Genomic DNA, 72,089 nt, shown 5'->3' with positions numbered 1-72,089 from the left:
ATATAAATTGTACTTATTCTTTAAAAACACAGATCAGAAGTTTCACCTCGTAATTGATCTTAATATGTATATTGTATAATAAACCTGAATAAAAATTCATACTATTCCAATCAACTTAGTAACAACAAAATAAATTATGAATTGAAATATAACAAAATTGTTCTTTGTAGAAGGTGATATGTTTGTAATAGGTTTTACATATTGTTAGGAGATAAGACAAAATATTTGAAAAACAAATTTTGAACACATCATTATTTGAAACATGTTTATAGTTTTAAATTCGGTTTTACTAACTTGATATCTTGTATTGTGACATTATACTTTAAAACTATAATTGTCCATATATACATAATACTTTTTAATAATAAAGGATTTTAACAATTGTTCTATATATTTACCAGTGCACTTGATGTCTTGTTCGTTCCTGCATATCACTTATCCTGTATAGTTATAATAGCAATCGTTCTGGTTGCATACAATCGTCGAACATTGAGGTCCTGTATAGTTATATTTTGATGTAAGTTAGCTACTACCTTTGTATATTTAAGGAATGACTGTAATATTTTTTCTGTCTATGAAGAAATAACATACAAAATTTGGTGCACACTGAATAACGGATTATTTAACAGTGTGCACAAGATTTTTTATGTTTTTTCGAATAGACAGAAAAAATATTACAGTCATTTCTTATAATTTAATTCTAAATTCCATTGTAAACCGTAGAAAACCATGAAAAAACGTTGATGTCGTCACATGACTAAATTATGTCTATGGGATGATAACAAAATAACGTCAGCCAATCAGAAGACGCATTTCATTCTAAATTAAAATATTATATTATAACATGTAAATATTTTATGTGTCGCTATCTTTTCCATATCAACTGTGAATATGTCTTGATAATGTTTGCATGTAGTTGTTACTATTACATCCGTGTTTGACATGTAAAAGCAGTTGTTTAAAGATAGGTGTCTACCGAACACACATGTTGTTAGAATAAAACGTTGAACCAACACATTTTATCTCATTCATACGCGTCTTATGAATATACATAATTTACGAGAACATTTGTCTGATTATTACTTTTAACATTGATATCTGTCACTTAGGCTTGTTTGTATTATTTTTTTTTAATTTCATACTAGGACACGCAATCCTAGTTGGCATTTTCACTTTTAAATGTGTCGATTAATATAATATCTGGTTGTACATGTAAGTTATAAAATATGTTTGTTTAAAAATATACTTAAAAGTATCCATGATTTACCATTGCATTTGTCGAAAAAACAGGAAGGCAAAGTTGTCAGAAGAGCATGGTTGTGATCAACACATTTAATAGTGGACTCGTACTTTTCTACAAAATTTAGCCAATTCAGGAACGGCTTTATGTTGCATTCACAATATACGTCAAGATTACTGTCAAAAGAAGGTACAAGTTGTAGTATATTCTATCAGTTAAAAAATAATTATTCATTCCTTGTAACTATACGCAACATTCGTTTTTTTTATAAAAAGCCAACGATGTTTTCGTTTTGTTTGGAGTGCTGTGCAAACTGTCTTTTTTTCTCTCTGATTTGAACATTATGTTTTCTGTCGAGAGACAGGTAAATATATGAACGGGCTAATCTGAAGGTTTCTTCGAAATAATTTTACAACAAAAGGCACGCTAGTTAAGCAAACAAACAAATCAGATCAGCAATTGATGGCATGGGGTAGATATTTTATACTATTAAGAAGTTAGGAAAACGTATAATAGTATGTCAGGTTATCAATATTAGCTAGTATTTGTTGCGAGCATGTATTCGTTGATTATGGAAACAAACAGTTTATCCAAACGCTGCATCCAAATTTGATGATTTTGTGTTTTTGCCATTTTTAATGCACCAACATCTTTTGATTTTCAAAAGTATATGATTTTTGTTTTTCTTAGAGAATATTTTATGCAATGTTGTTCTGTTACGGCATTTCTTTTTAGTTCTGTTTTGATAATAAAAGTTCATATAAGTACTTTTTTTTTTATTTCTATACGTTATTATTATATGTTGTGTTATACGTCTTTTTGTCTTCTTATTTCAGCCTTGGCGATGTCATTTTCTCTACGATCTATGTATGTACTGCTCGTCATTATATTATGAATTATCACGATTGTCAGTTTAGGAAGGTTTGATAATTCATGTTTCGTTTGTTGTTTTGTTTTTGTTTTTTTGTTGTTGTTTTTTTAAGATTATAAACTCGTCTAACAGAAAATGTTGATTTCGATAAACAACTGTCTTATGTTTTGCATCAACCCGGTTTGTTCCGTACACTTATAGGAGTTTATGGACCTCAACATGCTGAACGCAATTTATCTGCGTACTTTATTTGACCCTTTTAACTTTTATTCTATTCGAGCATCACTGGTGAGTATTTTGTTGACAAAAAGCGATTCTTGCGCGAATACTGATTCCAATCCTTGTTTCTATGATGAATTTATGCTGTGCCTGTTTTTACATATTTATAAAAAAAAAAAAAAAATGTGGTATGATTACCAATGAGACAACTCTCCAGCAGAGACCAAATGACACAAACATTAACACATATAGTTAACCGTACAAACTGCAACAATCAGCAAAGCCCATACCGAATATTCAGCATAAAAGGCTCCGAAATGACAATGTAAAACAATTCAAACGAGAAAACAAACGGCCTAAAGTATGTACAAAAAATGAACGAAAACCAAATATGTAACACATAAATAAACGACAACCACTGAATTACAGGCTCTTGCATTTGGACAAACACATACATACAGAATGTGACGGGGTTAAACATGTTAGCAGGATCACCCCCCCCCCCCTTTTTTTTTTAACCTGGGATAGTGGTATAACAGAAAATTATTAGAACGAACTATAAATATCAGTTGACAAAGGCTTAACTCATCAGATGAATAAAAATACAAATACTACAAATACAAGTTGACGAGACTGGATACTTGTACATCCCAACAACAAAAGTTCAATAAGAACAAATCTGAGAGTAATCGCCATTACTGGCAGCTAGTTCAAAGCCACTAGCAACTAATAAAAAAAATCATGCATCTGAGACTTAATGTGTTTGTTTTTCTAAGGATTTAAAGTTTAACACAATGTTATCTACTATACATTATTATATGACATTTTTCTATCATGTCTGGTTTTTTTTCACATGATGCTGTCAATCTAAACAAGAGGTTACGCTAGCTATAAAACCAGGTTAAACCCACCTTAGTCTACATAAGAAAATCCCTGTACCTTGTCAGGAGTGAGTCAGGTGTTTTTGCTCCATTCGTTTGATGTTTTTTTAAGTTTGATTATGCGATTTAAATCTACCATGAAGTTTTTGCTATTAAGATTTTTGTAGTTTGCAATTTGGGGTGTTTTGCTTCGCTCAGTGTTGACCTGTGCATAATGTTAAAGTTCTACAAACTCAATATTATAATAATGCCCATTGTTTTATTTTACCAAGACTGATAATATACACATTATTTTCATTAAAGTACTTAAACTTACAGAACAGTTAAGTTTGTCATATCTTGAAACGTGTCGTCGTCAACAAATGTTCATTTATTTCCAGGCATCAATCTGCATGTACAAATAAAAGTAATTTAATTGTACTGATATTGAAAACAATGTTTCATTAATATATTTACACTTAAATTCAAAGAAACTTAAAACGAGGGTCATGTGTATCGAATATATCTCCGTGGAAGTATGTATATACACATTCATATATTTGTATTCCTCAATTTATGCTAAACGTAAAAGACACAGCTGTCATATATCAAATACTGATGAATTGATTATTGGTTGCTTAACGTCAAGTGGCAAATATTTCACGATTGTGGACGAATCAAATATTATATATCAATTAATAATGTTTTTTATTCAGTTTAAAATGACACATTTGTTTTTATCTAAAATCAATTGCATATTTATATTCGCAAATGCAAAATTGAAATATCAGTGTAACACTTGTGTTTAAAATATTACACGGATGATAGCCAAAAGTATATCAATGGGAACTATCAATTTTTCATGTCTTATTCTTGTGTGTATTTCAAAATCTATTTTTGTTTTTCTTTTCGTATTAGAATGTATCACACTATATTTGAATGTACTCGCTTTGCTTTATCAACATATCTATCACACATGTATACTATGTATCGATAACTCACATTTCTTGTATATTGTCTAAGCCAGTAAAATAATTCGTTTTCACATCATTCATTCTATTGGAGGATAATTTTCTGTAAATATTTGAAATGTAAGTAACCTGTTTGAGATAATACGAATTGTAAAGATTAAGGTGCGTTTGACTCCATTTTTGATCGACTAGGTTTTTCAGTTTTCGGAAGAATGTATTTTTTTTTTCATTAGGGAATCCGGCATCCTACACCAAAAAGAAAATGCTTGACAGGAAACTAAAAAGACCAGAGCGCAGCGTGGCTTTAAACAACAATCAATATATCATGCTCAGCTATCCCATTTGCGAGATCCTACTAACGTAATTCCGTAAAATGCGCCACGAATCAGGGATTCCGATTGCAGCCCTATGGAGGACGTAGATAATTAGGTGTGCCGAGCTAGTTCGAAAGGATAATGGATAATAGTAAGCGTTTAAACATCAGGCTTTCAGGTGTTAATTTAGATCGGTTAAGAAGAGCAAAGCTTTTTACATGCACACAAAAGACAAAACAACTATTGAATTTAAAAACAATGCGTTATTATTTGATGCTATTTTTTTCTTCAATATATGGGATTTTTGTTTATTAAAGAATAAATACTAAGGTCGCATCACTCTAACTAAGATGTGTCAGTCTTGTTGGAAACTCGACGAATGATTTTTTGTTAATTGAATATTTGGATGTTTTGACAAACATTATCATGATTATACCAACGTATCAAGCTATATTGGACTTATCTAATGTATTTTTTAAGTGTAACGCACCAAACACTTGTTTAATGATTGTAGTAGGTTCATTAAATATTTCATCGTTTAAAAGTCACTGTTCTGATGTAATTCCTTTATTCCATATGTTTTGTATCACACTTTATAATTATCAACATGATTTATCGTGTCTACAAACTTACAAAATAACCAAATTTGATAAGTGGGAAAACGCATTTGGCTGTATAACTGCTATATTATTATAGTCTAAATTCCTGAAAGAATAAAAAACATGAACTATATATTTTGCTTGTATGTCTGTATTTATTTATGTTTTAATTTATCACACTACATTGTAAAATAATTTTTTTGTTATGTTTGGAACAGTTTGCTTAAAGAGTGTTTTGAAGGAAAACCATGGTATATTATCTGCAATTTGATGTTGTACCTTACTTTGCTAATTTGATATGCAACTCAACTTGAATTTAAAGGATAGAAGGCGGAGCTTAGCTATGGTACAACATATTTTCATGTTAATCCATTGTTGAAGCTCCGCCCCAATTTTTGAAAGATATCCGCCTCTGAAATATTTTAACGATCTGACATGAACATTTATTTGTTTTCATTCTATAACAAAAATTAACAAATCCTTTATAAACATAACACACCTCACTTTTCAGTAAAAAAACCTTACTATAAGTTAAATAGTATGTTTTACCAGTTACGTCAGTTTGAAATTGTCCCTCTGCAAAACTTCGAATTGACTTCATTTAAAATATTGGGCGGAGAAAAGGGGGGGTAACTCCAGATAAAGGAATAAATATTACCGAGCGGAGCATGAAAAACACATTTTTGGACGATTTTATTCTAAAATTTCATGTTAATCGTAAATAACATGATATTTTTGTTTGCGATCAAATAGGGGGACGTACACTTTCTACGCCCCTGGATCCACCACTGTGTAGTGTTTGGCAGTTGTGCTGAAAAATGCGCTCATATGACTGACTTGAAAATAAAATTTATAACATAACTAATCAAAGCAGTTTGTACGAAATCTTAAAATATGTGTATTTCAGCAGTTTTTTTTTAAAATGAAATGAACAACCTGGATGACAATATAATTTATTTGACCGTAATCTTAAGAACTAGTAATACAACAAAAATAACCGCCCTTAGAATAATGTTTTATATCCATTTTGTCCTTTTTGAAAGATTTCTATAATTTTTAAATGAACAGCCAGTCGTGCATACATGGGACGCATAACTGACTTGCGGAAGCTTTAATCTCATTCGATAAAACGGTAACGTGATCTATTTATTGTATTAATTCAAGCTGTCAATCATTTACTTATATTACAACTTGTATATACCATGTGTCTTATTCATTAACATATTTGAACAAACTCATCCTTAGGATTCGTTTGTTTAAATATGTTTAGATTCGTTTGTTCAAATATGTTAACTCGTAAACACAATGGGAAATATCATGTATATAGTACTTAACGTTCGATAGCGTCTACCTTTTGATTGTGTTTGCATCTTACATGTCTCAGTTATCAAAATTAAGTTTCACTTGTACTGTATTTGACCTTCACGTTGATGTAATTAAAGATTGAATTGTTCTTTATTTTTAAGATTTTTTACATTTTGAATCTGTGTATGTTCTCTTACTATTTAGAATATGTAAACCCAATAATGTGTACCACCGATTTATTTTGCAACCTTCGCAAGTGAAAAGATAACGCGACAATGTAAAACTGTAATCTCTCCTTATTGATCTTATTCATTAAATAACTGTAAGTTTTGAGAAGTTATGTCGCTGCAAAAGGGGCAACAAAACACAAAGCGAATAAAGTATCTGCAAAAATATGATGTTGTCCCCTTCCCGTTTCACAAACGTGATCTACCGAATAAAACTTTTTTGTCGGATTTGTAATTACAGGAGCAACACGACGGGTGACATATGTGGAGTAGGATATACTTACCCTTCCGAATCCCCTTCGATCACTCCCATTTTTAGTGGGGTTCTTGTTGCTTAGTCTTTAGATTTCTATGGTGTGTCTTATATGCCATTATTTGTCTGTATGTCTTTTTCTTTTTTATCCATGGCGTTGTCAGTTTATTTCCGATCTATTTGTTTGACTATTTTTTTGGTGTCTTTTGCCCCTCTTTCACAGTACCTCAATACTTAATACATTAATGTTTCTCCAAATTATTCTGAGCGATACAATTGTTTTGTCATAAGCAAACTGTGTACAATGACCAGATATGCTTGGTAACAAAATAATATTTATATCTACAAACATTTCTTATACTTACAGAGTGAACAAATTCGGTAAACCAGCAAATGTTGTATTTTCAATAACTGATATAGAATTTCTATTCAAGTCCCTACAATAATCATTTTGATATGAATGCGCAAATGCTCACTACCCTTTTGTTATGATATTTCAATCCTAAATTATTCTTAACATCTTGTCGTCATGCATATTTATTTTACAAATCAATGTTGCCCGTATTTACATTAATGACAAATCTTAATTGTAAATGTCGACACACTTAATTGCATTCAGTAATCGACGATTCAAAACTTATTAACTTATGAATGAAGTGGTTACGGAAGTTAGATAAATAATTAATTTGTGCTTGTGGTAGATCCTTGTGAGTTTTCTTAAAGCCTCAAAATAAATGAGGATATTGTTTTGAGAATAACGAACACAAAAATGACATGCAGCATCTTCGCAAGCCAAGGGTTACGAACCTCTCCCGCTCTCTCCACCCTTGCCGGATTAAGCCAACATTTGTGATCACAATGTTGTGCCATCTTTCGGAAGATTAAAGTCACGCCCATTCCAAATACATTATTCTTGACCAATATTCAAAAATATTACAATAATAATAGGTCACTTAGCTTTTACTCAAGCTACATTTTGTGATGAAATGACAACAATAATGTACGCTTGGACAAATATTTATATGAATGACTGTTTTAAATGTATTATTTGAAACAAAACAAAATTCCTCATAACAATTTACTCTTTGATCGGGTTGCGGTATTTCTCTCTCTCTCTCTCTCTCTCTCTCTCTCTCTCTCTCTCTCTCTCTCTCTCTCTCTCTCTCTCTCGCTCTCTCTTTTATTTGCTTACAAGGTTATTAAGCTGGAAAGATTTTGAAAAGCATTTCCCGCAATATCTGTAATACCATTCATACCCAAATACCTGGAAAAGAATCTCCATGTTTTAGTGATTAGTAAAAATATCATGCAATTCTTTCTTTTGTAATTTATGATAGTATATTTGAAAAATATATATATTATACTATGTTTACAGTCAAAATCACTTTGATATATGTTTTATAATATAACAAAATTGACTGTAAGAATAAGTGTTAAACAAGTTGTTTTCTTCAGAAAAAAAATATGAAGAAATTAGAAATCAAATAAAACGCACTACATTGTTTCTTTAACAAAATTAGAGGTACAAATTAAAACGACATAACTACTGCTCCGAAAAAATTTAAAATACATATGGGTTGGTAGAACAGACGTAAACACAGCGGTTAAGCTTGACAGAACATATGCGTAGACAAACTGGTCAATTAAAAAATAATTCTGTAATAACTATTAAGACGCATGCATTATACCTTTCATATTAAACTGATGTAATGTGATTCACATTTGTAATGAAATAGTTCTATATAAACGATAGGAATGTTTAGATCTATATTCAAAAATAAGATGATACAAATAAGTACTACTTCGAGCTAAGGCATTGGCAATGATTTATTATAGTGTAATTAATAATCATATTATGTTTATAGCAATTGTACTGACTAACAGAAATGCACATATACAGAATTTTCCACGAAAGTGGTTGAGACATTGATGTGTATACTTTTATTAATTGTTTCTGCATGATATCTTACAAATAGTATAAGTTTGGCAGATCTTTAAATGCTCCACTTTCAATCCGTTGAACTTGACTCTGGTATAACCTTCTACGTGGTATTCATTATGAAAATCATACAATAAACATTTGAGTTAGTGTAGTTAATATATAAAAATATCATTTATAACAGGGACACCTGATTTCTGACTTCTGAATTTTTTTAATATAAGTGTGGGTGAGTCAGTCAGTTTTTTTCTCATGTGTATATCTCAAAAATAATCATAATATCATAATTCTGAAAAACATCAGTAATCAAGATCCTTTGAGGTACATTAATTTGTAAATGTGCTTTGTGTTCTCATTATTTTTTTTTTCGGATATATATTTCGATCAATAATATTTATATACAACTATGATAACATGCTAAAACGAACTCCACAAAGAATTGAAATTTTTTGAGAATTATTAATTTAAAATAACAGGAGGAAATATTGTGTATTTCAAATACAACTTTATATAAAACGATAACATACATCGTGTTAAGGCTTTCCAGTTCCACAAACGTGTCTGCTGATAGTGTTCCTATGTTGTTATAATGCAGATCGCTGTCAACAGATCAAGACAAAACAATTTTAACATTGAAAATATTGAACAAGGACAGTTATTTCAGTTACTTTTCAACGTATATGAATTATATGTTAGAACATTGCGGACGTCAGTTGCAAGTTAAAACAAGAAGTTTGTATACATTTGCTAAAGCTTGTTGTTTATCAGAATAAGAAAATTTAGATAGGAAATACAACTGTATGAACTTGTAATACGAGTCTAAATTTATTAAAATATTTCAGTCCCTGAAAAGGGATGTGTGTTTGCATTTTTGGATTGTTCAATTTATACTGAATATCTCTATAAACATAATGAACAAAAATGCTTACATATTTGTAAACTTCGACAGATTTCTGAAAGCATTCCCGTCAATTTGTGTTATCCTATTACCATACAGATATCTGGAAAAAAATATTGACACAATGTTTACTTATAAGTCATAATTGTTTTAGTGTGTCAACGATTATTAACTATATAAAAGTCACCCAAACAAATTGATCTGCATAAGTAACACATTATGTATAGCTGAAATATTATCATATTATGTTTGAGTATACATGTATTACGTTGTATATTACGATCACAGTATTATTACTAAACGCTGACTATAAATCTATAGGGATATGATTGGTGAACGGAGAACACTTGGTGACTATATATATATGATAAAGATGTCCTAAAAATATGCGATTAGATACCATATAGGGTTAGTTATCGTATGGGATTAGTTAGGAATTATTTCACTTTAAAAAAAAGAATGTCCCTTTAAAAAAAATTATATGTTATAGGACAGAAATTTTTCATGGTATATTCAGAGGGTAGGACATACATATTTTTAAAGGGATAAATATCAATTTCACCGGTCCCAACCCATCCCCTCCCCCAATAAATACTGACCGGTCCCTTAATGCTTGAAAAGCTATCATGAATTTTAATTAAATTTGACAAAGTAAGAACGGCATATTTAACAAACATATTTAAGCGGCAGAAAGTATCAATGACAATGTTAATTACACATTGCATATGCATAACACTTGCATTTAAGTAAACAATACTTGTATATGTATTAATACGTATGTATTATCACCAGTTACATAGTTTTCGATCTTAAAAACTAAGTATGCTAACAGATGAAACAACTTACATGTAGTCTAAACTAGGCAGGTTCTTGAATGCTCCAGTTTTAATTCGTTGTATATTGCTTCCGAATAGTAGTCTAAATAGTTCAGAAAGGGTCATGATCAACAAATATTAAATATTCAATTGTTAATGGCTTATTTCAAAACATAAATAGATAACACAGACAAGTTTTATAAATTGTTTTCGCTATCTTAAGGAAAAAAGCATAAAGTAAAAAATCATAACCTTTATGATAAGCAGACCTTATTAAAAGCTTTGACTGTTCTGTAATTTTGAATGGCTTATTTAATTTCTATTGTCATCACTTTAATCCAAATGTTGTTTTCAATCTGGACCTAGATACACATATACCGCAGTTATGCATCACAAACTATATCAATGTGCTGCTTGGCGTTTTACGAACACGTTGTATTCCTTACCATTTCGTCTCATGAATTGAGCCTTCGATCGTTTGATGACCGTGATGAAACATTTCTATAAAATCAAAAACTGCAAACAAGTTTCAGAAAGGAGCATGTATATTTAAAATGTAGCAGACGACAATCGACGATCGACGCCGATAGACGAAACAATTTGGTTGGTTCATGTAAAACTATGCTACAGGTTGTCTGCCTTCGGATGGAAACAATATACTTAAGATGTGTATTTCAAGTGCATTTTTCTGAAAATTGTATTGATTTGTAGGATTACAAACTGAGTCTGACCTGTGTAAGAATTACTGTTTGGCCACTCAACAGTTTGCACAATAACTTATTCGGTCATATTTCAGATCTGTAACTTCAGTGCTGTTTAGTTATTTCGACTATAAGTTGTTCAGACGATTAGGCACAGTTGGGTGCAGACCAAGCTTTACAAAAAGTAAACACACCTTAACACAGCGTGCACACATTTCGATTGTTAACTTCAATTATCTCATATAATAGTAAACGCTCGTTTACTATAATACCGTTAATGCAGTCAAAATGAGAATGTTTAATAACTACCCGAGTAATCGCCCGTTTACTCTGTGTCCGTTTAGTCAGTAGTAAACCGGTGTTTACTTCATGTTTGTACATGCACTTCAAGGTAAACACACGTTTACCTTTTGGGTTAACTTATTGTTTGAAATATACAATACAATTCGTGTGCATTTGATTTTTTTGTTCTTAAAATGTTTTTATCCTTTCATTTCACCTATATGTGTTAAAAACCGTAATTCGAAATATTAACTTATTTTTTTTTTAAATACAATTAGTTCAGTATATCCAGGTTGCGATGAGAAACTGCGTAAACGCGCGTTTACAACAAACAGTAAATGTGCGTTTACTGTTTAAAAAAGCTATAAGATGCGGCTTGTTTTCCCGTTAACGCACTATAGGGCAAAATTCGGTCTTCACCACGTAACCTTGGCTCATACCGAACGGCAAGCTATACAAACAATGACTAAATGGTGAGTGTAAAACCATTCCAACGGAAAAACCAATGGTTTTATCTATATAAAAAACAAGAAACAAGAAACATTTATGAACCACATCAACGACCAACAACCACTGAACCTCAGGTTGTTTAGAAAATATTACCGTTTCAAATACAAACGTGTGAAACTGCAATAATTCAAATAACTATGATGGTCGATAGATAAAAACGTACATTCCATAAAGGTAATTCAGATCAGCAAACGCTTCAGATTCTATTGTTTGGATGTTGTTGTAAGACAGGTCTCTAAAAAGTAAACAGTAATATTGTGCAATGCGAATTATAATTACACAGTTTGACACATTACCATTTATACGTCAACTGTACCATTCATTGCCATCCCTCTTTTATGCAAGGGAATGATAATTTCACAATAGCTTTGTATTCGACAAAATAATTCAATTTATATCTGAAAAAAAGGGTAATTGTTACTTATATATACATACGACATAATTTAGGTTTTTGGTATTTGTGTCCTACTTATTCACCTCCCATATATCAAACATATATTACACGATATAACAATTTTAGAGCAAGTCACGTAAAACAGTTAAAGTCTCGGGTTGATAACTGTCTAGAAATGAAAAACCATATAATGATTTCTTTTTTAGAAACTAGGAATCAGCAGCAAACAAGCTCTTGTTAATTGTTTTAATCGTGCGATACGATATTGAGACTGTAAATTGAGATTAAAGCACCAGTTTCCGTTGGAAGCAAGTACTATAGTTATTCAAGTAATTCAATATTGTTTTAAATTACCTTAAATTAGACTATATCAAAATTCATAAACAATCGACAACAGGAATAGAAATTATGATGACGTTTCGTTTTAATCAGATTTTATCTTTCGACTAATAATTTTAGCTTCGTCTAACTGGGATAGCGAGGCGTGATGCGTGGTTCAAAGCTACTGCAATAGTTTCCTTGTTTTTCTTCTGTGGATGTTTCTTACATGGTGACAGTTTATTTCTAGACACCACCTTGCTAATTATATAACCATATGTTTGGCTTTGTTTTATAAAGACTGAATTGGAAAAATAATATGTAAGCTATATATAAATTGCTCAAATAAATAAAACTACTCACACTATATACACATCACTTGGAATGTCCAATGGTATTTGCGTAAGTTCTCTACCTTTACAGAAAACATTTAAATAACCACTCGGATATGAACGGGTACAGTTACCAGGACACGATTCAACTATTGTAACATGCAAAATGTATGTCAAAAGCAACGTTGATGTACAATAAATCTTCATCTCGGTTAGACTATTCCTAAAACAAGTATAGGACTGAATATTATAAGTACAGTTGTTAGTTCCACAGTTCCATTCTCAATGTTATAACAATGTAAGAAATTACCAATTATTCAAATCGAGGTGAAACCTATCATTTTTGCTCGACGGAAATCAGATCCATATTAATTTAATATTAAATCAATATACTTTATATGGTTAATTTCATATCATAGTTTCCATATTTAAAATAAAGTTGTTGGTCAAAACAACCGTCTTATTTAATTGAACAAGTTGAAAAGATATGCAGATTTGTTACTCTGAACATGTTGTTATATCACTTAAAATCGATTGAAATGAAGATATACATCGTTGGTATAGATATAAATGATTGAAAAGGCATGTGAATTGTGTAAACCACACTTAAGTACTATTTTTTAAAGTCTCGTTGGCATATTGATTTGTTATGCCGTTGACATATTGTTTTCTAAATTAAAACAATCATGTGTGAAATATCAACAGTAATTTAATCAGAATTAACATGTGTTACTGTCGCATGTAGGGCTGTATGAATGTTTAGATTCTTTTAAAAATAATATGGTATAAGATAATAAAGTTATTTTTTCTCCCATTCGTGGTTATTTATATATGAATTTCTCCTGATATGAGATGAACATTTAGAAGGCTCGAGAGTACAATTAGTTCATCAAACATTAAACTATTGTTGAATTTAAGCGATATCTGCACCAAGCTGTAATATTTCTGTTATAGCGGTTATCTCCTCTAACACCGAAAACCATGTTATCATTCAAAACATCGGAACCATTGAAATAATATTTGGTTACAAGTATCATTTGACACAAAGCCATCTTGCGGTTAGTGCAATATACAATAAGGTTCATGTAAAGCAGTTGTCTCCCCAAACACCGAAAACTTTATTATGTTATTTTTCTAAAAAAAATCATTATAATCACAAATTCGACAAAATGGATATTTTACTTTCCTTGTGATATGGTGCAACTTTAATACATGTAAGTCGAAGTTATCCGTTGAATAATAATATTGGTGATATCCGCTTAAATAATTGACGAAGGTGGTATGTTGATGAATCTAATAAGTCGTTAGTGGTTAAGGCCTAGGACCTTTTGATTTTATGTCCTTGATACTGGCTATAAATTTGATGACAACTTCAAAGGTCAAAGTCATGATTGGTCATAAAGGGTACAATTGCTCAATTATTTACAAAGTATTATCAATAGGGTACATTGTCTGTTATGAGCCTGTTATGAAGAAAGGTTTAAAATTCTGTATAAATTCTGAATTTAAACTGTGTATCTGCTGAAAGTACATAATAAATCATTTCAATGAAAACAAAATTCTCATGATAATGCACTAAAAACATTCTCAACAAGCAGTGGTTAAGGACGATCTCAAATGCTTAACTCATTGCAACTGCATAATTGTTAGTCAAGGAAGAAACAAAGATAATGTTATCTTACAAAATGCATTTCCATTGGAAGCAATTCACTGTTTTCCGCCGTTTGGACGAATTCGTGGCTGTTTGACATATTCCCTATCTCGTGTATTTCCAATCTCAATTTTGTTGAAAGGGTTAAACTGATGTTTTTCCTTGATTTTACTCATTACGTATTTTGTTTTAATCAGAAGTCCTTGTAACAACTGTTTTATAATCTTCATAGACATTCATAAACCAACTAGTGGTGAGAAAGAATGAATTGTGAAGTCACTGGTATTAATCAAATACAAAACGTCTGTCTTCAAAAGTGATCAAAATACATGAAATATAAAGGCTTTGACCAATGCAGACCTAAACAAAATCATGATTGACACATGTACACGATTGTCAAACTCTAAATGTTCTATAGACGCTAGTTTACAAGCTAGTATTACATATACATACAATAATTAATTTTTCTGGCAAACCACTGACATCTCTTAAATTCATTTTGAATATTCTATTTTTACATGACGTCGAGAGATAAAATAAAAGATGAAACTCTTACCTAATATAAAGACGTCATCGATTAAAGAGAGTAGGGTTTAAATGAATAAAATTTGCAAAGTTTAAAGTCTGTCAGTGTATTCTATTATTGATAAGAAGATCCTTTGAATTGGATAATATAACATGTTTGTGTTCTATTGATAAGTTAACGCTTCCTGGTTCACATCTACCTATTTTATGTTTTTGTTCCCCATACTATTGTGAATAAGTTATCATCCGTATTCTTATTGACTGTTTGCTATATTTAAGCTTCACCTGCCGAATTCTAGCTAGCAGTTGATTTTAATTTGAAATTCATTTAAAAACCAATAATTGTATATGACATGATCTCTTGTCTTCTATAAATCTACGAAAGAATAGTACAGAAAGTTAAAATTGAATGATTTTGTGTCTTTTAAACATTCAGAATTCGCAGTCGTATTTTTACAAACACATCTCACCTAAATATTTCTCGTTATTATCACATATAAGAAAAAAATTGAGCTATTTATCATTGTATGTCCTAAAGAAGTTAAGATCGGTATACAATGGTATAAGTAAAATAATGATTTAAGACATAAAATGAGTATTTGTTGCAAAATAAAGGTTGTAATCTATAAGTTCGTACTTTGTGACATTCAAATTTGCAAATTAAAATTAAATGAATGTTCTTCGTCTTCAAAGATTATTTGTATCATAATCACCATCCTGTTTTAAGACTGCTAAGTTACCGTTGTAGAATTTTATCTTTACAGTGCTATAAGCACATATTTAGAAATTTTCTGTATTTCGGTCAATTTTAATGCTTATCTATTGGTACGTTAACTGCTATTTATACCATTGATTGCAGTCAATTAATATATGTTTTAGTCAATGGTATCATGGGTAAGTTTATCTAGTAGTTCTCATATACTTCTATACATTGATAAAATACTGCTTTGTCTAGACAGATACTGAAATTAGTAAAAAAAAAATAACAGATTGGATAGGTCTTAAAAAATAAAATAAAGAAATCGCAAATTAATACATTTTGTTGTTAAGGTCTACCCCAAAATTCATCGACTATGTTTGTCAATATGAAACTCCGTCATATGATCACTTATCACTCGGTGTAACATTTTCTACCTCTTGCTTTATTTTTAACAAACTATGTCGTTTGTCATGGATTTTAAACATGCCGTGCTCTTAAGATTTAAGCTGTAAAATGTAGCATGTATTTATACACAGATAAATACCATACGTTCAATCATAGAAATGTTGGATCCCATTAGTTACATGTAATGAGAACATGCGTCGCAGTTATTCGAAACTTTTAATTAAAATGCATATATACAATTATTCATACACCCTATACTTACATAATGCTGAATTTAGTTACGAATAAAGTCTTTTGTTAGTTTCGGTGCTGCCCTTTCAAAAGATTTCATGTATTGAATAAACATAATGAATACAATTATAATCTCTGTGTGGGAATTTAACTTAAATGCATGTTATATTTAATACAAAGAAAATGTTTCAAGTAAACTTTAGTCGAATATTTTACGTCGCATGTGATATGCCTCATCGCACTTTAAACTGTCTGTATACTAGCTAGGTCATTTATTCACAAAATAATCGAACAATACTTCAGGAACTTCTATATGAAATATAGTAACGATAGTTATAACACAAACGCGAAGCATGCTTTTAATCATACACACAATATTGAATTCGTATGTATGTTACTTAAATATAAGAGACTAAATAAACAATGATTATCAAAGGTGTAACGCAAATACATTTGCGTCGTGTTTAACACTGTATTGTTGTTATATTGTGTGAACGTGTTTCGGCACAAATTCGAGACAGTTAAGTGGCTAAAGTTCTTAAAAAATACAAATTAAGGAAGTTTGCTTGTCATGTTTTGGGATTTTTTTTTCAGATTTTTGGAATCCTCTGGTTTTATCAAGTGGAATGCGTTACAAAAATGCCCGTCGACCCCAATTTTTCTTTTTATAAATCTGTTACATGTATAATGATAATCCATCTGTACAAGTCTTATAGCTTTTATTTTCTTTAATTGTTTATGAGAACTTTAATTTGTCAATGATAAAGCTAAGAAAAGTTAAGAGAGAATATTTTCCTGCCAAAATTTCAATGGCTAATATCTTGAAACCAAGCACATTGACCTATATATTTGTTTTGCTCATTTCATTTCTTTATTGATCCCGTATCACAAGGGTTTTGAAAAGCTAATTATTTTGAAACTGAGAAGCGAATTCCCTTAATGACATTATCTTGGTACGATAAGTTATTTTAAAAACGTTTTCATTGTTATTAGCATTTGTCATTGTTGGTTATGAAATGTATCAGTAACTGTGATTTGTAGTTGTTTTCGCAATTTTTCGGATTCTCTTTTGTCTTCGTCCTTAACATATATAGTTGGTAGTCAGATTAGTTAGAAGTATTCTTACATATTTAAAACTACAAACAACCATTTCAGAATGACATTTGTTGTCCATTCATTTGATTTGTTTTGATCTTGCCATTTGATTAGGGACTTTTCGTTTTTTAATTTTCCTCGAAGTTCAGTTTTTTTTGTTAATTTACTTTTTGAGATATCAGTCGTTTGCTTACTTTTTAGTCTCACCAATCGATTAAGAGGATACATCAAAGGAACACAAATAGACAAAATAGAAAGACATGACATAAAGAATACAGAAACAATGTACTTTCGTCTCGTTGTAGTTGGTAACTAGTATAAGCAGTAATTTATTCATTTACATATGTCATCATCCGAATAAAACAAAAATAAACGAAACAAAAGAATAGACAATTTGATGTAAAGCATAAATAGTAAATACTACAGAAACTTGCGAAATGGGTTTGAGTCTGTAATTCAGTAGTTGTCGTTTTTTTATGTGTTTCATATTTGGTTTTCGTTCATTTTCTTTATAATAAATAAGGCCGTTAGTTTTCTCGTTTTTATTTTTTTGAATTGTCATTTCGGCCCTTTTTTAGCTGGCTATGCGGTATGTCTTTACTCATAGTTAAAAGCATATAGTTGTTCATTTCTGTGTCATTTAGGTCTCTTGTGGAGAGTTGTTTCATTGGACATTATACCATATCTTTTTTTTTAGATTCCCCACATCTAGACAATAAGCAACTGTTTATTGTATGTGCTTCCTTAAAGAGGTACGAATCTGATGTTCAGTAGTTGTTGTTTGTTGTTTGTTTGTTCATTAGTGTTTCTCGTTTCTCGTTTTATTTATATATATTATACTGTTAGTTTTCTTTTAATCTGCAAACAAAATCTATAATGCAAACTAATAATCAGCAATCTATTTGAGATTGTCTTATCCCTTGCAATGAAAATGTAATATTTGTATAATTATTGTAATGCTGTACTCGGATCGGTTTAAATTCTGTATCATTTGCTGTTGTCTTTTAGTTGTTCAACATGTACAATAGAAGAAAGATCTTGATATAAAAAAAGAAATTGTGAACTAAGTACAAATAGATATAGAGAGATGTGGTATGAGTGCCAATGAGACAACTCTCCATTCAAATAACAATTTATTACAGTAAACCATTATAGGTCAATGCACGATCTTTAACACGGAGCCTTGGCTTACATTGAACAACAAGCTGTAAAGGGCCACAAAATTACTAGTGCAAAACCATTCAAACCGGAAAACCAACGGTCTAATCTATATAAAACAAATCTGACTCATTAATGTATGACTAGATATAACTGGTCATCAGAAAGAATACTTTTTAATTGAAGGAATACGAAAACTTTATCTTATCAGGTGAGGTTTTGTTTTAATTTTCTAAAGATACAAACTCAGGCATTTGTAATTCAGTAAGTTGGATATTGTCTATAAAATTGAGAATGGAAATGGGGAATGTGTCAAAGAGACAACAACCCGACCAAATAAAAAACAACAGCAGAGGGTCACCAACAGGTCTTCAATGTAGCGAGAAATTCCCGCACCCGGAGGCGTCCTTCAGCTGGCCCCTAAACAAATATATACTAGTCCAGTGATAATGAACGCCATACTAATTTCCAAATTGTACACAAGAAACTAAAATTAAAATAATACAAGACTAACAAAGGCCAGAGGCTCCTGACTTGGGACAGGCGCAAAAATGCGGCGGGGTTAAACATGTTTGTGAGATCTCAACCCTCCCCCTATACCTCTAACCAATGTAGTAAAGTAAATATGCATACATTATTTTCAGTGTTAGATAGTATATGTTTTGCATAAAAGGACACGACAAAATATGATTGTATAAAAAATAATACTTGCAGATTTTCACATAATACAACGATGTGTGTAATATTTTTCACAGTTTGTATACCATGTCAGATTCAATTTGCTGACGCTTTTTTATTATGAAATTCAGCTTGTGTTTTCTGGCAAGTATAAACTAAATGGTTTTCGTAAAAAGACGAGGTTCACCGCAAACGATTTAAACCCAACCTTTGCAACTAAAATATAATTTCATCCCAGGTCTTTCTGTTGTAACAAGATATATAAAAACTGTTGTCAAAAGTTAGTTACTTGTAGACCATGCATATTCATGGAATATTTAAAAATCCAAAAATCATTTATAATTTGTACAACATCAGTCAATCCAAAACTACGATGCGATTCAGTTGAGTGTCACAATTATCTCTTGAAATCTCAGAAACATGCGACTAATTTGGTTTGCATAGGGAAAGTGTCAAATCAAGCAATATTGTTGTAAATAAGTTTAAAGCTCTGTATTGTATAGCAAGATACCCTGGCAACTCATAAATTACAAGTCTTTTCATAACCATAATAATAGAAGTTTATATCGATAAAATGTTAACAGTGGCAAGATAAATTCGTTGAAGTAATATGCGTTTTCCTGTTCAATATTATCCTCATTCTTCCTTAGCATATAGTTTTTAGAACGTTATAGATTTAAGTTAAGTCGATTAAAAGTCCACTTTACGAAAACATCAACTTGGCATCTTTCTCAAATTGCTGGCAATCTGATGACGCACAGTCAACATGCAGATATGGGATGACATTAAAGTTTACGGTATACATCCTTCTATCAGCTGGTTTACGTCGTAATAAACCCAAATTATCCAGAGGAATGTTGAATCAAATCATATGCCTAAAAAAATGAGAAAAAGACCGTTTGTAGATTTACTTTTAACTTAAACTGTTAAACATGAAGACGCTTGAAAAGAATATATACCATGTACTTTTTGTAGCCATTGTATTTTTATAAATGTTATAAAAGATTGTTCTGTCCTTTATCAATTAGATTGTTATTAGTGTAAGCGATCGTCTTTACTTTTAACACAATATTTAAGATACTATGTATTTTCTTGTCTGAAGTGGTAATTATTCAATGGAGCCTATTTTCAGTCTTTCTCACGTCTAGCATTGTGAATGCTGATGTCATTATTATGCACTATACTTGTGTATATTTATCGCCGTCTCAATATGAAATCAAACATAAAATCTGGAAATCCGATTTGATAGTGGCAAAGACTCGATTGGAGTAATGGATAGAATCAGAAACAAGCTCAATTTTAACCTATTAAAGATTTGTAGGTCATTGGCTTAAAATAAGTGTGCATTTTAAATTTTTAGATACAATGTAGGTCGAGAATATATTTAAGAAATACAAGGTTTCCTTTACAATCACGCCGTTACTTACCAAACATTCCTTATATTTGCGTATCAACAAAAACACCAATCAGCAACTGATAAGGAACATTAAAAGAAAATATCAATTTCAAACTCATATAATTGCATTAATTTGACGCAATTAACTTGAATATGATGAAGCATCAACAAGAAGTATACATTTGTAAACTTAAAGGCAATTTAGTTTTAATGATCATTTTTATGTGAATTATTTCTGATTAAGTCTGAACAATACATTTTTTAGTCATGTTCAGCGTTTTACTCAATTTCAAGCGTCTCTTACACATTCAACACTGCCAATCCATTTTTCTCGTAGTCAATTCAATTCTTATCATTATTTGTTCAGACAATTCAATATTGTGTGGTTGAAGTGTACAAAAAAATAAAAACTACAAAACATACTGAACCAAACTTTACTGTAAGCTAATTTTCTGAAAAGTACAACTTTTGCCGCAGTGGATAAGCCTGAAAATTTACTGTTTTGTCATTCTAAAACTGTTCGGATCAGTGTGATCGTTAACGATTAAAATGCGTGTACAATTAATAACTAAATAGTACAATGTATAAGGAATACTTCAGGTATAAAATACAAAGTATATCTTCAATTTACACTATGCTTTATATATGTTCTTAAACTACGATTTCCGTATTTGAGTTATGACCTGCATCATTGGAACTCAATCTCTTTGGTTTGACCTCAAGTATTGATAAGGATATATATAATTGTGATCATTCCTTAACATCTCTCGGAAAATGTTCAATCCCTGAGATTATGACTTGCATGTCCTACTGTTCTTGGTATTCAATACCGATATTATATATATGTCAATTAGTATTACGTAACGAACACACCATAAATAAATCCCTATTGTTTAGAAAATTATTAAAATATAGGGTTTTGTGTTAGGCTCGAACATTGTTGTCAGTTTCTTGATCAGGTGGGATGTGACGAAACTTTATAGACAAATACAATAGGAAGCAAGACAAACACGATAATATTTTAATTCAGCACTGAACAATAATAAATAATAAATAAAGGCAACAGTAGTATACCAATGTTCAAACTCATAAATCCATGGACAAAAAACAAAATCGGGGTAACAAACTAAAACTGAGGAGAACAACGACACAACACTACATTTTTTACAAGTGATGCCCAGATAAAAATGTTTGAAAGCCGAAACAAGCACAAAGTCGAACAGCATCGAGGACTAAAAGATTAAAAATGTTGTGCCAAAAAACGGCCAGGGTTTTCTGTTAGTTACCAGAACATCCTTATCATTTAGAATAATTTATACTTTTGCAAACAGTAAATTTATAAAATTAATAAACAAAAGCTGTGCATGATAGAACTGAAATATTAACTAATTACAGAAAGCAACTGAAATACATTACATAACCATACATTTGCAACACAATATGTAGACACATCCGAATATGTTTAAACCACAACGCCAAGTGACGTCATATATGAAATTGTAAAAAATGACAAAAAAATGATGACGTCTTTAACGTTTGATAGACAGTCAAGACGGGTATTTAGTAATGCAATCATCGACACTAGCATTGGAACTGAAAGAATATTAATAAAAAATTAGTCATATACAGTATTTATATTGAACAAATTTTATTGATATCACTTTTATTTTTTACAAATCACCTTAATAAAGGAAATTTGTATCTTTGAGAGTAATGTTTATATAATCATCTACCTTGAGGAATCAGTAATTGCAAGGACATTTTATATTGAAATTCACAAACACAAAAACTATTGCACAAAACAAAAATCAAATCTTTTACATGATTGACTATCTTTTTTAATCGAAATTATTTAAAGATGAGTATCTATGTATCTAATTGTACAAATTGTATTTACTTTAACGATTTATACCTCTAGATATAAATTTAATGCAATCGAAAGGTCCAAATTCAAGTTTAACGATGAACAAAAGCTACACAGCCTCGTGTTTATTTTATTACATTGCTAGGAAACTCGCAATCATGATTGTTATTAGTATCTTGTTATGTGTCGAAACAGATGATATCTTTTGAGGATTTTGCAATACCTTTATTTAAATACATTCACAATAGATTGTATGATTTACCAATGCATTAATCGAAAAAAGATTTTACCGATCTTTCTTATTTGTAAACTTGATAGTTATTCTCTTAGTGTGAGTCTTATCTTGCGTTATATCTTTCAAAAACATACAATACATCAAAGCAAGCAGCATATAGGTGAATAGTAACATGTTCAGTCATTTTTGGTCCAAAATACTCTTAAAAAACTTCGTACCATATTTGGTCTTTTTAACTTTTTTATTTGAAGTCAGTTGTGATTTTGTGTAGCAAATACATCCGTCTTACATATACAATTTTAATACTCTATCTAGGATGAGTTTGTGTATCATCAACAAGTTTCCCACCTAGAACAAGGCATAATTACAGCATTTTTGTGTGGATTGCGCTCGGTTTGTTCCTGTTCTGATCATGCAGTCGGATGCATCGTTTTATTGGTACCTGAAAATAAACTCATAATAAAGGGAAAACAAAGTGAGAACAAACGGTAAAAAAATGTCATTAAATGTAGTATAGTAAGGAAAACAGAATATAACCTAATTCGCCTAATCAATAATTTTCCTTTTTCATTTCACTTGTTCCATCTGAACGCAGCATGATCTAATTCACAGAAATGGGAATCTAGTTATTTAAATCATGAAACGAAAAGAAAAAAAAACATTCGGAATTTATGAAAATAAAAAGAAAACGTATGAATAATCTAAAATAACACAAATAGAGAAACCGACGTAAGTCCTATAAACCAATTATGTGTAGAACAAAGGTGATTCTGTAACTTGTATCTTATCATAGCTTACAGTATATTTCAAAACAGGTGTTGATGTCTATCCGTCAAAGACAGAAACATGTGTCGTAAAAGAATATCTAACATCTATCTTGATCGCGAAAACTAATCGTTGAAGCATACTAAACAAGTATAATATTGTAGTAAGGGCACTTTTGGTAGTTTTAAATATGACCATACCATCGAATTTATCAAAAGAATGGATCGTCAACAAGCAAGAGGAATATTAAATCGACTCATAAGGCAGCAAAGGCATACATTTATTGTTCATGGTGTATTATTAATCATTTCCAAATACGATGAAAATGTATGCGTAACAATGTAGTTATCTGAGCTTATGGGTTTAGTCAAAAAGATATGTTCTAGACTTTGTGTAATGTTTTTATGGATATGTCCTTGTAGCATTTATGTTAAATTATTGAATATTATATCAGACAATATCATTGAAAACACCAAAGAAAAATATCGATTGTGAGATGTTCACTAAAATATCTTGTGTTTGAAGAATATTGTCAAAAAAGATTAGGTCGAATATTGAAATTGCATAGGGAAAGTTGACAAGGTATCCAGTTATGTAGTCATTGTTGTGTTCTGAAAAAAAAAGTTGATGCCGTTGAAATTATATCATTATGGATTTCATTCAAAAGAAACATTAAACTTTAAATATTTAACAAATCAAATTTAACTTGTTAATCAAGAGAATGAACACGTTTAGTAAATAATCTCAAATGAGAATTCCGTATGAGTATGAACAGAAATGTAACTTTATATTATAAACAATTGATTAAAACAGTGTTTGGACGAGCAATGAATAAATAGATTGAAAATGGAAGAATTTATTAGAAAATACATCTTACTATCAGTTTTAAACGTTTAATATCAATAAAATGTATATCTTTAATGTAATAAGATTAAAACATAATACTACTTATGAAAAATATAGTTTCGGTACGTTTTCCTAGATAAAGATTTATATCAAACATTATGAATTCATACGAATTGTCTAACCCATGTAATTCGATAACTAAAAACCGAATTATTTTACCATTGTGACAGTTCTATCTAAAACCATTTAAATACATGGTAACACATAAATGCAGCTTCAGCAGCAATTCAAGCATATATTAAAATGTAACAATATAAAACAACTATGCTTATGATTTCTATATAAATAGCTGAGATACCCTAGCAAGCGACTAGTCTTTTAAAAAACAACAATAAGATGCACACATTTAAATTCATTATAAATTTTTATTTGTAAAAAATTAATGACCTAATCAAAATAAAACTTGTGTTGTATTTGTTCACACTTGATATATCTGTGCCGTTATGCTTACATGTACATGTATAGTATTTACATAGAAATTAACCAAAAAAAATGTAATTTCAAAAGTAGATATTTTCTTTTTCCATAGCATATCATAAATGAAGCTATTTTTCAAGTGTAGTTTACAATTTATATATATTTGTATTTGCAAATATTTCAATACCATACTCATGATACTGTTATAATAAACATAAAATAGGAACTTAAATATCGGGATTGTAGAACTATCAAATATACTTACCAATACACTGTGTGTCTTGTTCGTTTATGCATATGGTCACTCCAGTGTCGTTATAATAGCACATGTTTTGGCTGCATACTCTTGTTTCACATGGACTTTCTAGACATGAATATATATATTGCTATATTACAATATAGCAAAACAGTATTTTAATATATAGGTCGTACAATTAATTTGTCTTTAATATGTCCTTGTTTATTTTAATTCAAAAGCATTTGTCCATGCTGATCAAGATAAATATATATATAAAACAACCATAATTATTTTGGTTTAAAATATATAATTGAAAAACGAAATTGGGAAATGTCAAAGAGACAAAACCCTACCAAAAAACGAGCTCACTCTTATCGGTTGCAGGTGTACAGTTGTCTTATTAGCACAAACATCACATGTATCTTGTATCAAACTACTATGATACACCGAACAAAAAGGAAAAAGTATATTTATTCAATATCGTAATTTGATTATGAAATGATGAGTAGTTAAACATTCCTCTTCACTTATTAGTACCGGCATCATTTTTTTACTAAGCAGCAACTTATAAATTCATTGACATCCATTTCTTCTTCCTTGAAAACAACAGGTAATATAGAATGTATCACACATAGACGATTGCTAACTAAACTTACTTTCGCAGAATTTCCCGGTCCAGTTTCCATTACACTGGCAAACAGCTTGTTCATCAATGTCCACTTCACATACACCATTATTGCCACACGGCTTATTATGACAGGGGTTTACTGGAGAAGAGAAGGTATTTTTCATTTTAGCTTATTCATAAGTCAATAGGTACAATTGACAAAAATTAATCCATGTTGTGTAATAATATATTGAATGTTTCGACAGACTATGATTTGTCATATTAAGATTTAAGCATATGTGTATGGTGTTTCTCTTATTTTCATAACATTTGATAGAGAAAATAACCTAAACGGTACCTGTTTTTCCACGCCAGATGCGCATTCCGACAGGCAATGTTTTGTCAGCGATTCCCAAGGCCAAAATATTTTAAAATCAACAACTTATTTAAAGAAAAAGATAAACTAATAAAAGACAAAAACGTGTGAACAAAGCCGGGCTAAAACACTGTATTTTATGATTGAATAAAATGATAAAGAGTCCTAGTATATAATATTTCATAAACCAATTGTGTTGTTTCGAGTTTTTCACTCACCTAGACCCCTAGTTTTTTTATGTTTTCTATTCATACATCTTATAACGGATCAAATTAAATGCAAATAATATTGTTATTGTTATACAATTACCTGCTGAAGGATTCTTAGCTACACATTTCAATATACGTTAAAAAAAAATAATTGTCGGTTTCGATAGTGACGAACAAACAAAAAATCAAATCAAATATTTTAATAATCAGAATTGGTAATAACCTAAAAGTATCAGTGGCCAAAAACCTTATGTTAGTCAACGTATTAGTAATTTTTTTTTGTTGTTTTTTTTTAATATTAAACATATTTTATTGCCAATCACTTGTTACATCAACCCTCAGTTGCCCAGGGAAGCAACTAAGGGGGCCCCAATTTTTACAGTCTCATTTGTCGGGGAAAAAAGCAAATGAGAAAAAAACTCCCACTATAAGTTATTAACATCAACCTTTATAAATATTATCTATCCTTGTACAAATGTACATGTACCTGCAATCATTATCGATCTATATATCTATACATCTCACCATATATAATTATTTGAATAAAGTATGTTTTTTATCTTTATTTATTCCTCACAAAGGCTACCTGTCTTTATTAAGCAGTTTTAATGTTATCGTACATCAAGTCTTTTGTTATGTTAATTTCAATTACATTGAATTTCTGGTCGAGTGATCATTCACCACGTGCGATTTGTTAAAGGGATGTGTAGTTCATTCATAAAAAAAAATGGATTAATGATTTTGATTCCCAATAAGGATTAATTTCAAAGATATGGTGAGTAAATATTTGTTTATAATATGAACCTGTTGATACAACATGTCTTGTTACAATTAGATGATATACATGAATACATACACAACAGAAATTACATGAAGGGAGATGAGAGTAGTATACATATTATTATTCAATCAGTATCAAAGAGGTCCTTGCACTGACATGACCACGCAAAATATATATTTATATACAAAATACGTCACACATAGTAGAAAAGGCTTCGATTTTCGTATTCGGTTTAAGACATTTGAGCAAAAATTGCATTTCATGTTTTATCATATTTAAAATCACCGATTTACTTATCCCTTTTTTTTTTGATATTTTGCGATATTTCTAGCTTTCCAGATAACCCATTTCGTGATTAAAAGCACCGTATCTAAAATTTGGGTATAAGATGCATCTGCATTAATGACCCCAAAAATTATACTTGTTTCCGACTTTTGTAATTTTTGGATATTTAATTTTGAACAAAATTCCCTTATTTTCTCAAAAATTTCCTGCCAAACGTCTTCCACCAGTTTACAATAAATAAAAAGATGAAATAGTGATTCTTTTTCATTGCAAAGGTGACACTTCCCGTTTGAGCGATTCATTTGTTGTAACTTTTCTTCAGTGTAAATTATATTATGTAGTAACTTCCATTGACATTGTTTAATTTTCCTGTTAGCTAAATTCTTATTCAAAGTTTCCCAATCATTTTTGACATTTAATTGCCTTACATTGTGCTATTATTTCGATTTTAAAAGTTTTTCACAATTTTCAGCCCAAAATGGTGTTTTCCGATAGTACGATTTTTTTTATCTTTTTTATATGATCGTATCATGCTTTGGTATTATAAAACTGTGAAACCATTTTTGTTGCCATTTGTTTATAGTTATGCAATATTTCCCGTAGACAGACAGAACTACAACTACAATGTAACGATTTGAATATTTTTAGTATATTTACAATACATGTACTTATATACTGTTTTGAACTGATTAAATATAACCCCTATAAAACAGTGGTTACAAAGCAAATTACATTAATGAAAATAGTAAACATCCAAATGAAACTGTTTAATCTGTTACCAATAGCCAATCCGTTAAGTTATGTATTTTAATTGTATGTATAATTCAAAGAAGTTGTTTTTGTTATTTATAGTTACCATTGCATTTTGCCCCCGTCCAATCTCCAGGACATAAGCAAGATAGGTCACCAAAACTGTTAACAAAGCATGTTCCTCCATTTGTGCAGAAATTATTTGAACAAACTACATTATAAGATATCAATTTAAAATCATAAGATGAATAAAGCAGATTCTTTAGCAGAAATTTAGTATAACAATTATTCATGTAATTTATCATTCGATATAAACAACTTGTTTTGTTGACATGCATTTTAGTCGCACTAAAACATTTCGCAGAAGTTAATTTGGTAGTTCGTTTTTATCAGCAGCTAATACATTTGCATGCAACTAAATTATAATCCAAGACTAAATTAGCATTAAGTGAAGGTCTGATGTTTATATTCTGGAACATATATTGTAATTGATACGTATTGTTATAGTTTTGCGTAACCGACTGTATCATCTTTATAAAATGTTTAATATTAAGTCAATGAAACTATACTTCAAATGGGTGCTTTTTAATTTCTTATTTCTAAACGAAAATAAGGTGTCATGTACTTTTACTTTCGATAAGTCATGACATCATTCATTGTAATCTATTCTTCATTCAGAATTTGCAGATTATTTTTTTTTAATTTCTATTCTTAAATTAACAATGGATTACCTGGACATTTGTCGAAGGCACATGTAGGCAATTTCTGAATACTAGATAAACCGGGATAATTAATGCATGTTATAGTTGTCTCATACTTCTCTACCAAATTTAGCCAATTCCAAAACGGAAGTATGTTGCAATCACAATTCAGGTCAAGGGTGCTGTAAGTATAACAATTAAGAACATAAATATACTGAACACCGAGGCAAATTAAAATTGGTAAATCCCTAACCAATTAACCAAATGGTAAAATCAAAGTATAGTTCCTTAAAATTAGTTTATCTTTTCCCACTTTTTCATTGTAGTGTAAAATTTCATGTTCATCTGATTTGAATGATGGATAGGAAAACAGGTACGTACTATGTGATTTCTGACAGCAATTTATGATTGTTTTATCTCAATTGATACTGTCTTATTTTAAATTACAGCTTATATCGACTTGTACAAATAATGTCTATCCACCTGAGTTCGATCTTAGTTCATCTTTTTGTACTTTTTTGGTGTTTTGTCGACATATTTTTGTTAAGTAATTTTTACTTTTCAATAACCTTTGTATTCAGTAAATTAAAGTTTCGTGTTTAATCAGGATAATATCTGTTATAATAATGATTGACATAGAAACTTACAGAACAGTTAAATTTGTCATATGTTGAAACGTAGACTCTTCAATGTATGTAACATTATTTCCAGCCATCAATCTGAAAATGTAAATCATATGTTTATATACTAACAAACCTATCAATTCATGCAATATATATTATGATCAGCATTTTTTTTTAAATGTGTCAAAATTTTTTTGAAAAGATGTACTTTCGCTCTCTCTATCCATTGATCGATATACAGTACACATCATTTACGCATTTTTGTCTTAAACAAACATGCATGAAAATGTCTCTTACTTTCTCTTCCGCAAATGCATGTTGCTTTTATGTAGATAGTTTTAAACAGTCAAGATTCATGACATTTGGTTTAAATTGTCAATTATTTTAATTGTTAATTCATACACAAACAAAGGTATACATACTCATGTCAATGGAAACTCGCAATTATAATGACATTTAATTAATTTGTACAATATCTTACATCTCTCTAATAGAGTCCAAACCGTTAAAAAAATCTTGTTTCACCTCAGTGATGCTATTGGTATCGAGTTTTCTAAAAATATATAATTATATATTAAGAATAAGTCATTGGGGAAAATGTATTACTGATATCGAAAGGAATATATGATATTAGTATCATAGGCATTTCACATTAATTTAATGTCCCGAGAAAACATGGTATCATATTTAAATTTTAAAACTCGAGTGGTTTTTTTTTCATTTTTACTTTTTACTTTAAACAATTGCCATGAAACACATATAGAAACCGGTAGTTCATAGTATGTTATCGGTTGTGCTTCTTAGTGTTACATCTGATAAAATGTGTGTGATACCTATACATTGCGTATCATGTAGACGCTTTTGTTTTTATGTATCTCTCAAAGCTGGTATACGTGTGTACCAACAAGCCCAGAATAATACACCTTGTCCACAGTATGTTCGTGGATATGGCATATTAAACGTTCTTCTTTTAAAATGTCGTTTTCAGTTGTGCATGGTACGTGATGTTTGCTAAATGCAATCGAAACATGTAGAATTGTATTATAAATCAAAAACTTACAGCTCCCTTAAATTTACCAGATTGGAAAATGAACTTGGCTGTATCACTGATATATCGTTGTTTTGTAACGACCTGTAAATGTTGGAAATCAATATGATATTTGGACTGTTTATTGCAATATTGTGAAAACAAACTTTTCTTTCACAAACATTAATGCGAATACACTATAGGTTCTAGTATAAAATGATTTAAATACGATGTTTCTTACATTTTTTTTAAAATGCACATTTCAAAGTTGTATTATATATTGTGTTAACCTTAGTCGTACTTGTCCCTGATTTACCTGTATTTGAAAGCTAAGTGACGCCAAATCTCAGTCTAATTCAGTGTGAATTTCACTATTTTTGTAAATGAAATTTTCAATAAAGACCCATAAGTGTTCCTTTTTTTCCTGATTTGGGCAGATATATTCCATGATGCTTTCTGAGTGTTTCATTTATAATTTAGAAAGGTTTTTCGAAGAAAAAGAAAGAAAAGTATTCGTTAGTTAATCGCATTCCTTTCAATCTGAACTTATTATATTTCTAATGTTTGTGATTATGATTATGTTTTCAAATCCTGACTATTATGTTTAAAAATTCAACACATAATCCTAGACCACATGACCAATAATGAAGCTATGCTATGGTATATTGATTCGATTTCTGTTATCTATGCTGTCTATGCATTTCAATTAGTTAAACAATCCCATGTTCGTTTTTATCTTTTCTCCTGCATTTCCAACAATATGTGTCATGACTAAGGTCGCTGAATAAGGAAAGTATAAGTTCGGGATGCCAACAATTCAATAGCATATAATATGTTTTAAACTAACTTTGTTAGACTAAAGTTGGATAGTCGATATATGCATGTATAGTACCAAATTCAGGAATGTTTGATTCAAATCGGAAAAAATAGACTCGCCTAATACGATGTCTCCATAGGATACGAACGTTAATGCATGTGTACTCACAATTTATTTAGACCAGGTAAATCAGGAAATGTTGTATTTTCAATTATCGAAATAGCATTATTCTCCAAGTCCCTAAAGAAAATTTGAGATATATAGATATATATTTATTTAAAACCTTCAGGTATTTAACATATAATATTTCATGGTAACATTCTTGACAAAGCACAAACATTTCGGCAGTCACCTAAAAGCTAACAAAACCTATAAAAAAAAGAATATAGTTACGATACAGTTGTCAGGTCAATAGATATTGCATATTTTGGCTTTAATATTGATTCACTTAAAGGGTCTTTGCATCGGATAAAAAAATCATATTTGGCATGATACAGGTTATGTTCGTATTGTATATATTTAATGATGATATGATACTCAACCCTAGCGGGAGTGATTGTGCTTGATATTCATGTGTAGAGGACGTAATATTTCAATACTTTTAAATTAGGTCCGGAACTCGCATTTCAGTAACTACTAGTACTACTGGTCCTTTGTGAATTTATGTATCATTGTTATTTTGTTTAGTTTCTTTTTTACATTTTCTGGCAAAGGACTTCTTTCAAACTGACTTAAACTGTGCCTTTTGTTATGTTTTTCTACTTGGCTAGAGGTATTAAGTGAGAGCTGAGATCCCCAAAAATGTTCGACCCGCCCTAGTCTTGTGTCTTTACCAAATCAGGAGCCACGTGACTTTATTAGTCTTGTATGATGTTTTTTAAGTTCTTAAATATATTTTGGAGTTAAGTACGACTTTTTTTGTTACTGTTTAGGTGCCAGACGAAATATGCCTCCTGGTGCGAAAATTTTTGCTATATTACAAACACTTTGGCTGTTTTCTGATCTTCAGTCGATTCTTTTTTTTATCTCTTTCACACATTCCAAATATCAAGTCCCAATGTTATATTGGTATGTCTAGAATTCCTTACGTTTATGTCTGTTTCGATGTTTTTAAAATCAATGTAAGTGGTGAATTTACTTTAAAATTTTAAAAATGACAAATTATGTTAAACATACTTTCAATACATTGAAAGTCTATGTTTATGTTGTCAAATTTCAAAATGATTGTGTACAGTAGGTTTTCGAAGTGTTTGTTAAACTTGTAAACACTGAGTTGGTGCCATACACATTTCAAAGTTGTATCAACAATCATATTTCATTAAATGTTGCATGTGAGTCCTCATCGTGTGGTGGTTTTTTATACATGGCATCGTCGCTGCCTGTTTATAATATCTTACTTTCAATTTCAATACGGATACACTTAAGTAATTGTAAGATAATGCGTGTTAACTTACTCAGATAAACAAAGCCTTACGTATTCAAAATCGATTCCAAGTGATATTTCAAAAGAAAAAAATGCTTGTCTAAATGCTTAAACGGATGACCCTTAATTAAGAAATAATACCATCTAATAGACGAAAGCCGAGTAAATAGATAAATTGGTAAAACTTATATGAGCAAAAGCAATATCAAATACTAGCAAAATTCGTCTGCACTCAGTTTCGCCATTGAGAATATATTTACTAATGATAATAGTATACTAAAAAAGAAAATCGAAAGTATAATGGTTACACATCGTGCGTTTCACCTTCTGATACTTCATGTTTATGATACATGATCATACATGAACTTATAAAATTATAATACTGCAGATTCATTTATTTTCATGGGCAACAATGTCAGTAGATTGATGATAAATGCAGTTTTGTTGATATTTAATTTCATGATAATGAAACAACTTCATACAAACATAATGGCCATTTGTATTTATCTAAACATTTTGTTTAAACTATCGATGTACATGTACATGGTGTGCGACATCCATGAGTATTGATAAAAAGACAGAATATACATGTTTATCAGTATATATCAAGTATCAGAATATTTCTGGTTCCGTTCCCATTACTATTAAATTTGAAATTCAGATTTCAAGCATGGATGAAATGTTAGCTTTTCTTTAAGAGAGGAAATTGTAGCATTTCATTCGTATGAATTGATGTCTCTTTCCGTTTCCTCTCTAGATAAAATTAAAATATCTCCTTCAAATTCAGAAATATCGCCTCATAACGTTACAGTATATAATTATCAACATTCCAGGATTATACATTCTCACAAGCAAGAAATGTGACGACACTATTCTTAAACGACATTGCTTGAGTATTACAAACTAATTATTTAAAAACAAATGGTGTTATTTTCAATTAAATATGATATCTCTCCATGTCATACCGGAAAGTTGTATGTGTTTACCGTATATCGAAGAATTTGAAAACAGGTAAAACACAACTTAATTGAAATGTTTTCAATGATTATTTGTTGTTTGTAAATATATTATATCTTACAGAGTAGACAGGTTAGGCAAGTCTTTGAAAGCTCCACTTTCGATTTTGTATATTCTATTGTTTCCTATGGATCTATGTTTCAAAAGAAGAAGTTTGCATACAGTTCAAGAAAAAAAAACAAATCAACTACTTCATTTATATGGATTTAAGTTTAAAGCATGAACTATTTGCAAAAGATGTTTTTGTTTGTGCACAGTTTTGTTCTAAAAGAAACACCGAATTGGTATGAAAATACAAATATTAACGCTATGATGATTACAAACTCAGTGTCATTTATCAATTCGAGTATTTTTTTATAAATAAAACAATTTAATTAGTGTTTTAGAACTTTTTTAAGACGTTTATCTATTCATATGACGTGTAGTGTATATATCATGTGTGGTGTCCTGCTGCTCTGTCGTAGATATGTTGTAGGTATCCGGTGTGATTCTACGGCTTTCAAGTTGTAATGTACTGATATGTTATTCATTTACGTATTTTTCTGTAGTGAGTGTAATTGCGTTTTATACTATATTCATCAAGTTCATGTCACGAAGTGTTGTAATTGAAGTGGTATTAATAACATTGCTTTATAAGTAGGAGACTAGGCTAGCCATTAAACCAGGTACAACCAACCATTATTGTCCTGATTAAGATGGCAGTTGTTTCTCTGTTAGTTGGCGTTTGTGTTTGGTGTACTTCAGTATCTATATGACTTATGGTTTGTTCGCAGATCGTATAACCAAATAATGACTGTCGAACACACTTCAATATGCTCAGAGCCTGTAAATACCATATATTGTGTTCGAACAGTATGATAGATCGAGCACATAATTTACGTGTTTAACTTGAAAAGACTTGTTATAACTTATTTAACTCTTCTGTAATATACTCTACTGTGGTCTCAAATTATTATAATACGTCGAATTCTGTAATTGATAATCTTAGTATAGTCCAAAATAGTATCGGCAAATTATTGATCATTCTAAACTCATTCTCGAACAATCTCGACCTTTCTTGTTCTGTCTCGAACTGTTTCGACCCAGTCTTTACCTATAAAGGAGTAGGTCCGGTAAGGGCCGATTTTGGCCTCAAATTTTAGGTTCATCTAATGCGAGTTTTTGGACACTTTTTAAACACTTAAGTGTCTATTTCAATTGATTCGATTAGTTTATGTGAAAGATTTTAACTGATCTAGTCATTAAAAACGCTCTGATTCAAGCTTAAATATGAAAAATCTATCAAATATGCCGAAAAAACGTCACTTTTCAGATGGTTTTTGTCAAAAGTGAAAGTGGCCGCATCCGTGTTCATCCTCAACCTTAATATATGTTTTGTATTATCATCAAATACAACTTACATTTCAATATTATGAATGAACACGAATGCGGCCACTTTCATTTTAGACGGAAACCGTCTAAAAATTAACCAAAATGCTAAAATTTTGAAGATTTCAGTAGTTTAGCATGACTTAATGATGCTAGAACGCGATATGCGTGCATTGTATTTTCATAAACAGCTCATATCTATGTAGCAGAAGCATTTTACTTTCCAAAATATAGCTTAAAGATTACATTTTCACAATTTTCTAAAACTGCTATGTTTTGGGGCCAAAAAGGGGTCTTACTGAACCTAATCCTTTAGTCTCGAGTAGTCTGAATCAGCCAGTCAAACTTTACTATATATTCAATTCAACAATAATCAAAACGGTATAGCTGTATACGTTGTCTTATAGATCTTGAATAAGTACATTTGACATACTGTAAATAGTATTTGACAATTATATTAATCTTATGAAAATATCATAATAAATATGACAAGTATGAGCGTCAATGACACAAATCTCCATCCAAGTCACAATTTACATAAAAATATTATGGGTCAAAGTACAGTCTTCAACAAGAAGCTTTAAGCGTATCACTCACATCGTCCTTAGATTTGCAAGTCCATCAAATGTACCTGTTGTTATTGTACTGATGTTGTTATGGCTTAGACCTCTACAATAAAGATATACATTTAATAAAAGCAATTAAATTGCACAGGAAATTGTAAAAATAATACCGATTTTAGTAATAAAGGAACAGCTTTTTATAGTTTGAAGTCAAATTAATACAATTTTTTTCTATAAATACAATTCTCAAAGCAAAGCAAACTAATCGTGTATGTGGTAACCTTTGCTTTCTGACTGAATAGTTATATGTGTGTTATTACCATTAATGAAAATAAATAACAGTCTGAGAATGTATGGATTATATGTCAATAAAAAACAACCCTGGATATGAACGCTTTTCTGGAGACCCTGCTAGATATCTTCTAGCCCCCATGAATTATTTCGATTCTAATAGAACAAATATAGAAATTCTTTTGGATCGAAGCGCTCTAGGTAAAGGCAAATATTTGCCGTTCCCATAAATAAACGCACTATTAGATTGGCGTTAAACAACGGAGCAAACAGAATAAGTGACATGCTCAAACTATTTACAATAACGTATTTAGATATTTTGGAAAACTTTAAATGATAATTTACTTATATGTCTTATATGTATAAAAAAAAGGCTTATACCACATTTTAGCATCGTTTGTTTACCTTTTCTTGTTGGGATGCTTTTCGGTATCTAGAGCGTGTATTTTCCCGTAAAAAACGGAAATTCTTACGTCATCGTTCTATGACATCGGGTAACTAATTCATAAAAAATCATATGACGTGGGAGTACTTTCGGAACAGGCCAGGCAGTATATTCATATTTTACCACGGGTGTGTACTCAAAGCGTTTGAAGGACGTCATGTTAGAATGGTTAATACTTTTTTTGTTATATAACTAAACATGTATTTGTTTAACTGATTATGTATTTAAACTGAAATATATAAAAGATTGAGAGAATCTTGCTTTCCATTTACCAACGTTTCTCTTACAGTTATGTTTCCATCTTCCGAAATAATCATTTTTATATTTGATATCGGCTCAAACATGTCAAGTAAAAAAAGTTTATATAATATTGCTAAATTTAACACTCAAAAAAATAACCTTTTATAAAGACAGAATTTATGAGTGACGCATGTATCATGGTTTTTGCAGCGACACCATGAAACAATTATAGCGAAAAAAAATAGGTAATAAATCGTAAAATTCAGTAAAATTGACACTTCTGCCAAAACAAAAACAAAAATAATATAGAACGTAAAATCTTTTCGTCAGCTTTTGATTTTTTACTAGTTACATTTCAAGTGTTGGTTATAATAGTTTATTAAGTTTAAACGTTTGTTTTCTCGTATGTGCAAATTTAACAAGAACATTTTTATCCAGTATGTACATGTATAATATTGTTAATACGATACCAGACAACAATTGTAGACATCGTAACTAAAAGGCAACAACTCCAAAATTGACTAGTTGGACGATTTCGATGATGGTGACTGTTTTCTATATATTGTCTAGCTATTCATATTTGCCCTTAAACATGTTAAAGTGTTTATCTATCAATTAATTTGCATAATAAAAGGCAGTTAACTAAAATATAAGTAAAAATCGTCCCCAAAGAGCTATAATTGTTTAAAACAGTCAGTTGTTAGAATGACTGCCGATCTGTTCTTACTGGTGATTCAAAGACTGATCTATTAGGTTCAGAAGAGAAAAATTTTGTTAAACAGACGGACGACGACGGACGACGGCTATCCCAGATGACAGACAACATATGATAACACAGAAAACTTTGAGCCTTGTAAGCCTAAAGTTTATTTGGTTGAATGGGTTTGACTTAGATAATAACATGTTATCAAATACGTTTCATGGTGACATTGCCGATATACATCAGGGATCATAAAGCCAAAAAACAGCAATTTTTTTTTATAATATAGTATCCTGGATCGCAAAACAAAGCAGCACGGATGATAAAACATCATTCATAAATACAATTGTATGTAGAATATTTTACAGTACTTACATTGTACTTAACTGTGGCAGTCCTGCAAATATATCTGCTGATATTGAACTGAAGTCATTAGCTGCCAGAGACCTACAATTAAACTGGCCATCTGAGGAGAGTATAACAAGATACACTGATATTTCAATATTTTATATTTGTAGAAAACAGCAAACCGAACGTGTATTTCTGTATATGAATATTACATGTATTATGAAAATAGCATTTTCCAAACCATCTTATATAATAAGGTATTCGAAACCGATTAGCATGTAATATATGCGCTTGTTATCAGACTTCCCTAAAGAATCAGTCTGTATGATGTGATACATTTATTTTTTGACATTTTTATATTTGATTTGTTGTTCATATAAAATTGAGAAAGGAAATGGGAAATGTGTCAAAGCAACAACAACCCGACCCTAGAGCAGACAACAGCCGAAGGCTACCAATGGGTCTTCAATGTAGCGAGAAACTCCCGCACCCCCGGGAGGCGACCTTTAGCTGGCCCTTTAAAAAATATGTATACTAGTACAATGATAATGGACGTCATACTAAACTCCGAATTTTACACAAGAAACTAAAATTAAAAATCATACAAGACTAACAAGGGCCAGAGGCTCCTGACGTAGATCAGAAGCAAAATTGCTGTGGGGTTAACCATGTTTATGGGATCTTCACTCCCCCTATACCTCTAGCCAATGTAGAAAAGTAAACGCATAACAATACGCACATTAAAATTCAAAAGAAGTCCGAGTCCGATGTCAGAAGATGTAACAACATTCAATTAAAAAAAATGACAGTAATACATAAATAATAACAGACTACTGGCAGTTAACTGACATGCCATATGTATTTAAAAATTTACTAAGTTCTACTTAACTGTGCAGATGAAATTATAACAAAAAGATATGTCTGAGGTGCAAATATTTATACTTTATTGGTACCTTTCTTTAAAGCTATATACAATATATATGGCTATTTTCATATATCATACATACAAAGTAGTGAGGTTGTTCAGCCCAACAAATGTTCCTGTGGCGATGGATTTAATGTTGTTGTCTGCTAGATTTCTAAAACAAATATTAAAACACTGGTTTGTATTTGTTTTATAAATAAATGATGTTTTGCACGTTAACCTACCCTCAAAATGTAGTAATGTCCAAATCAAACAACTACAATTGAATAGTGACAGGAGTATACTTATTCACTGCATTTTCGTCATTCTATTTTTTGCCAACATAGACTTACAGATTATACATGTTTTATACATGATAAAACAAATGTACTTTAAGTCCTCATTCACCGATAATTTCTAAGTAGTTAAAGAAGTATGGTTTGAGTAGTAGAATTGGTGTTTCATTTTACAGTGTACTCGCGACAAAAAATCCCATACTTGTATTTCAGCAAAGATGAGGAATACTTTTAATTTAAAAATTGAAATGGTCTCAACTTTCATTAACTCTGATACTGCTATGACAGCTGTAGTACGATGAGAGATCTTTAAAATGACAGAGGGACATATAAGATCAGTGGGATTTTATATAATAGTTCAGAAGGATATAGGAAGCATTGTTCTTTTGTGATATAAACTGTTTTATATGGGTAAATAATTACCATTGAAAGGTTTACCATTTGATGAATACGTGTGATAATATTAACGTCAATGAGATGATATAAACAGCAATATAGAGACAAAAAAATTGAACAGGTGTCCACAATATGTCAGTCTCAAATTTTTTCCAAACTCTGTAACTTGTGTTAATTATTTATATTACAAGAAAGCTCATTCATTCGAATAACAAAAACATCATTGATATTATTTGGTCATTTAATCGTTTAATTAACCACTATACAATTTTATGATTTCAATGTATCCTTTTAAATAAAAGATAAAACGGAAAATATTCAGATTAAGGTTACTACAAAAAGTAAAAAGTATGTAATATATATTAATCTCCATCCCAATATTAATTCAGATTTTCGACCAAAATACAAAATATATGACAAACTTGATCATTTCAACTTTTAAATTGTAAAATCTCCATTTCTCATAAATAACATAGCCACTCCAACATTGTATGCCGTTTACATATCTTAATTGTTAATTTTGCACTATATGGCAATTATTAATTGGCTTTTATGTGTTTATAAAACAAAATATTTGCTTTCAGGAAGACAAATTTATATCGATAGTACATAAGCTTTACAACCGCAATCACGATTTTAGTAAATTAAGTACTTACAGTGATGTAAGCTGAAATAAGAAAGCAAATGCACCGGGCTGGATAACATCAATCCTACAACCAGCAAGGACACTGCAAATAAAATAAACAATTTGTAAGTTTTAAGTTGGTTTAAGAATATTTTAAGATTATGCAGTCATCCCAACAATATGATAAAGAAAACAAAATCTTGTTCATATCCATAGTAATTCCTCCTCGAGATAAATAGCTCGCTATTGATTCTTTCAATTTGAAAATGCTTCTCTTTTTTTACCTTCAAAAATTATGGTAATTAACTCAGATGTTTAGGTTGATCGCATTTTCCAAATTTGATTCTTACATTTAAAAAAATAGTTTGTAACGAATATTGAAAATTTGTATGTCTACAGAATTAGTAATGTTGCATAACGAAAAAATCATGATAATGAATGTACTTTTTTATAGTCTAAGTAAATCAATCGATATTTTGTTTTGAAGTGTCAAAGTTCAATTATATTCCGTCCAAATGTTTTATGCTTAAAAAATTATTTCAAATATTTAATGCAAACTCAAATTTCATATCCATTTGTATTTAGTAATAAGCTCTCTTTAGAACTGTCAGAATACTTACCTTTTAGCACATGGCTTCTATTTATAAGACGTTTTTTATAAGAAATATCATAAACAGTTGAATAGCAGTTCTATTCTAAAATTGTCAAAATTTGTTGAAGCATAGAACTGTCCGAATTAGTAGATGCATATAACCGTCAGAGTCAGTTCTATAATTTCATTTTCAACGTTATTTGAATAATAGAACTGTTCAGAAATAGTCTGAGGTAAAATTAAAATGGATAGTTCTGGTTTATAACTAAAAAAAACCTGTTGTATTACAGGAGAAAATTGCTGTATCTCTGATCGCATTTAGAAGAATTGCAGTTAACTCGATTTACTGTTTACTCATATTTTATCTACATATGATTAAAAGTAGGATCATATCTACTGTCGTCAATGTCATTTCGCAATCGTGTTATTGCTTATTTATAATTTTTGTATTCTGGTCTTTCATATTTGATCATGCTTTGTTTCATACATAATGACGTGGCTCTTTTTTTAGAGATACTAAGCATATAGACAAGCTACAAGAAGAAAAAGTAAACTTCTTATTTACATTCTGCACAAGGTATGCCTTAAAGAACTATATATATTCTTCCTTACTTTGACCGCCAAATCATTGTATATTTCTTCATGTGTGACGTTTGCAAGTTGCCAAGAGCTCAAATCTACGTCAGAGTCAATGTTAATTTAACCATACGGTCCCAGTACTTAAAATATTGCAATCGTTTATTGGTGGCTTTAACATACATAAATAAAATTCAAAAATTAGAATGCAATGAATGAGGTTGTTAAATTTGAGATATGCCATTTTGTGCTTATTTCTTAAATATTTGTTCGTTTTTATTGTGTTTAAGATACTTGTTGTACTTATAGATGCTGTCATTATGGTATTGTTTATGATATTCTTGTATTATTGTCTTTCATTTTTGCTACTTTGCTTTGTCTATATGCCTGTTGGTGTTTCTTTGATACATATTTGATGTGGCTTTGTACTTATATATCCCGTAATTGTGTTTTTGTACTATAATAGTAAATTTGTGTATTCTTGTCTCTTTTTTTTTGTTAATATGCTTGGTCTAAATGCTAATTTGTGCTTCTTTGTTACATATTTTTTTTAAGTGATGAAGAGTATAACATAATGGTGACTGTTGTTCCCCCGTTTTTGACATTTTTACCTACTATATATGTTTGCCAATATAATTGAATATAATGCAACTGTCGTACAATCCACCATTTTTTACATAAAAAATGCCTGTATCAAGTCAGGAATTTGACAGTTGTTATAAACTCTTTTGATTTGTTTATCTTTTAGTTATATCATTTGATTAGGGATTTTCCTCCGAGTTCAGTATTTTTTTTTTGTGATTTTATATACATGTAGCTCTGTTAAATGGTTATAACTTATTTCTAATGAAAACACATTCTATTGTTTGTATTTATGCTGATACTTATTTAGTGGTTACATTTAACTCAAACACTCCCGTTATCATTGATCATTACATGTTAGATTTTGGGATTATACAAAAACCATATCATTTCAAGTGAAGTATTTTTATAATCCAGTACATCTGCATTAGTAAACGAATATATGTCTGAAGTGGTCGTTTTGATCTCAACAGCTTCTGAAATGTTTGGACATGAAACGGTTAAGTCTTGCCCTGAATATGGGTTACTTATGGGTTAATAATTAACTACTTTTGTTCAGGAAATAAAGTAAAGAACATATCTGAAATGACTGTACACGAATAATCCGCATTGAGGTAGTCTGTAAATTGACTGAAGGACTGTGTTTGACTGGATAATTTATAATTCTATTTTGAAAAAAATCTTTTAGCGGGTGCCACATATGGAAGAGGATCGTTTGACTATACCAGAAATACTGAGATCATTCATGTTTTTTTAAGGGTTCGTGTTGCTCAGTCTTAAGTTTGTTTTGTATGGTGGATTGTATGTACTGTTGTTTATCTTTTATTTTTTCCAGAGCGTGAAAGTTTATTTTTGACTTGTTAGTTTTAAAGTATCTTCACTTTACCTTTTCAGACTAAAACGAACTTTTTTTGTTGAAACTTATACTTATATATGCTGCCATTATACATTGTCATATGATGACATTATTTGAAAGGATAAGTGGTTCAGAAAAATACAAAATAGGGGCAAAGGTCCACACATACACATAATCCAGATCAATGGTGACGGCGAAACGAGATTATGCTAATAGTTGTTACATTTGTTTTGACAAATGCAATCAAAACTGACACTGCAACTAGCTTATGCATAATTAAGATTTTGATTAATACAAATATCAAAACTTTCATTTCTATTTGAGAAGTGGCATTAATAGCGTTTTTAGCAATATTCCAAAATGACATATAATATTTAGAAATCAAGTAAAATCAAGAGAATCAATAAACTCACTAAGGTTTTAGAAATATTGACTGAGCAATTGACCTAAAAATGACGTCATAAAATGTACATATTTTATTTAATCAAAAACAATGTAACAATGTAAAAAACAAACGTCTGATATTATGCAAATTTCCTCCATTTTTAACATTTGTAGAATCATTGTGCGCAGTCAAGAATCATCAAATTTTTTTGATAGAATATCTATAAATGACATTTTCTTACTATACAGGATGTTGTATCTTTGACGAGGCCATACTTTTTCACGTAATGAACATTCCTAGTTATTGTCAACGTACCCTTCTAAACAAAGTATGTGTATTGCAATGTTCAAATAATATAATTATTTGAAACACAATAAAGAGGTTTTAGTAAAAAAGAAAGTAGAAAGATCTAACAATAAGCAGAACAAATACAATAGGGCTTTTCACAGAAAAGTGGAACAAATTATGAAAGGATAAATTCGAATACTTTTACTTGTATACCTTAATTGTTGTATTAAAAAAAAAGCTCCAAAAGAACATGAACTTACTAAGGCAACGTATGATTTTGTATTACATGAATGTTTTCTATCACGTGCCTTTTAAATTAACGTTAGACCTATCGTTGAAATGAGAATCCTTGAAGTTGTCAATATATATTTCATCACATTAACCGTTGCATTTGGTATCATTCCTTGTACTTATTTACGCTATCACGATGAAAATATTACCTAAAACACCCTAAAACATCTTGAAATGAAAAGTGTAGAAAAAAAACAGTAATAACATATGATACTAAAACATAAGTATGAAATAACTTTACTTACATAAATTCCAAAACAGAATAATTTTGAAAAGAACCAGTTTCAACAATCGAAAATTCGTTTCCTGCTAGGATCCTGAAAAAAAAGTCTGCATGTTGATTGGTTATGATTTTTGAATGGGCGTTAAACTAATCTTGTAATGTTGACGGCCGTCTTACCATTCACTGTAACGACAAATACTACTCCTTAAGTATATGTTATTATGTACATTAGATAATTTTTACAAATAACGTACTGGCTAAACTAGGCTACTGTGGATATCTTATATTGCAGATGTATAAAATCAAAAAGCACAGTACCAAATGTATTTCAAGCAGAAAAACAGATGTTGAAACTATTTAGTTAGTTTTAGTTATCTCAACATTGAAATATAAAGAGTAATTATTTCTTTTAGCAAATGGAAAGAAATAAAGCAGTGATCTCAACTTACCAACTGTTTTAGGAATTTGGACATTTAATGTTTAAATTAGTTTTGTTTATTACATACGCGTGTTGGAATTGTTTTAGGCGTAACATTAAGCCACACCAATAAAGTGGCTTCGTCAAGAAAATATAATTCTGTATTAAAAAGAACATGAAAGGTAGTGTAATTGCAATTGTTTTATGTTTCATGACGGAAATAGGTGAGAACATTTAATTCCTATGTGTATGACTCACAGTGAAACAACTTTACAGTGTGTGAGCATTTGAATTGATTATAATTAGGATTTATCCATAACAATTTTATCAACTCAAACATGATTTTAATTTCAATATTTCAATAAGAATAATGAAATATTTTTATTTCTGTTCATAGTTAATCAAACTAATTCGATAGTTGCAATCAGATACCATGGCTGTATTTGTTTCTTATTTAATACCTGTTTATTTACTTGATAATGTCTATCTCATATAAAGATATATAAATATATATATAAAAAAAAACAATCAAAAGTTATCGCAGTCTTTTCAGATGTCATTTCTGGACTACCTTTCAGCTTTTAAAAATTTAGGATCTACGAAGAATTTATCACACTAGGTGTATAATGTGATTAAAAGTTTTATAATTATATGAAAATAACAAAGGTAAAAAATATCTGAGCCATCGAAATATTTTGGATATTTATCATTCAATTATCATAATTTAGTTCTATTATGCATAGAGTCCATAATCAATACATGAGACATATACTCACATACTCAACGAATCGTTTGGAAAGTCCGACGGAATGCTTGTCAATCCTTGATCTAAACACTCTACACTAATTCCACCTGTTCTATTGGAGCATGTGCATAGTACTGGACAGGTTGAAACCGTATTTAATTGCATTGAAGTAATTATAAACAGGACCAAAACCAACAACAGCTGAAACCTTAAATAACTTTTTTCGACAACACTGAAACATAAAATATTGCTTTTGGGATAAAAACAAATTTTGTATATTTGAATATATTGATTAACAGTGTTATGATTAAAATACTCCTGTTTCCGTTTTACGTAACTGTAATGTCATTCAGTTGAGAATTAGAATGAGCATGAAACTATTTTTTTTCATTGTCTATATGTTTGGCAGAGGACATTTCAGCTTGTACATGTATTTGCATGTCACAGAAAACGCTGTGATAATAACTTTAATTTTGATAATCATAGACTTGGTTTAACGGACAGTTGTGCTTTTTATCTATGAAAATTTCTTATCACCTAAACAAAACCTACTAAAGGCATTGAAAGAAAAATCTGGTACGTTTGTATTACGTGAATAATAAAAAAAAACATAGAACAACTGTAATAAATTAAAAGACGACACACCATGATAAAATCCGGGAAAGAAATAATCAACATAATATATAATATAACGTCACTACAAGTAAAATGATAAATCTTTAAATTTAAAAAAACAAAAACAAAAACAGCAAAAGTCTTACCTTGCTGTCGTCAACATAGTTGGTTGCTTCTAATAACTAGTAGATGTAATGATATTTGTCCAAGCAAGTCACTGGTCTTGGGCATATTTATGTGGACGTGTATTTGTATTGATTCATTATGCAGTTTACTGTGTCATTGATAAAGCTGTAAATATATAAACAGTAACGTAATACAACTGAAATAAAAAAAAAATTTAAATTTTCAACAACTAATATATAGCTCATATATGACATATTCAAGGTTTTTATCAATTGTTTGCGTTTTATATATGGTTATGTTGTAATCACGATTTACGACGTATGTGTTGCTATAAGACTCAAACGTTAAAAACGATACGTTTTCGATATTGGCTACATACTTTGTCTGAATTGTTCATGTTAATATTTGATTAGCTTTTAACATGTCAAATTACAAATGTATGACGTCTATTAACTGCACATGTTCAGGTCAAAATGTATAACTCAATTTTGCCAAATAAATGTTGGTAGACCTAGAACAATACTGTAATACTAAATACTACAATTTATGATAAAAGAGAAGATTTCTCATTTCCTATCGTTAATTATCCATTTTTAGATGTAGACGTATCCTCTTCACCATCCTACGGTGTTTATATATCTCAACTTGAACGATTCGCTTGTGTATGTAACAACGTTTTAGATTTTAACGAAAAAAATTTATGAATTACTGAAAAAATATTACATCAGGGTTTTCGATATCACAAACTAGTCAAAACATTTACTAAGTATCATCATTTCAAATATTTAATACCCGCCTCATGTTTGTGCCTGTCCAAAGTCAGGAGTCTCTGGCCTTTGTTAGTCTTGTATCCTTTTTTATTTTAGTTTCTTGTGTAAAATGTGGAGTTTAGTATGGCCTTCATTATCACTGAACTAGCATATGTATTTGTTTAAGGACCAGCTGAATGACGCCTCCGGGTGCGGGAATTTCTCGCTGCATTTAAAACCTACTGGTGACCTTCTGCTGTTGTCTTTTCTATGGTCAGATTGTTGTCTCTTTGACACATTCACCCTTTCAATTCTCAATTTAATAATATTTCTATTTTCAAAGTTTTTAAAGCAAATTCTTCCAATCATTTGTGTTTTACTTTGTGGTTAATTTTCCTCTTATTGCAATATATTAGTATTCCAATTTTTATAGTGTCTTGCCTGTAATAAATGTGAAGCACATGCTATTTTAAGTTTTGTAAAAGTGTTTTACACAGGCATTTTCCGTTGATTATTGTTTTGATAAAATAATGAAATTTTGTTTTGTATTAACAAAACTAGAACTTTGAGGTTTTTTTTTTGCAATTGATTTGTTTTCGGTTATTTTGATAAGAACAAAAATAATGTGATTTTTTTTTTTAATTTCGTTGATCTATGTCTCAATCGACACGACTGGCAGTAGACTAATGCTTTTTAAAATAAACTGACATGACGAGTTGTAAAAATCCATGTACATAGAAAAAATATTTCCCTGGTACAGATACCCTTACTATTTTTGATAACATCTTTTGGAAATTTCAGTCCACAATACTCTTTAGGTTATTATCAGTGATTATTATGTGGGGCCTTTCATTGATTTTATCCGTCCGTCAAATTTGATTCTTTTGCAGAGATGATGCACTTTTGGCGCACTCATTTTTAATTGTTGTATCTATGATAATTTTATTGAAAATTAAATACAGCGACTCATTTCATACGTTATATCAATGTGCGAATAATTTTGAGAGAGGTCAATAGATTTGGTATAAGACAATTATTTTGATAATCGTATATCTTATATAATCATGTCAAGAAAATGTTACTTTTAATCTTTCTGTGGCAATACTCATTGGCATACCATATGAACGCTACATATGCGCTATGCGGGATGTTTATTTCACATCAATGTTTTTTTTTATATAATGGTAACGTATGATCAAATTCGTCACACAGGTATAGTGTCACACTTTCTATTTGTTTCAGAACCCTTCTAAAAACAAGAAGCGGCCGCGTCTGCATATTGAAAGACACAGCTTAAATCCCATCAAACCCTTATGTCTTTTCGTTGTGTCATTCATTGTCCCTCAATAAACTTCCTTTTGTACTAACTTATAAATAGAACCATTTTTTTCAGTAGATATGCATTTTGACAGTAAATGTCTCTTATGTGGTGATCCCTTTTGTATAGCGGAAGCCGAGCATATATATTAATGCGTTCGTGTCCTTATTCTGTGTAACTGTGCATTTAATGTGTGATAGAGTATAAAGTTTAACAAACAATTAAGTAAGAATTAACAGTTTTCACATGTTTCGAAATAATAATATTACATGAATACGGTACGAATTCACTCTTCGAAAAGATCATCGTAAATGTACATGTATACATTTCAGTAATATATTATACCCATTCTCTTTCCCTCTATATTTTATCATGTGAGTTGACCTACCTTCATTTTGTAAACTTCTGATGATTTAGTGTCGCTTGTGTTCGTTTAAGAGATATTTTATCTTAACGACAATATCTTAAACAAGGTATTTCTTTGCAAAATCGATCGGTTTTATTCAACATTACCATTTTAATTTTGTACTGGTGTTTGTATGCATTGGCTTTATATATTGTTTATTTTAACATTAGTTATCAACTCCGGTAATTGATATGTTTGCATTAGATAGATGAATATAAAATAGTTTGTTATCTAACTTATATTAACACTTACAATTGGTTCACTCACATAAAGTAGTACAGAAGAACAGTAGTATACCGCTGTTCAAAATTCATAAATCTATAAAGAAAATACAAATCCGGGTTACAAACTAAAACTGGGGGAAACGTATCAAAAATAAGAGAACTAAGACACAACAGAGACACAACACCGAAATGCAACACACACAGAAACTAACTATAATGTAACAATGGCCATTTTCCTAACTTGGTACAGGACATTTTATGATAAAATGGTGGGTTGAACCTGGTTTTGTGGCATGCCAAACCTCCCGTTTTAATGGCAGTGTTAATTATACCATTAACATGACAACATTACACGACAGCGTTACAATAAATAAACAAACAGATAAATGGGAGAAAATATAGGACAGAGAAACAAACGAATAATAGCCATCCAAAGGTACCAGGTTTATAAATAGTTTCATATGCCAGAAGCGCGCTACGTCCACACAAAACGTTGCTCATATGTAAAAAGTTTGAAAGTCATAACAACTACAAAGTTGAAGATCGCCGAGAACCAAAAGTTCCAAAAAGTTGTGAGGCCAGGGTTATCCGCCTTGGACAAAACATCGTTATTATCAAGAATAATCCATAGTTTTGCAAACAGTAAATTTAAAAAAATGACTATATAATAGATATACATGATTAAACTGAAGTGGTGACTACATATAGCTATAGAATAAAAACGAATACACAACAAAATCATAGCCCTGTTAGTCATAGTCAATGCAACGCCCAAAGTGACGTCAAATATAAATTTCTATAAAAGAGTTTCTTAATGGTTTAATTACACTTTCTATCGTTTAGGGATCCGAATGATCCAGATAATTATATTGCAATCACTGCCGATTCAACACTAATATTCTAACCCCCTCTCTTTGGAGGATGCATATAATTATAATATTTAATTCATATGAAATTAGTGATTGGGGAAAACAATTCTTTAACCAAAGCATGCAAGCTCCACATGTTAAGGGGAGGGTTGGGATCCCACTAACATGTTTAACCCCGCCACATTATTTATGTATGTGCCGTCCCCAAGTCAGAAGCCTGTAATATAGTGGAGTCGTTTGTTTATGTGTTAAAATTGAGAATGGAAATGGGCAATGTGCCAAAGAGACAACAACCCGACCATAGAAAAAATAACAGCAGAAGGTCACCAACAAGTCTTCAATGTAGCGAGAAATTCCCGCACCCGGAGGCGTCCCTCAGCTGGCCCCTAAAAAAATATATACTAGTTCAGTGATAATGAACGCCATACTTATTTCCAAACTGTACACAAAAAACTAAAATTCAAATAATACAAGACTAACAAAGGCCAGAGGTTCCTGACTTGGGACAGGCGCAAAAATGTTTTTGGATCATTTTTTTATAAATAAGGCCGTAAGTTTTCTCGTTTGAATTGTTTTCCATTATTATATCTGGGCTTAATAGCTGACTATGCAGTATGGGTTTGCGCATTGTTTAAAGCCGTACAGTGACCTATAATTGTTAATGTCTGTGTCATTTTGGTCTCTTGTGGACACTTGTCTCATTGGCAATCATACCACATCTTCTTTTTTTATATGTTTCATAGAACAAGACTTCTATGCAAGATTTCATCCTTTTAAGCTCAACTGGCCTAAAAGGCCAAGTGAGCTTTTCTCATCACTTGGCGTCATGCGTCCGTCGTCGTCCGTCGTCCGTCGCCCGTCGTCGTCCGTTGTCGTCGTTAACTTTTACAAAAATCTTCTTCTCTGAAACTACTGGGCCAAATTAAACCAAACTTGGCCACAATCATCTTTGGGGTATCTAGTTTTAAAAATGTGTCCGGTGACCCGGCCAACCATCCAAAATGGCCGCCATGGCTAAAAATAGAACATAGGGGTAAAATGCAGTTTTAGGCAATTTTTAACCATTTTTCGTAAATCTTAGTAATATTTTACAAAAATCTTCTCCTCTGAAACTACTGGGCCAAATTAATCCAAACTTGGCCACAATCATCTTTTGGATTAGTAGTTTGAAAAATGTGTCCGCTGACCCGGCCATCAAACCAAGATGGCCCCTATAGCTAAAAATAGAACATAGGGTTAAAATGCAGTTTTTGGCTTATATCTAAAAAACCAAAGCATTTAGAGCAAAACTAACATGGGATAACAGTGTTCATTAGGTCAAGTTCTATTAGCCCTGAAATTTTCAGATGAATCTCATAACCCATTATTGGGTTGCTGCCATTAAATTGGTAGTTTTAAGGAAATCTTGCAGGTTTTGGTTATCATCTTGAGTATTATTAATGATATAGACTTAGACAAACTGTAAACAACAACAAAAATCAGCAAAGTAAGATCTCAAAAATTGAATTAAACTTTGTTTGATTTCATCAAAAATTTAATTCTTTAGGATCTTTGATAAGTTGAATCTAACCAAACACAACAAACTACGATGAAATTGGTTACTTAAACTCTTAAACGAAAGATCAATGCAAAAAAATGAAGGTGAGCGATTCATGCTCTTGAGAGCCTCTTGTTACTCATCCTTTTCGTATTATCGTCAAACAAATATGTCACTCGGTCAGTATTTTGTGAGAATATGACAGCTAATTAACGGTAAGATATAGTTAATTTCAATGACGGTGCGATGTTTACGTTTGCTGACTCTATCTGCCAATTTGTTCCCTTCGCACTTGGTATTGCGATCACTCGATCTTTAACAGAAAAGACACTCTCAGGTAAATGTGTAGTAACGGAAAATATGTAGGAGATTTGTTGACTGGAGGCAAACAATTAAAAACAGTAAATTTCTTTTAAATTTCCGCACAAATTAAAGAATTTTCTCCCATGAGAAGTATATGTTCTATAGTTAAAACTATTTACTAGTAGTTATAAAAAAGTAATGCATATTTTTTTTTTATTTGAAGTTTTAAATGTCTTTAATTAACTAAGATTGCTAGTTTTCCTGACGAAATCTTTCCCATATAACAAGTGTACTGATGATTGTGTTAAACGTCAACTTTAAATCAAACATTCAGTCATTAAGGTATGACAACAAACACCAAAAATACATTGTCTGTTAGACTTTTGTTTGACCGGAACTTCTTCATCATTAAAACACAGATGAAATGACGCTTAGTGGAAACTTAATATTCGGAAAAGACCAAGAAATTCACAACAAAAATAGAATTAGCTAACGGCGTTTAATTTTATTATGGCGAAAATTGTGACAGCACTGTATAATCGCAATAATTCAAAGTCGCGTCAGAATTTAAGATATGAATGAAGAATGTTCTCGGTATAACAAAAATAAAACTCGCCTTTTTGTCTGAAGTGACAAAATCGCAATAACAATGCACCAAATAATATCTGACACATAAGAAACAGGTAGCGATCTTATAATTACGTGTTCTTGGACGATAGGTAAAAGCTGCTCAACTAATGAACCCCTTACTAGTGGTTTGTTCAACTTCTATAACCAGTGTCAATTGAGATATCAAAATTTTGGAAATGAGGACGGGACTGTGGTTTCAATTCTATCATATCATTGGTTATATGTGACACGAATATTCCAATATTATGTTGTGATTGTGTCAGCTCCGTAAAACGGCTTAAAAAATTATCTGTACTGTTTTCTTGAATAGGACAAGCACTGATTAGCAGGTTCACATATTCAGCATACATATATCATGAAACCAGCTGAAGTATTTGATTGGATTTTTTCGAGCTTTTTTGACAAGCAAATCGGATGAGAGTCTTGAATAAATATCGGTCAGATATAATAATATGGAGTATAACATACCTGTTCAAATTATAAAAATAATGCTAGGTTCAATTGTTTACAAAGGGTAATGTTTGTAAAGGAAGACTGAAGTTCATCGTTAATGAAAAAACCAGCAAAACACTTTTGGAATATAATTTAAACAGTTACAAATAAAGAAAAATTGGTGGAGTATTTTGCAGTGAATGCAGTAAAACCATATTAATTAAGTTCTTTGAAAAAATAATAATCTATAAGGCTCTCTCAAAATATGCAATACAGCCCCTTTGTGACATAAAAGATGCAAATATATGACAGAAAAACAACAATGTAAATCTTGTTTTATTGTGTTTCTGTAACAAATTCTATTTTTACATACATGTTTACAAAACTACAAACTCTGGATATATGTGTACATACATTCATTAACATTTGGACTGGTATTGATAAGAGAACACTAGTTATCTATCTTTGTACATATAAGGATAATGTAGCATTTTAATATAAAAAAACACAAAATTGAATTATTTAAATATACAAATGCATATTGAAGTAATTCATAGTATTATGACAGATGACACAAATGAAACTTGAATACACATGAATAATGTTTTAATATAATGTTGAACTATCGAATACGTATGAACAAATGTTGCATGCACAATACAATATTTTTAACATCATACAGATTGCTGGACGTCCTGCTTCTATCGTGCATATAATTGCTTGATTGCATACATATGATTAAATACCAAAGTCATATCAAAGTTGTGGAAATATATCAATTGTTTGCTGAATATTTCTGAACAGATGAAAGCTTTGAACATCTTAAAACCAATATCTTCGTATAGGTTTCTACTCCTTTTTTTAAATAAAAATAGTGACAGAGCAAAACTTTTCTAGACAAAAATTATATAGAAATATATTGCTTTTCAAGAGAACAAATTTTTTAAATGACTTTAGTTTTAAATATTTTCTGGTTTAATACACTTGTATAAATAAGTTGATTATAAATTTTTGTATCAGTATTGTTGTCGACAGAAACATTAGTTTCCAACGAAAACATATCAGCGTATTTATAAGACTCTGTCTTAAATATAAAAAAGTCAGGAGGTTTAAGTATCCTCGAAATATGACAGAGTAAAATCAAATATACAGACCATGCTTTTCGAAACATTTTCATTTAATGATATTCTCCAAATTAAAACAATGAACATATAAATATACTTTTTTATGATTTGCGAATAAGTAATATAAAAAAAGATGAAAAATTTTACTACAACACCCTCATTGTTTTATACAATGTAAGTATTCTTATATTCAACATTAATAGACTGCGGTAGATAGCTAACTGATAAATTTTATTGAAACAAACATGAAAAGCTTATACAAACACCAATACTTTATTAACTAATTACCGGTGTTGAATTTGTTATTACACAGCTTTAACAAAAGTTGTTTACCTCTGCCAATTGAAATGTTAACTGGTTCGAAAAGGAACATCATACGATGTTGTCCAATGCATGCATTTTGCGTTAAAATTACACATGTATATGAAGGAGTTTACAAATAAGCATATTATATGGAAAAATGTCGGTATTACCAATATCAAGTTTAACCAAAGATTAAACTCAATGCAATCTGAAAAACACACATAATGCGCACTTATACATTTGTTTTTTCGATAGCTCTTTATTTTCAATGTATATGCATGTCCCGTCAATTCTTATGAATGACACAACTAAACGTATTTTATATTACATAGTCAATAACGGAATTACCAATAGATTATTAACAGCTGTGGACATGTTTTCATATTTTTTCAAAATGCAATTACTCCGTAGAGATTTTGTTCACAATGTATCCAGAAGGTACGGTACTGCAATGTGTGGTCGAAGGAATCGAGTTGTTCTCACATGTCATGAGTTTTAATGTTGATTGTATTTGAGGCCGAGTTTTGGGATTTGTTCAATTTAAACCACATATCAGTTAGAGTATAATTGTTTGTATTAACATTCAAATTTCTAGAATAGCTATTATTAGTGTTGTCAGTATAAATCAATATGTTTTCTATCTTATTATAATTAACAGGTATTGCCTACAAAATAGGACAGAATGATTATAAGTTAACATGAACAAAATGCACCGTTTATTGTTGTTATAAAACATTTTTTTCTCGTACAACTCTTGATTTGGATTGTATATGGGTTTATATGAACCGTTCCTCCTATTCTGACTCTTTAATTTCTAATAGTAAATTCAAGAGTTTATCCTAAACTGAGGTAAATTATATGGCCTTCAAAATACCGTTTCGATCCCAAACAATACTGAAGAGACATTACCTGTCATATAACTAGAAACCTTCTGGTTCACTTGTGGAGAGGAAGGGTACAGTTTCCATATATTTAAGATCATTAAATGGTGAAATTCTAAAAAACTGTTAAATCCTACATGAAAATGAATATTTAAAAGTCGATATAATATCTATAAGACGTTGTTTGCAAATTTATCACGGACCAATTGATTAAAATTCAATTCAGCACTATATGTTGGTGTCGATCGAAAACATTTGACCCTTATTTCACATTCTACAAGTTTTTGATGCGAGGAAAGTCAATAACCAAATGAGTGGTCTAAGAAACCCAGCTCTATTTGTAACAAAATCTTTGTTTTGTTCACATATCCGTCTTAAGTTGTTTGAAATGAATACTAAAGTACCAAAGGTGCCATCATTAATGTTTTTATCTCAAATTTCCAGATAAACTTGAGATTGAGGATACTAACGAAAATAGAAGGTATGTAACATTTATTAATATTGTGCGTGCTATTGTTTCAGATGGTCGACTTTTCAACTAAAATATAACACAATTGTGATCATTTCAAATTTAAAATTGTCATTACAATTTCTAAGAAATAAAACATCAACTGCTAAATTGTAAACCTCTTTCTAAATTATTAACATCTATTTTATCAGCAATCAAAGACGGGCTTCAAAATTATTGTGAAACTGCCTATTCTAGAGGTGGCGTGAATCAGATGTGGATACTTAAAAATTCCAAAGGTCTTTTAGAGTACATACAATCTAACTCTCTTTCATCTTGTAACAGTATTAAAACATTTGACTTTTCTACTCTTTACACAAGTATTCCACATTCCAAACTAAAAGACAAATTGAAAGAGTTGGTATTACTTTGCTTCATAAAAAAAAGAATGGCCAACGTAAATACAAGTATCTTGTCTTAGGGAGGGATAAATCATACTTTGTAAAGAATCACTCTGATTCAAACAAAAAATTCTCTGAAACCGATATTATCAAGATGCTTGATTTCTTGATTGACAACATATTTGTAACGTTCGGAGGACGTGTTTTTCAACAGACTGTCGGCATCCCAATGGGACCAAGCTGTGCCCCTCTACTTGCCGACTTGTTTCTTTATTATTATGAGGCTGACTTCATGCAGGAACTTCTTAGGAAGAAAGATAAGAAGTTAGCAATATCCTTTAACTCTACTTTCCGCTATATAGATGACGTTCTTTCACTAAACAATTCAAAATTGACTATGTGGAACGCATCTATCCCATCGAATTGGAGATAAAGGATACTACAGATACAGTTAAGTCGGCTTCATATCTTGACTTACATCTAGAAATTGACATTGATGGTCGGTTGAAAACAAAACTTTACGATAAAAGAGATGATTTCAGCTTTCTAATTGTGAACTGTCCATTTCTAAGTAGCAACATTCCAGCAGAACCTGCATACGGGGTATATATCTCCCAATTGATACGATATTCCCATGCTTGCATTTCCTATCATGATTTTCTTGAAAGAGGGTTACTGCTCACAAGGAAGCTATTAAACCAAGAGTTCCAAATGGTGAAGTTGAAATCATCCCTTCGTAAATTTTACGGACGCCATCACGAGTTGGTTGACCGTTATGGAATAACCGTTTCACAAATGATATCGGATATGTTCCTTACGTCGGAACTACAATCCCCTTCCCTTTCATGAATGTGACCTACCGAATAAGACTATTTACCGGATTTGTAATCACATAAGCTACACGACGGGTGCCACATGTGGAGCAGGATCTGCTTACCCTTCCGGAGCACCTGAGATCACCCCTAGTTTTGGTGGGTTTTTCGTGTTGTTTATTCTTTAGTTTTCTATGTTGTGTCATGTGTACTATTGTTTTTCTGTTTGTCTTTTTCATTTTTAGCCATGGCGTTGTCAGTTTGTTTTAGTTTATGAGTTTGACTGTCCCTTTGGTATCTTTCGTCCCTCTTTTGTCGCATTTACATATTTCATAAAGAATCATAAGTTAGAAGCCTCTGGCCTTTGTTTAGTTTTGTATTATTTCCAATTTTAGTTTCATGTGTACAATTTGGAGTTAAGTATGACGTTCATTATGACTGAACTAGTATATATATATTTGTTTAGGGGCCAGCTGAAGGATGCCTCCGGATGCGGGAATTTCTCGCTGCATTGAAGACAAGTGGGTGACCTTCTGCTGTTGTCTGTTCTATGGTCGGGTTGTTGTCTCTTTGACACATTCCCCATTTCCATTCACAATCTTATTCGTTAATACGTAAGCATGGTATTCACTATCTGGTGTGTGCTTCTGGCACAAAAACAGAGTTTTGAAGAAGACAAACTGAAATAGGTAGTACGCAAGCTCTACAGTCAGAAGCACTAATTTCGCGTTCCCAATGGCAAGTACTTACAATGTTCTAAGCTGAAAAAAGAAAGGAAATGCCCAGGGCTGGATTATATCAATCCTGCAACTAGCAAGGACACTGAAAATATAATGTACAACTTTAAGTTTTAAAGTCACTTTAGTTTCTTTCAACTCTCTTTTATTCATAGAGTATTTATTTAGCAACTTCAAAATTATATCTCATACAATTATTTCTGTTCATAAAAAAAAGTTTTTTCGTGAACACTTAATATTTTAAGAAATTTGCCTGACTTGCAGTAGTGAAAAGTAGCACGGTTCTACAAACTTTTTTTATCATGCTGTAGGGAAAAAGCTCTTTTGAAAAATAAAAAAAAGGCTATCTAATATATACCTATGATGTAACTTATTAAAGTGTTTTCGTTTAACTTTAAGTCATTGGTGTGGTCGATATATATTATGTTTAAAAACAAAACGTAAATACTTTCTTTACTTCTTTGAAATAATTGTTTTTATGACGGTGATATATTTTTACGTCAAATAAAGAACAAGTTTGAAATAAGATATGCTACTTATATGTATAGATGAAATCATTTCACTTACATAGCCTCCAAAACAGAATTGTTTTGGAAAGAACCTGTCTCAACAATTGAAAATTCATTTGCTGCCAGGATTCTAAAAAATACAACACAAGAGTTTGCACATCGACTGATTTTGCTTTGACTACATGTATGTATCTTGACATTTTAACATCCGTATTGCCTTTTAATTTCCGAACAATTATTACTTCATGCTACTATGTTATCGCTAGGACATTGAAAGTTTAAAATGATCGTTCTAACTTAACTGGACTACTGTGCTTGTAGTGAAGATGTAGAATTATTGTATGCATAATAACAAATACAACATAATCAGAAATACACTTGTTGAAAAATATATATTTCCTTGCCCATTCTGAAATTTCTTAAACATAAAATATATTTCGATTGAATTACTTTTGTTTGAAAAAAATAACTTTAACAACAACAGGATCGTACCATCGGTGACTACAATTAAAATGTGTGATACAACATGTACAATACTTATTTAATGAGTATTATTCATTGGAATTGAATTTGAACATGAATGAGTTTTCAAAATCAACTTTTTTTCTAACAATTTTTTATGTTTTAATTGAATAAAAATAATGTTCATTGCTGACTATTGTAATTGAAAATATTTCGAATAATGTTCACGTATTTGCAACTTTTTCAATTAAAACAGTGCAGACAGTCTCACACAATGCATATCTTTCCTTATATAATTCCTATGGGTTTGTGTTTTTTTTTCCTTTTTTTTGTTGCGAATGACCGTTTCTTTTATAATTGGAATTGAATCTATCAATAGCCACTTTCTGACTACCATTTATCGTTTACAAATTAGGCCTCTGTTTTGAATTTTGTCATCCATGTCATTTTAGTGGTACACCAAAATATACACAAATAGGGATGTTATAATTTGAAAGTAATTTAACAATTGTAAAATAATTTAACCCTTGTATCATGTGTATGTTAACTTCATCATGAACGTTGGAATTTCTAAAGAGAAAAACTTCACTCATTTCCCTTGAATTTTTAAACTTTAAAAAAATATCGAGAGGGTCGGAAATGTAGAAAGTTTTATTAAAGGAAACTTGAATTTATAACATATTGGCTTTATCTATAATACTTGTCATTTTTAGGGCCCTGTATTGTGTGCTGTTCGTAGTGAGCTAAGGCCAGTGTTACAGTCTCAATTTTGACCTATAATGGTTACTTATACAAATTGTGACTTTCATGAAAAGATGTCTCATCGGCTCTTATAACATATCGTCTTATATCTGTTGTAATTTGAGGATTTTGAGGAATTTGTTTAGAGAGGTTAAAATGCTTCATTATTTGTTTAAATGAAACTGACACGTCATATTCTTCTATCATGTTATGAAGTATCCGTCCCCTGAAAGTATATTTTATGGATATCAATTGATTATCATAAATTAGTTTTGTTATGGATGTTTTACATTATCATTACCATATACTCACATGCTAATCGAATCCTTCGGAAAGTCCGACGGAATGCTTGTCAGACCTTTATTTAAGCAGTTTACACAGTCCCATCTGTACTATTTATACATGTGCATTGTACTGGACAGGATGAAACCATATTCAATTCCACGTCAGATATAATCAACAGCAATAATGAAAACAAAAGCTGAGTCCTTATAGAACCTTCTTCGGAAAAGCTGCAACATAAAATTGTACGTTCGGGATAAAACTATAACCGTTTCATATGCTCGATTTTATTGCTTAAGATTTTTATAACCAGCGGAAAATTTTTAATTTTTCTAATGTGCACTTCAGGTAATTGCTACATGTGCTATGATTGAACACAGAGAATTATAATGACAGTATTTTCACATAGGTGTTTTACTTATATTAATATACATAGGAAAAATTGCGACATATGTTTTCATATGTTTATCATATGTTTTTCATATGTTTGAAAACATATGTAAACATATGTTTAGGCCCGACATGAAAACATCTGTTTTTGATCATATGAAAAACATATGAAAAACATATGTTTATAAAATCATATGAAAAACATATGTTTTTCATACATGTAAACATATGAAAAACACATGTTTTTCATATGTTTTTTATAAACATATGTTTTTCATATGTTTTCATCCCAGACCTAAACATATGTTTTCATATGTTTGGCCTAAACATATGTTTTCATATGTTCGGCCCAAACATATGTTTTCACATGTTTTTATATTGGTCGTAAATAAATATTTTTTTTATGTTTTTTTTTTTTATTTTTCAAATGCATTTATTTTTTCATGTATATGTATTTTTGTTTGTTTTTGGTTTGTTTTTAATGGTTATGTTTTTGATGTTTTTCTTCTTCATCATCTTTTTTTTCTGTCAGGAACTCATTTTGAGTGTAAATACTTCAATATGATGATTTTAATAACCCCAAATACTTGACTCCACAGAAAATACATGGCAAAATCAAAAGCTCTTAACAAATAAAAAGCAACTGTATACATTAGCATTCCTTTATGCAGAAAAATAATTATCACAGTCAGTGCTTTTGTATTGTATATCCAGTAAAACTTTTTTTTATTAAGTTGTTGTCTCTTCTATTTTCATATTTTTGTCTCTTTGACATACTCATTTCTATTGCCTATGCTCTATTTTCAAATGTTTGTCTCTTTGACATATCCCATTCTATGTTTACCTCTTTGACATACCCTAATTCTATTGCCTATATTCTATTTTCATCTCTATGACATATCAAATTTTTATTGTCTATATTCTATTTTCGTATGTTTGTCTCTGTGACATACACCATTTCTATTGTTGATAATCTATTCTAATCTGATGTATGTGATATTTCTATTGTCTATATTTTATTTTCCTCTGATGTCTGTGATATTTCTATTGTGACAGTCTATATTCTATTTCCCTCTGATGTATGTGATATTTATATTGTCTATATTCTATTTCCCTCTGATGTATGTGATATTTCTATTGTCTATATTCTATTTCCCTCTGATGTATGTGATATTTCTATTGTGACAGTCTATATTCTATTTCCCTCTGATGTATGTGATATTTCTATTGTCTATATTCTATTTCCCTCTGATGTATGTGATATTTCTATTGTCTATATTCTATTTCCCTCTGATGTATGTGATATTTCTATTGTCTATATTCTATTTCCCTCTGATGTATGTGATATTTCTATTGTGACAGTCTATATTCTATTTCCCTCTGATGTATGTGATATTTCTATTATCTATATTCTATTTCCCTCTGATGTATGTGATATTTCTATTGCTATATCACCATACACATTGATATGTGATTGTCTACACTGCTAGCTATTACAGGTGCTAGTGTATGCTGCCGCTTTTGTGGCCCTTAATTGCTTGCTGTTTCGTGTGAGCTCTGTTTTGAAAACTGTATTTTGACCTGTAATGGTTTACTTTTACAAATTATGACCTGGATGGAGAGTTGTTTCATTGGCACTAATACCACATCTTCTTATATCTATAATTAAGAAAGACAACTAGATTGACTTTTGAGTTCAATATTGTATTAATTTAAAATGAATGTTCTTTGGTTCTGTTTCTTTACTTTTCAGTTCCTGAAAATAAAAATAACAGAACAAAGTTTCAATGTCCCCTTCAGAGTTGCACATATTTTATTTAGCAAGGGGCAATTATTACAACTAGAGGCTCTAAAGAGCCTGTGTCGCTCACCTTGGTCTATGTGAATATTAAACAAAGGAAGCAGATGGATTCATGACAAAATTGTGTTTTGGTGATGGTGATGTGTTTGTACGTCTTGCTTTACTGAACATTCTTGCTGCTTACAGTTATCTCTATCTATAATGAACTTGGCCCAGTAGTTTCAGTGGAAAATGTTAGTAAAAATTTACAAATTTTATAAAATTGTTAAAAATTGACTATAAAGGACAATAATTCCTTAGGGGGTCAATTGACCATTTCAGTCATGTTGACTTATTTGTAAATCTTACTTTGCTGTACATTATTGCTGTTTAAAGTTTATCTCTATATATATATATATATATAGCTATCTATAATAATATTCAAGATAATAACCAAAAACCGTAAAATTTCCTTCAAATTACCAATTTAGGGGCAGCAACCCAACAACGGGTTGTCGGATTCATCTGAAAATTTGAGGGCAGAAAGATCTTGACCTGATAAACAATTTTACCCCATGTCAGATTTGCTCTAAAATGCTTTGGTTTTTGAGTTATAAGCTAAAAACTGCATTTTACCCCTATGTTCTATTTTTAGCCATGGTGGCCATCATGGTTGGTTGGCCGGGTCACACCACATATTTTTTAAACTAGATACCCCAATGATGATTGTGGCCAAGTTTGGTTTAATTTGGCCCAGTAGTTTCAGAGGAGAAGATTTTTGTAAAAGTTAACGACGACGACGATGGACGCCAAGTGATGGGAAAAGCTCACTTGGCCCTTTGGGCCAGATGACCTAAAAAGGCACTTGAATAAAATTATAAATAAAAAAGTGTGCTTGGAAAAAAACTTCTTTTTCTTGTATACGAAATATTTCAAACAGACCTGCAAGGGCATTACTTACAGTATAATATGTGTTTTATAAAAAATTGAACCGATGAGAGGACTTACAAGGCCATTTTCCTTTATTTAATATTTTCAAGGGGCATAACTCTTTTGAAAATAGTCAATCGGTCAAAAGTAGTGAACTTGACCAAGATATTGCTGATATTAAAGTATAGTATAAGTTTTATAAAAATCTGGCAAGAATGGTACATTGTACCTGCAAGACAAATATAAACACCTTACAATCATTCTATAAACATATTAATTAATGTCTGCCATACAATATGTAGTTTTAATTTTTCAATGGTTCACATTGTGTATCCTTAAAGAAGTTGAAGGTTACTTTATGGTATGAATTTTGATTATTGTTCATTGCTGAACAGTGACCAGTAAATGTTTTATATTCGTTCTTTAGTTTTTTAATTGATAGTTGTCACATTGAGGATCATACGCCATCTCCTTATATCAATATTCTAGTTCTTTAAAAACGCTCTACGGTTAAAAGAAAATTATCAAATTAATTTTTCTTGTTTATTTTAAGGTACAGTGGCAAATATTTAATGTATATATTCAAGACAAGAACAACTTTTGATCATGTTAAATATACAATTCATAATATACGGTCTGTGATGCAAATGCTATAATCATTTGAGCTTCTCATTTCTCATGCGTGTGCAGCAGAAGCAGATGAGACTGGTAAGGATTCCTCGATGCATACTTGACATCAGAAAGACAGAAAAATAAACAACTGTATACATGTACAATTACACTTGAAAAAGTTTTGAATAGATAACATTAAATTATTTAAATCAAATACAATTCTACATATGAACTTACTTTGATACCAGTTTTTTTTTTTTACAGGACATCTGCACCTACATGTACATGTACACCGTAGCATGTACCTCAGTGATTCTAATACTGCACTTTACTTTCATTTGGTAACAAGCTAAAATTATAAATTTTAAGTTAATCCAAAAGTCCAGACAAAAACTAAATGTACATGTAGTATGAACTGATGCTCACTAATTAATACTTTTACTTTTGAGTTAATGGAAACAATTCATAAACAATCAACAAATATATGTATAGCATGAACTTTTCATATATATATCATGTATAAATAGAAAACTATTCTTCTGCCTAAGTTTAAAAAAATCCATTTAGGCATTAACTCTGGTTTATTAAATCTTGATTTGCTGTTTCATAGGCAAAATTGTTGAAATACAACATTTATATATAAATATTAAACTCATGAACATAACATGTTGTCATTTGTGTTACCATCTGTATACTTCATGCATTTAATTAAAGAACAGTGTTTCAATGTATCACACCAATTGATGGATATATAAAATTTGCTGTCAAAAAGCAATAACCACAACAATAAGTATGTTCTTTTTTTTTTAACATTTTTCATAAATTATAACAAGAGTGCACACACTGAAATGTCTCGCCTTCTATACTAATCATTGATATTATGTCGATAGTCCTAAGTATAAAGCTTTATTACAACTGTCTCATAAACTTAACATTAACCAAGATAACTAAACAAAGACTAATGAACCATGAAAATGAGGTCAAGGTCAGATGAACCATGCCAGGCAGACATGTATAGCTAACAATGCTTCTATACAACATATATAGTTGACCTATTACTTATAGTTTAAGAAAAATAGACCAAAACACAAAAACTTAACACTGTGCAATGAACCGTGAAAATGAGGCCACAGTCAAAAGAAACCTGTGCTACTGACATAAAAATCATAAAATATTTTCATACACCAAATATAGTTGACCTATGGCATATAGTATTAGATAAAAAGACCAAAACCCAAAAACTTAACTTTGACCACTGAACCATGAAAATGAGGTCAAGGTCTCATGACATCTGCCCGCTAGACATGTACACCTTACAATCATTCCATACAACAAATATAGTAGACCTATTGCATATAGTATGAAAAAAACAGACCAAAACACAAAAATTTAACTATAACCACTGAACCATGAAAATGAGGTCAAGGTCACATGACATCTGCCCGCTAGACATGTACACCTTACAATCATTCCTTACAACAAATATAGTAGACCTTTTGCATATAGTATAAAAAAAACAGACCAAAACACAAAAATTTATCTATAACCACTGAACCATGAAAATGAGGTCAAGGTCAGATGACACCTGCCAGTTGGACATGTACACCTTACAGTCCTTCCATACACCGAATATACTAGCCCTATTGCTTATAGTATCTGAGATATGGACTTGACCACCAAAACTTAACCTTGTTCACTGATCCATGAAATGAGGTCGAGGTCAAAAGAAAACTGTCTGACAGACATGAGGACCTTACAAGGTACGCACATATCAAATATAGTTATCCTATTACTTATAATAAGAGAGAATTCAACATTACAAAAAATCTGAACTTTTTTTTCAAGTGGTCACTGAACCATGAAAATGAGGTCAAGGACATTGGACATGTGACTGACGGAAACTTCGTAACATGAGGCATCTATATACAAAGTATGAAGCATCCAGGTCTTCCACCTTCTAAAATATAAAGCTTTTAAGAAGTGAGCTAACACCGCCGCCGCCGCCGCCGTAGCCGCCGCCGCCGGATCACTATCCCTATGTTGAGCTTTCTGCAACAAAAGTTGCAGGCTCGACAAAAATAATCTACAAGAAAAGTAGACATGTGTGGGATGCAATTCCTTACAAATTCAATATCTATTTCCAAGAGGCAAAACTCCTGTAAACATATTTTATTAATAGCCTGTTAAGTTTCTCTTTATCTTCTTTAGTTCTTGCTCAAAACACAAAAGAGGAAAAGATTGCAAAATTTACGAGAAAGTTGTTAAAAATTGACTATAAAGGGCAACAACTGCTTAAGAGGTCCATTGAAAATTTGGTTATGTTGACCATTGTAGATCTTACTTTGCTGAACATTATTGCATGAAACTTTTCAAAAATCAAAAATTTGAAAAATTTTGAAAAAAAAAGGAATTCCTTAAAAAAGTTGTAAACAAACTATCCCCCCCCTTCAACTTATTGAAATTTCCCTTGGAGCAATAACCCTAAAACTCAATCCCATCCTTTCTTTTGTAGTATGGAACCTTGTAGTACAATTTCAGAGAGATCCATACACTCGATGGTGGATCCAGAAATTTTCATATGTGGGGGCCCAGTGACTGCCTAAGAGGGGGACTGATCCGGACATGCTTCAGTGTTTCCCTATATAATCAACCAAAATTTTCCCAGAAAAGAGGGAGGGGGGAGGGGGCAGGGCCGCCTGGGCCTCCCACCTTAATCCGCCTATGAGTCACTTAAACACAAGTTATTGTCTGGAAACTAGAAACATGCTTCTTTTTGGCCCCTAATTCCTGCATATTTTGGGCAACTAACCCAAAACTATCCCAGCCTTCCCTTTGTTATATGGAACATTGTGGCACAATTTCAGAGAGATCTATACAATTACACACAAGTTATTGTCTCGAAACTAGAAAAATGCTTGTTTTTGGTCCCTTATTCCTAAACTTTGGCCCCATGACCCCTAAACTGAATCAAAACCTTGTACATGTACTTGTGGTTTTAAACATTGTGGTACAATTTCAGAGCAATTGAAATACTTGTAAACAAGCTATTATCCTGAAACCAGAAAAATGCTTGTTTTTGGCCCATTTTGGGCCCCTAATTCCTAAACGGTTGGGACTTCCGACCATCATCCCCATGATCCCCAAAATCATCCCAACCTTTTTTTGTGGTATTGGACCTTCTAAACAAAATTCATAAAGATTTATGCACTTAAACCTAAGTTATTGTTCGGAAACCAATGTGTCTTCGGACGCTGCAGATAACGACAACACCTTACCATTATACAATCCCCAAAAATTGTTTGTGGTTGTATAAAAAGAACAAGCAATGGAGTGTATATATAGAGCTTCAAATGCTATTTTCAATAAAATGGTCCAGTAGAAAAAAATATTTTTTCACAGCTTACACGAAATCAAAATGTGTAACATGTAGATAGTCTGACAACAACAAAATATTCAAACAAAGTTATCCTTTTTATTACATGTACATACCTCTCGTCATAAAATAATTGCCGGCTGCTCTTCATATGCACATAAATCAATATGAAAATCTATGAATCCATCATATAATCTAGAAAGCAATGCCTCAGGCAATTCCATTCTGTTTCTTAGCTTCTTCTTCTTTTTGAAGTACATGTACATTTGTACTTCAATAGAAAATGCTAAAAGAAATAATGTAAAATGAAATGAAGTTAAAATATCTGACAAATTGCCTTAAATATTTTTATACATGTTATATGGCAAAATTGGCTTATTTTGATCTTTTAAAACAAGACCAACAGATCTAGACTTGCCAGAAAAAAATTATACTAGTATATATACATGTATAATATAAAAGTATTAAATTATTTAAATGTTCTAATCCATCTTATTAAATCCATATGCTTGTTGTATGAATTCAACTTTATATGTGCAATACTTAACTAAATACACAGCCTTTATAACTAATTTTCAAATTAAATGTATACATTTTTAATCAACCATGGTAACTTCTTTAGTCAATGAGACAAGGGATTTCAAAGTATTAAACTTAGCTGTTACATGTACATTTGTACATGTATAACATGTAAGGCCTAGTTACCATGGTTATTACAGACATGTATTAATGTATTACATGTTTTATATGAGACAGTTTGGTAATTACTGAAAAGCAAGGGTGTGTTAAATTTTAACCTTGTCCATCCGTCAGTACCGGTACATACATTTTGTTGTATGTCCCAAAAAATTGGGTGGTCACTGGTGTTACTTTTACCTTTCTTCAGTTATGTATTGCTGAATTTTTATTGTTCTTTTCTCTCTAATTTTAGTTTGCCTCAACCAAATGTTATGAAACTTATATACACACCGCTTATTTCCACATTTATAAATTCAGATCAAGTTCATATTTAGTGGCATCACTTTTACTGTTCTTGATTTATACCCTTTACAAATTGAAAAATGACTGATTTTTTTTGTTTCCGTTTTCTTATTGTAGTTTCCGTTTGTTTTGACCAAATGCAACGAAAATTACACAGTCCAGTGGCGGATCCAGAACTTTTCCTAAGGGGGGGGCCTCTCCAGTCATGCTTCAGTGATTCCCTATATAATCAACCAAATTTTTCCCACGAAAGGGGGGGCCTGGGCACCCCCCTGGATCCGCCTATGCACACAATGCTTATATTAAACCACATAAAATTTACACTTTGTAACACAGATAAGTTTTGAATTCTAGAGGAATTACTTATACATTTCAAGAGTTATGCTACTTTACAAATGAATTAATAAAATTGTTGATTTTCATTTCCACTCTCTTTTGAAATTTGAAGTTACATGTACATGTACATGTATACAATAATACATAATGATGTTTAAATTTGGTCAGTGTAAATGAGATCAAGACAGGTCAAATGAACCTTGATCATGTTGATAGACACAGACTTGCAGACTCATTCATGCCCTATTATAATTATTGCATACATTTTACACCAAAACCTGAACTATTGTGTATGCTGTAGTTACTACTTGTATCTGGAATAAACCTTAACCAGGCAAGGTTTGGTGGTAAATAACTTGTTGTTAGCTTTGAACTAGTTATCAGTAATAACTAAGAGGTAACTCTCAAATCTGGACTTAAAGAGGTTATTTTTGTTGTGCCTGTGGTGATGTATAAATACATGTACCCTGTCTGCTTTATGTTTTTGTTAGATGTCTTTTTGCTTTGTACATGTTGTACATATCTGATGGCAAATGTGTTAAGCCATTTTCACACCACTATCCAAGGCTAGGAGGGGGTTTAATTTGGCACCAACAAACTGGTTTGACTCCATCACATCCTGTACATGCTGTATGTTTCTGTCCCAAGTCAGAAGCCTGTTATTTAGAAGTGCATGTTGTAGTTTGTTGCTATACTTGTATATCATATTTGTTTATTTGTTCCTTGTTTTGTTTTAAAATCATTATCAGTCTGTATTAAAGTTCCTTCATTTCACTTATAAAGCTGACTTTGCATTTTGCACTTTGCTCATTGTTGAAGTCAACTTGTAAGATACAAATGAACATGTAGTCCAAATTATTATGACGTCTAGAAAGGCTATTTTTAATTTCTGCGACATACATTGTACATGTAGACCTATGTAAATAAAATTAAATATAATAGCTTTCAAGACTTCATTATTATTTAGACTACATTTGTACTTGTATTTTAACTTATAATTGTTGGCAGGTCTTGGTGGCTGAGTGTAAAGTGGTTGATATGTTTACAGTGGAGTCCCCGGTGTCCGTCCGGCCCTTGTTATCGCGCATTAGCTGATTTCGTCATATCAACACAGTAACACATACAAAACCGTTCTTGTTATTGTTTTATCCTTCCGAAAGGGATAAAAAAGAATAAAATTGATAAGTTCAAGAATTAATTAATAATTGAAATCCCGTGATTTACCAAATTTGGCCAATTTCCATTAAAAAAATTACATCATCAGATAAAATTAGTTTTATTTACGTCAAAATAATATTAGATTGAAATATTTTTTGCTCTGCATCCTTGGAAGTGTGTTTGGTACAAACTGAGCTATATTTCGTAATATAAAATCTTTCCTTTATTCCAAATAAGCTATTTTTGGAAGGCATGCTCGAAATCACCGGACATTGGAGGAACTCTCAGAACAGGGGCTTCCCTAATTTTGGACACACATTACACAAAATCCAGAGGATGAAACCATACAAACAGAAGATTTTATGAAATAAAAGTATATTATGAATGTGTTAACACAAAATTATCCAATTATTGGTTTTATCAGTTGAATGAAGTGAAGTCATAAGTCTTAGGTGCGCGGATACACCGGACTGCACCTTATGTCTTGTTCTACTGTCTGATTTAACAAGAAGATCTTTAGGGTAAATTGCTATGTGTTGGTGTATGATCTTATAGAATACCACTAGTCTTGTTTGTATTCGTCTCAATTCTAATGTAGGCCACTGTAGGTGACCAAGCATATTTAAGACAGAGCTGGTATTGTGATATACCGGTTCTCCGGTTTACAATCAACAGTCAAATAGTTTTATTGTGAAAAAATTGCACACACATCTTCCTGTTTTTGGCCAATTATAATAATAAAAAAGGTGCATTATTATATTTACCATTCGTTGCCCTTTTAAGGTACATAAATGTACGTAATCCATGAAGACAAAACACTTTCGACATTTCGAACTTTCGTTGCGTTGACTTTCTCTAGACTTTCATATCTATGTTTCGTTCCCCGGTTTCTTCTAGTTAATCGACAAGTCACTCAATTCAATTTATCTGTTTATAAGTAGAAGAAGAAGTAAAATCTATCTCTGTCCATTCTTAAAACTTAAATAAACAGCTGTAGACTGCTGCAGATGATCGCGTGAGCGTCCATGGTTTGCGTCATAATGCACAAAACGATAACGGTGAAAATATTTCCGAGTTTTCCTGGTTTTCGAATTCGATGTGCCAAGTACGTAATACGAGGCATACGAGGGTCTGGAATCAAAATTAGGGATTTAAGAAAAGGGAATAAGAAAAAAAATGCAGAATAGATAATGAAAAACAGAGAGAGAATAATGGTATAATCAATAATAATTAAAACTAGATTTGCCATTGCAAGCAATAGCTGAGGATGTCACCCCGTTCTGGACATTGTCACAGTGAATGTACCAAAGTCAGATGACACGTCTAGTATACATGCCTTTTAACCCCCCCCCCCCCCCCTTTTCTCTTCTCATAGACTAAGAGTGATGTCTATATATAGTTGGGGAACTCTTTAAAATCTTAAATTAGACACACGCGCGAGGAAGATAGGTGGTGTCACGTGATACTGAAGTATATTATCGTGGACTTAGAACATTACTATTCTTTTTAGAGGGGACCTTGGACAGACAACATGTGTATATATTGACGGAGCGGCATACTAACTGTTCATTTTATTCTTCAATTACTCGCGTATCACACGATACATGTATCTTATCTTGTACAATTTAATTACACGCTTATCGATTGATTTTTAGCTCATGTGTATATTGTAGCAGGTGTACGATTAACGGATGTGTACTTTAGTGCAAGTGCAGAAATGTCACTTATGTGTACTCTTCGTGTTTCTCTCTCTCTCAGTGGCGATTCTCTCTTTAAAGCACGATTTATGTATAGAATAGAAGCACGTTAAATTCTATATTAGTTTTCTTCTAGCATATTCTAGAAGATGTTTTGCAGTACAGATTTGTATTTGATCGTATGCACATAGTCATGATTACAGAATTTTGCCTGAAAGTTGCGATTTTTTTTTTTTTTTTGCTGTTTCCATGACAACGACGGCCATTTTGAAAATTTCAAGGACAGATGACGTTTCAATAGCATTTTACCGGGAATGAGCTTAAAATTTGCAAGAAAATGATACTTTGACGTTTTTTCCCATATGGGTCAATATTGCACTTTTAGCCTTTTCTCCATGGTAACAGCAGCAATCTCAAAAATTCCAACGGCAATGAATTCTACAGTTGTTACAAAGGGGGTATTAGGGGTCGTATCTGTAACGGTTGATTTACTATGAATTAATTAAGGAATTATTTTCGTTTTTGTCACGTTTGGACTGTTTCCATGGCAACGGTAGCCATTTTGAAAGTTTTTAAGATGGATTGCACGCTTTCGCCTGACCAGTTACAATGTCTGAAAGTTTCGTTTATTTTGGACCATTTTTCGGTTTTTCACATTTTTGCCGTTTCCATGGTAACGGCGGCCATCTTGAGAATTTCAGACCCTAACTGCACATCTGCACATGGGGATTGTCATTATGGTATAGTTTTATTAATGTATGTCAAGTCATCTCCGAGAACTAAGCTGGACAAAAAGTGTGGAAGAATAATTCGGAACAATAACAATATATCACCCCTATTTCCATAGGGGTGACATAAAAATTAATTTAGAATAAAGAACAAACTATAAAAAGTAAAGAATATTTATTCATTATTCATAATATTATCTATTTATCATAACTCATTCACTTATTTTACTTTCTTATTAAATTAATTAGAAAGCTCTGCTGTTAGGATTATAGGCTTCAATACTAATTTAGACATTTTCTCCAATTTTCATTAATGTATTTTAAAACATATGAAAACATATGAAAATCATATGTTTTTCATATGTTTGTAAACATATGTTTACATATGTCATAAAACATATGTTAACATATGTTTGCTAACATATGTTTTCATATGTTTCAAATCATATGTAAACATATGATTGTAAACATATGTTTATCATATGTTTGTCCTAAACATATGAAAAACATATGATTTTCATATGTTTTTCATATGTTTTGAAAACATATGATAAACATATGTTGCATTTTTTCCTGTGTATATGCGCGGTTTTTTTTTACCTGCAACAGGGAAGTAAATTCGTGCTTTTGTTTACCTGATTTCATTGTATACCCATAGCTGATACATATAGTCCCCACGCAGGGTAAAAACATGTTCTATTTCCCACATTTGGCTATACTGCTATTAACATGATTGAGCATACCTTTATTCTCATTAATTCATAATACTTTTTTGCTTATTCAAATAGTTTGGCCTCGCGCATCACCAGAGAGATATTTATTGTCGAAATGCATTTAAACTGCAGAGAATTGGTACGTTTGTATTACGCAAATAATAAAAACAATTATTAAAACTTTGAACAATTAAAAGAGATGTATTGTCTAAAAGCATATCTTCTACAGAAAATAAGTACGTGTGTATTACGTAAAAAATAATGCAAATATTACAACAAAATATAAATCAAAACACGACACACATTAACCAAATCATGTTAGAAGAAATATACCAAATTATGTTATTATATGATTACCAATTATATAAATATAAAGCAAAAGTCTCACATTGTTGTCTGCCTGAAATTGCCTGTAATTATAT

The 72,089-nt window shown here is 30.9% G+C and overlaps 3 protein-coding genes and 1 long non-coding RNA gene across 4 annotated transcripts in view; all 4 read right to left on the bottom strand.

Moving 5' to 3' along the window:
* LOC139485837 (uncharacterized) overlaps positions 1 to 1,411 on the bottom strand; it is an 18,590-nt gene extending 17,179 nt beyond the window's left edge. The window contains exons 1-2 of the mRNA XM_071270482.1: positions 1,268 to 1,411; positions 399 to 497 (exon numbers count right to left, since the gene is read on the bottom strand). The gene's annotated coding sequence lies outside the window, so the exon portion shown is untranslated. The remainder of the gene's footprint in view (positions 1 to 398; positions 498 to 1,267) is intronic.
* A 23,274-nt stretch (positions 1,412 to 24,685) lies between these two features.
* On the bottom strand, positions 24,686 to 36,628 carry LOC139484185 (slit homolog 1 protein-like). The gene is made up of 10 exons (XM_071267917.1): positions 36,624 to 36,628; positions 35,894 to 35,965; positions 31,657 to 31,728; positions 30,705 to 30,776; positions 30,126 to 30,197; positions 29,669 to 29,740; positions 29,052 to 29,203; positions 28,427 to 28,531; positions 25,969 to 26,079; positions 24,686 to 25,438 (listed from the first exon to the last, which is right to left on the bottom strand). The coding sequence occupies exons 1-10, from the start codon at positions 36,626 to 36,628 to the stop codon at positions 25,326 to 25,328; spliced, it is 846 nt and encodes a 281-aa protein (XP_071124018.1). The 3' UTR covers positions 24,686 to 25,325.
* A 2,238-nt stretch (positions 36,629 to 38,866) lies between these two features.
* On the bottom strand, positions 38,867 to 45,901 carry LOC139485836 (leucine-rich repeat and immunoglobulin-like domain-containing nogo receptor-interacting protein 1-B). The gene is made up of 5 exons (XM_071270481.1): positions 45,822 to 45,901; positions 45,092 to 45,292; positions 43,920 to 43,991; positions 40,136 to 40,207; positions 38,867 to 38,962 (listed from the first exon to the last, which is right to left on the bottom strand). Exons 1-5 carry the CDS (start codon positions 45,836 to 45,838, stop codon positions 38,881 to 38,883), a joined length of 444 nt encoding a protein of 147 aa, XP_071126582.1. The 5' UTR covers positions 45,839 to 45,901; the 3' UTR covers positions 38,867 to 38,880.
* Positions 45,902 to 61,047: 15,146 nt separating this feature from the next.
* LOC139485835 (uncharacterized) lies at positions 61,048 to 69,563 on the bottom strand. The gene is made up of 4 exons (XR_011655409.1): positions 69,294 to 69,563; positions 66,171 to 66,340; positions 62,919 to 63,030; positions 61,048 to 61,115 (listed from the first exon to the last, which is right to left on the bottom strand). It is a non-coding gene; the product is annotated as an uncharacterized lncRNA (long non-coding RNA).
* Between the last annotated feature and the right edge of the window lie 2,526 nt (positions 69,564 to 72,089).

This window comes from Mytilus edulis, chromosome 8, assembly GCF_963676685.1.
Source record: "Mytilus edulis chromosome 8, xbMytEdul2.2, whole genome shotgun sequence".
NCBI lineage: Eukaryota > Metazoa > Mollusca > Bivalvia > Mytilida > Mytilidae > Mytilus > Mytilus edulis.
This window is presented reverse-complemented; position numbering and strand designations above follow the sequence as displayed.

Excerpts from the sequence above, each read along its gene's own strand:
- LOC139485836 (XM_071270481.1), bottom strand. Across the intron at positions 43,992-45,091 it reads CCAAACGATTCGTTGAGTAT|GATCCTAGCAGGAAACGAAT; the intron begins GTGAGTATATGT and ends CTTTTTTTTCAG. Across the intron at positions 40,208-43,919 it reads TATTCTGTTTTGGAATTTAT|TGTCCTTGCTGGTTGTAGGA; the intron begins GTAAGTAAAGTT and ends TTTTATTTGCAG.
- LOC139484185 (XM_071267917.1), bottom strand. Across the intron at positions 28,532-29,051 it reads TGCCTTCGACAAATGTCCAG|TTTGTTCAAATAATTTCTGC; the intron begins GTAATCCATTGT and ends CTTATAATGTAG. Across the intron at positions 26,080-28,426 it reads GACGGGGGCAAAATGCAATG|TAAACCCCTGTCATAATAAG; the intron begins GTAACTATAAAT and ends TCTCTTCTCCAG.